We start from the raw sequence: 72,089 nt of genomic DNA on the forward strand, positions 1-72,089 counted from the left end.
CACTTTGGGAAATGATAATAATAATAATAATAATGCTGGAGGCTGTTTAGACTCCCACCACCAGGGTGCAGTGCAGCACTTTGGGAAATGATAATAATAATAATAATAATAATAATAATAATAATAATAATGCTGGAGGCTGTTTAGACTCCCACCACCAGGGTGCAGTGCAGCACTTTGGGAAATGATAATAATAATAATAATAATAATAATAATAATAATAATAACAATAATAATAATAATTCTGGAGGCTGTTTAGACTCCCACCACCAGGGTGCAGTGCAGCACTTTGGGAAATGATAATAATAATAATAATTAATAATAATAATGCTGGAGGCTGTTTAGACTCCCACCACCAGGGTGCAGTGCAGCACTTTGGGAAATGATAATAATAATAATAATAACAATAATAATAATAATAATAATTCTGGAGGCTGTTTAGACTCCCACCACCAGGGTGCAGTGCAGCACTTTGGGAAATGATAATAATAATAATAATAATAATAATAATAATAATAATAATAATAATAATAATAATAATAATAATAATAATGCTGGAGGCTGTTTAGACTCCCACCACCAGGGTGCAGTGCAGCACTTTGGGAAATGATGTACACATGCAAATCACAAACACATAAGGGCATATTCAATTAGCCGCAGGGTATAGCCGTGCCGGACCTATTCAATTAGCGGGGATTCCTTGCACGCAAGTCCCCACAGTTGGACTTTACCTCGCAGCTCATGGAGATGTGAGGTAAAATCAGCGTCAAAAACACCGAACCGGGCTCACGCGTGGGGAAAAAACCCATTGATTCCGCAGTTTACGCAGAATAGTGTGTTTCCATTCGCGAGTCACTTTTTTTGGCGGGGGAAAAAGGTTATTTTATTGAATAGCTTTTCCCCGCGCCGCAGGGAATTTGGCCGGCAATTAGTCGCGGGGTAAACCCCGCAGCTGAATACCTGCCATAGAATGGAGTTTACATGGAGATGAAATTTGTAGATTTCTGAAATAACAAAATGTAATTGTAATCACTAAAATGATTTACTGTGCTTTATGAACATTAACATCCTGCACATAATGAGCCCCATTTCATACATGCCTACCCTCCCGGAATGGGCGAAAATTGGGCGGCTACCCAGAAAGGTGGACAAGTCTCCTGGCCAGCCGCCTACCCCGGACCCCCCACGCACACCATCACCGGACCTCCGTGCACCACAACACAGCAGAAGGGGGCCCGATGACACAATTTGCGCTGAATGGCATCATCGTGGCCCCGCTCCCTGCTTCACAAATCCAGTGATCTCGCCATTGTGTAACAGGGGTGGGGGCCATGATGAAGCGATCATGCAGTCACGCCCCCCGCTCCACCCCTAATAAAGCATGACGTCCCCATCACGCCCCCCCCCTCCCCCCACATTATGCCAACCTGGTTGCCCCCTCCCGGTGGGAATAAATGCAGCAAGTAGGAGCAATTTTCCATCTTGGCAAAACCATGTTGGGGGGCAAATGTCAAATGTACACTTGCCCCAGCAACATGGAGGCAACGTGAGATTAATATGTGAGTCCTAGATTAGCTATAAACTGCAATGTAACATAAAGCTGCAAGTAACAGAGGGCCTGATTCAGAGCCGGACGCTATTTGCGCTCGCTCGTTCAGAAAATAGGGATGGCTATTCAAATGAACCGTTCGCTCTTAGCGGTCTGTTCACGCCTCTAGGTCTGAACGAGCGAACCAAACATGCGGTCGTTTTTTGGATAACTACGCCCCCTGGCCGCTCGCATCCTACGTCATGTCCGCTATTTATTAGATTAAACGAGTACATCGACCAGCGTATGAACTGCTCGCTATTCTTGTGGTTGGTTTTTGCTACCACAAATTTGCGAGCAGTTCTGGCTATAAAATAACCCAGTGACGTGGTCAGTGACGCTGCTGTATTAATTATGCACACCCATAAAACGCCCGTTTTGACCTTTAAGCACGCCTGCGTTCTGATCTCCACTCCCCGTTTTCAAGCACCTTCCCCTGTTACCACCCACATACGCCTCCTCCTGTCACTCAAATTATCAGGCATTCGCTATAGGGCTGATTCAAGTTTTGATGGTGCGACAGATAATGGCGTCTAATGTGGGGCTTATTCAGAGATGGACGCTAATGTGATCACAGCTACAAAATATGCTAATGGTTCCAAAGATCACCCGAGCATAGGGAATGCCACTGCTGCCTTCTTACCTGCATACGACATCGCTTTGCTGTGTAAATGTCGGTAACCGACGCACATCGAACAGCCATCTTGCCCTTGCGGCAGGTCTGGCCAGCCACAGACTCGGCAGCTCTCCTGACACGCAGAGGGTCTCATGCTGTATAGGAGATCGCAAGGGTTAATTTATGCACGCCCATGTAACGGCATTTAAACTCTAAGATGCACCTGTGTGTTTATGACCACTTCTGACTACCTGTCACTCACTTTGCTAATAATAATAATAATAATAATAATAAACATAATAAACAGTGGGGTTTTGGTTCATGAATTGAGCAATGCATTTAAGCTTGCAGCCCATCGTCACGGGACCCCACTTTACTGCAAGTCCCTACTCTATTGCTCAGAATTATAACATGGACATAGCCATCACATTAATGTTGAACTCAGAGTATGCTATCAAAGTTTAAAGCTCACAGCAACTTTGCTTTTAAATGTGACAGTTACCATGCACACCTGTTGCAAAGCACCTAGGAAAACAGCTGATACAAGTTAAATAACTAGTTAATAGGGGTGCATGAGAAAATGTGATCACAAAAATGATTAATTATAAAAATTAATCATAATAAACAAAAAGCACTAATCCACGGCGCTCACCATTCCTAGATTTGGGGTGCAACATGGTATGTGACCACATTGTTTAAATAGAAATCACAGGGGCTCTGCACTCACCATAATAACTAACAATAATAATAATAAACATAATAATAATAATAATAATAATAATAAACAGTGGGGTTTTGGTTCATGAATTGATCAATGCATTTAAGCTTGCAGCCCATCGTCACGGGTATGATAGCATTCCCTGAGTTTAACACTAATGTGATGGCTATGTCCATGTTATAATTCTGAGCAATAGAGTAGGGACTTGCAGTAAAGTGGGGTCCCGTGACGATGGGCTGCAAGCTTAAATGCATTGCTCAATTCATGAACCAAAACCCCACTGTTTATTATGTTTATTATTATTATTATTATTATTAGTTATTAAGGTGAGTGCAGAGCCCCTGTGATTTCTATTTAAACAACGTGGTCACATACCATGTTGCACCCCAAAACTAGGAATGGTGAGTGCCGTGGATTAGTGCTTTTTTTTTTTTATATATATATATATATATATATATATGATTCAGCAAAGATCATTATTCTGCTTATAGGCACGCAACGCAGTTGCTAATACCAGCGGTGATATGCAAATGTTTGCATTTGCATTGCGATCACAGCTTAACATAAGGACGCCCATTTCCCCTTGCGCACATCCGTATACTTTGGCAGTGACAGTGACATCACTGAAGCAGAAGGAAATAGTGACATCACTGAATGAAAAGGAAATGGTGACATCACTAAAGTAGAAGGAAATAGTGACATCACTGAAGTAAAAGTAACTAATGACATCACTGAAGCAAAAGGAACTAGTGACATCACTGACTAAAAAGACACTAGGGGCATCCATAAAACAGAAGGAACTAGTGACCTCACTAAAGCAGAAGGAAATAGTGACATCACTGAAGTAAATTTAACTATTGACATCACTGAAGTAAAATTAACTAGTGACATCACTGAAGTAAATTTAACTAGTGACATCACTGAAGTAAAATTAACTAGTGACATCACTGAAGCAGAAGGAAATAGTGAAATCACTGAAGTAAAAGTAACTAGTGACATCACTGAAGTAAAATTAACTAGTGACATCACTGAAGCAGAAGGAAATAGTGAAATCACTGAAGTAAAAGTAACTAGTGACATCACTGAAGTAAAATTAACTAGTGACATCACTGAAGCAGAAGGAAATAGTGGCATCACTGAATGAAAATTAACTAGTGACATCACTGAAGCAAAAGAAACTAGTGACATCACTGAAGCAGAATAAAATAGTGACATCACTGAAGAAAAAATAACTTGTGAAAATACTGACTAAAAAGAGACTAGGGGCATTAATAGATTGTTTGATGTCCTTTTTCTTTTCTTCTGGTTTCTTCCTTCCCCTGTCCCCTTTTCTCTTCCCTCTCCAGGTTTTGATATTATTGTATAGGATTTATACATATGCTGGTTTTATGGTCTATATTACAGGTTCTCAAACTCGGTCCTCAGGACCCCAAACAGTGCATGTTTTCCAGGTCTCCTTACATAATCACAAGTGTGATAATTATCTCCACCTGTGGATCTTTTAAAATGTGTCAGTGAGTAATGATTACACTTGTGCACCTGCTGGGTGACCTGGAAAACGTGACCTGTACGGGGTCCTGAGGACCGAGTTTGAGAACCTCTGGTCTATATCATTCTCTTAGGTTATTTTGTGAGGTCTCCTCTCTGTCTGCCTCAATGACTAAAGCTGGCCACACACTAGAACAACTTACATCCAACCAGCCAACTTGTTGATTGGTTGGAATGAAAATCTGGTAAGGAATGGGAGTAAATGATGATCAGAAATTTACTCCTAAATGCCAGAAAACAGATGAAAATGGTCGTCAGGGAAGTTTGTTAAATGTTTGATTTAAACTATTTGTTTATACAACAGTTTTGGTCTATCTTTCAGCGTCTGGGAGCAAGTTGCTGATTGTACTCCTTACCAGATTTTCATTTCAACCAATCTACTAGTTGGCTGGTTGGACAGATAATCTTTAGATGTGTGGCCAGCTTAAGGCTGCCATTCAAATGTTTTTTGCACCCCCTACTGGGCATTTATAAGAATAGAAGCCAGACGGAGCAATTCAATTGTTCCTCTGTTCCAGACGCCCATTAGTACTTAACGCGGCTGAAAGCCAAATAGTGCTTGGAGGGAACTAAGAGGGAGCGATTCTGGGGAGCGATTCCGGAAGTGATGTTGGCGGTCACAGACTGCTGCATCCCTTCTGGTGGTCCGGGGAGTCAGAGGAGATCCGTTCTGCAGAAGTACAGAACGGATCTCCTCTGTAAAAGACGAGAGAAGCAGCAGGGCGGCGCGGTCACATGTGATGCGACCTTGCCAGCTGAAACACTGCTGCTGGTTGCAGTCACATCGCATGTGACGTCGCCAGTTAAGGGGTTAATATCTGTGCTGTGCATTAAGCCACATACCCTGTGCTGATCGCACTCACACAGCACTGGTCACCCTCCTACATCACTAGTCACACCCCCTGTAGTCGCACACAATACGCCCTTAATACATTTCAGCTCCAGGCCCATGTGAACCTTAAGTCATACGTGCCTACTAATGAAAAAGCATGTCAGGGAGAGTGTGAAAGCAGCACCTAGGAGCGTGGCGGTAAAGTGGTGTGTACTGCTACATCTGAGAGGCATGTCATACATGTGATAGGCGTATACTGCTACATCTGATAGGCGTGTACTGCTACATCTGAGAGGCATGTCATACATGTGATAGGCGTATACTGCTACATCTGATAGGCGTATACTGCTACATCTGAGAGGCATGTCATACATGTGATAGGCGTATACTGCTACATCTGAGAGGCATGTCATACATGTGATAGGCGTGTACTGCTACATCTGAGAGGCGTTTACTGCTACATCTGAGAGGCATGTCATACATGTGATAGGCGTATACTGCTACATCTGAGAGGCATGTCATACATGTGATAGGCGTGTACTGCTACATCTGAGAGGCGTGTCATACATATGATAGGCGTGTACTACTACATCTGAGAGGCGTGTCATACATGTGATAGGCGTGTACTGCTACATCTGAGAGGCATGTCATAGATGTGATAGGCATATACTGCTACATCTGAGAGGCGTGTCATACATGTGATAGGCGTATACTGCTACATCTTATAGGCGTATACTGCTACATCTGATAGGCATGTCATACATGTGATAGGCATGTACTGCTACATCTGAGAGGCGTGTCATACATATGATAGGCGTGTACTACTACATCTGAGAGGCGTGTCATACATGTGATAGGCGTGTACTGCTACATCTGAGAGGCATGTCATACATGTGATAGGCGTATACTACTACATCTGATAGGCGTGTACTGCTACATCTGAGAGGCATGTCATACATGTGATAGGCGTATACTGCTACATCTGAGAGGCATGTCATACATGTGATAGGCGTGTACTGCTACATCTGAGAGGCGTGTCATACATATGATAGGCGTGTACTACTACATCTGAGAGGCGTGTCATACATGTGATAGGAGTGTACTGCTACATCTGATAGGCGTGTACTGCTACATCTGAGAGGCATGTCATACATGTGATAGGCTACATCTGATAGGCGTGTCATACATGTGATAGGTGTGTACTGCTACATCTGAGAGGCGTGTCATACATGTGATAGGAGTGTACTGCTACATCTGAGAGGCATGTCATACATGTGATAGGCGTGTACTGCTACATCTGAGAGGCGTGTCATACATGTGATAGGCATGTACTGCTACATCTGAGAGGCATGTCATACATGTGATAGGCGTATACTACTACATCTGATAGGCGTGTACTGCTACATCTGAGAGGCATGTCATACATGTGATAGGCGTATACTGCTACATCTGAGAGGCATGTCATACATGTGATAGGCGTGTACTGCTACATCTGAGAGGCGTGTCATACATATGATAGGCGTGTACTACTACATCTGAGAGGCGTGTCATACATGTGATAGGAGTGTACTGCTACATCTGATAGGCGTGTACTGCTACATCTGAGAGGCATGTCATACATGTGATAGGCTACATCTGATAGGCGTGTCATACATGTGATAGGCGTGTACTGCTACATCTGAGAGGCGTGTCATACATGTGATAGGAGTGTACTGCTACATCTGAGAGGCATGTCATACATGTGATAGGCGTGTACTGCTACATCTGAGAGGCGTGTCATACATGTGATAGGCATGTACTGCTACATCTGAGAGGCGTGTCATACATGTGATAGGCGTGTACTGCTACATCTGAGAGGCTTGTCATACATGTGATAGGCCTGTACTGATACATCTGAGAGGCATGTCATACATGTGATAGGCGTGTACTGCTACATCTGAGGCGTGTCATACATGTGATAGGCGTGTACTGCTACATGTTAGAGACATGTCAAAGACCTGACTTACATCCAAATGTAAATAAGCCCCAAAGCAGTTAGTAAGATCTATCTGTTGATGAAAACATACTGATACTTTCCAGACAGTGCATGTAACCATAGGGATCACTGTGCATTATACCCAATCCAGGGAAATTATACTAATGATCCCATTTGATGTATATATCTCTTATTTATTTAATATAACAGCTACATAATTGGGGGTAAGGTGCAATCAGGGAGATTGCTGGACTCTTCAGGGAGATTGTTACTGTTTCAGGTAGTCTCCCTGACAATGAGGGAGATTTGGCATAGGGATGGCCATCGACTGTCGAAGATTCATAAGGGCCCCATACACGGTGCGATGATAAGTTGGTAAGATGTGTCGTACGATTTCCCTTGAAATTCTTCATACGATGTGGTTAAATGCTGTACGATCAATAGTTACGATCTTCCAATACGATGCATAGAAGTGTATTAAAATAGTACTCCAGATCGTAGATCTTACTGTTTTGCAGTAAGATCTACGATCCAACTAGACGCGTTCGGAGTTCAGCATTGGCATCGTATGCACCCTGAAACAACGCACGATGTGCACGATTGATCGAAATCGTGCACATCGTGTAAAAAATCGCACCGTGTATGGGCCGCAATAATCATCCATGGTTTCTGGCCAATGTCGAATGGTTTTCCTATCGATGGGTGAGAACCAGATGGTCTCCCTCCATCGATGGAAGAACATAACCAAATTATTTTTTTTTTTCGAGGTGCCGGACGCGCCCCCGACAACAGCCAAGCCACGCCCCCGGTTCTGATTGGCCCGTGGGGCCAATCAGTCACGGAACAGGGATGACCATCGGTTGGTGAAGCCATCGATGGTCATCCATTGCATAGTTGGTTACCATCGATGGTAACCATACCGATGGCCATCACTAAACTGGCATGTATGTCTATAATCTGGCAGTGATCAGGACAAACCTTCCTCTGGCTCTCTAGAGGTCTGTCACTAATTATCTCCTCCTTTATCTGTGCACATATTAGCGTCACGCCTTTGTATTCCCTGGGTACAGCCATTGTGGCAGATGGTTATACACCCCTGCAGCGGGCCCTTACTATTACCCTCCCCTGGTGGTCCCTGCATGCCTCTGCCCCCACTGACAATAATTATAACACTAATAAGACTGCCAGCCTGTCATGCTCACTCTGCCTATTGCTCATGACGTCAGCCACTGGTGGTCACAGCTGCTGTTATTGGCCGGCGCCGCTGTCACTTTCCATCCTCACAAGTTGTCACTTTACCTGCTATTGGTTGGAATGTCTGTCACTCATTCTGCCAGCTGGCCTTAATGTCAGCGGCTATTGGTTGGTTTTCGCGTCATTCAGGCGTTGCCCAATTGGCGGCTCTCACAGTTGGCGCCGACAGGTTGCTAAGATTAGTGATTGGCCCTCGCTCTAGTTTCTGATTGGCCGTGCTATTCGCCACTCTCATCTCCGATTGGCTAGGCTCGGGTGGCGCCAAATCCAAGGCGGGCAGGGCGGCTGAGATGTCTCTCGTGGAGAGTTAAGAGGAGAGCTGCGGGCCGAGCTGGGAATAGCCATCCTCTGTCCGACTGTGAGGTGCACGCTGTCCTCCCCGAGTACCGGAGATAACATTCAGCTTCCGGCCTGCGCCCTCACAGGTATAATGTGCTGGCCGTCTTATTATAGATTTGTAAGAAATGCCCGCCCGCGCGTCCGTGAAACTATAGATTTATTACCATGATGGGGGATCTCTGTCGTGTCAGTTGTTGCCAGTGTTAGCCGCCCGCATGTCTGTAAAACTGGATTTATCTTCCCCCCATAGTGACCGCCCGCGTGTCTGTGAACCATCAGATTGTCCGGTTGTTGATCCCGGGCCAGATGTCGCGCGCTCTCCTGTGCTGTGCTCTTGCGCTCTGACGTCTTGATATTTTGTTTGCAGTTTCGTGGTGCCCGCCCGCACTGACATGTCCCGCTCGGCCCCAGCTCACGTCCTCGGCAGCCGCCCCACCGGGCTGCCCGTGGTGAAGGCCCTCTTCTCCTGCGAGGCTGCTGACACCGCCCCGGCCTTGTCTCCAGTCACACACCTGGCCATGAATGTGCAGCAGCTGGTCGTCCTGGGCAGGTAACTCGCAGCTCCCATCTGTAGAAGCTGGTCTGGGTGGCATGTGCCTGGCAGAGGGGGTATTTCGTGGTGCATCTCTGGCATTGTGGGTGGCATGCCTATGGCTGGCTTGCAGGGTTAGTGAAAAGGGTTGTCACCAGGTGGTGGAGGTACATGATGGGGAAGTGGTGGCATGTACCAGTATGAGCAGGTGATGGGAATGGCATGTCTCTGGGTCTATACATGGGTGGCATCTACCAGTATCATGCTGGCAGTATGAGCAGGTGATGGGGAAGGGATGGTATGGGCCTGCACGCATGTGGCATTGGGGGTGGAATGTACCAGTATGAGCAGGTGATGGGGAAGGGATGGCATGTACCAGTCTGATGTGTAGGGGAAGGGATGGCATGTACCAGTCTAATGTGTAGGGGAAGGGATGGCATGTACCAGTCTGATGTGTAGGGGAAGGGATGGCATGTACCAGTCTGATGTGTAGGGGAAGGGATGGCATGTACCAGTCTGATGTGTAGGGGAAGGGATGGCATGTACCAGTCTGATGTGTTGGGGAAGGGATGGCCTGTACTCCTGAGTGAGTGTGGAAGGGATGGTATGTGCCTGGATTGGGCCTGCACGCATATGTGGCATTGGAGGTGGCATGTACCAGTATGAGCAGGTGATGGGGAGGGGATGGCATGTACCAGTCTGATGTGTTGGGGAAGGGATGGCCTGTACTCCTGAGTGTGGAAGGGATGGTATGTGCCTCGGTTAGGCCTGTATGTGTGGCATCTACCAGTATGTGTAGGTGATGTGCATGTATGGCAGTGGAGGAGGCATGTACCAGTCTTCGTGGGTGTGGGCTGTGGAAGGGATGGCATGTCCTTGGGTTGGGCTAAAACCTGCTTGGCATTGGAGGTGCCATGTACCACTCAGTGAGTAATGGGCTGTGAAAGGGGTGGCATGTGCCTGGGTTTGTCCTGTACATGTGTAGCAATGGAGGTGGCATGCGGGTGTTGTGGAGGGGATGGCATGCCTGAGTTGGACCTATACATGTGTCAATGGAAGTGGTATGTACGCAATCTGAGCGTGTGATGTGCTGCTGTGGAAGGGGCCATCCTGGTACATGTCTTCACAGGCCCAACCCATGCATGGTTTGGGCCTGTAGATGCTTGACATTGGTGGAGGCATGTACCAGTCTGAGCGGCTGATGGGCTGGCATGTGCCTGGGTTGGGCCAGTACATGTGTCAACGGAGGAGGTATGTACTAGTCTGCGTGGGTGATGTGGTGCTGTGCAAAGCATGGTGTGCATGGGTAGGGGCATTAGATACTTGGCATTGGAGGTTGCATGTGCCTGCTTGGCATTAGAGGAGTTAGGGCTGTTGAGTCAGTACGCCGAACTTCCATTATAAATGGCTGCTCGGCTCAGTGAGTACCACCCGCTGGCTGGCCCAAGGTGCTGTAACATAAATGCCCTGGTGAGAACAGACATGCACACATACTAGAGGCTTAATTTGTCAGTAGCCAGTTACCATACCAATATATACTGTGCATTTGTGCTGGGGTGGAACCTGATTAACCTGTAAGAAACCCACAGTCAAGGGGAGAACATTCAAACTCCACACATATAGGTCACTTATTGGAATCTAACCCATGACCTAGTGCTGTGAGACAACAATACTAACCACTGTGCTGTATATCTTGTTTATTTCTAACTCTTATTTTAAATTGAGTTACAGATTTTAATTTGAGCAACTGCGAATTCAGATGAGTGGTTCCTGTGTCCTTGCTATGCTATGCTATGCTGTGACGAGTGGTTCCTGTGTCCCTGCTATGCTGTGCTGTGACGAGTGGTTCCTGTGTCCCTGCTATGCTGTGCTGTGACGAGTGGTTCCTGTGTCCTTGCTATGCTTTGCTGTGACGAGTGGTTCCTGTGTCCCTGCTATGCTGTGCTGTGACGAGTGGTTCCTGTGTCCCTGCTATGCTGTGCTGTGACGAGTGGTTCCTGTGTCCTTGCTATGCTTTGCTGTGACGAGTGGTTCCTGTGTCCCTGCTATGCTGTGCTGTGACGAGTGGTTCCTGTGTCCCTGCTATGCTGTGCTGTGACGAGTGGTTCCTGTGTCCCTGCTATGCTGTGCTGTGACGAGTGGTTCCTGTGTCCCTGCTATGCTGTGCTGTGACGAGTGGTTCCTGTGTCCCTGCTATGCTGTGCTGTGACGAGTGGTTCCTGTGTCCCTGCTATGCTGTGCTGTGACGAGTGGTTCCTGTGTCCTTGCTATGCTTTGCTGTGACGAGTGGTTCCTGTGTCCTTGCTATGCTGTGCTGTGACGAGTGGTTCCTGTGTCCCTGCTATGCTGTGCTGTGACGAGTGGTTCCTGTGTCCTTGCTATGCTGTGCTGTGACGAGTGGTTCCTGTGTCCTTGCTATGCTGTGCTGTGACGAGTGGTTCCTGTGTCCCTGCTATGCTGTGCTGTGCTGTGTGGTTCCTGTGTCCCTGCTATGCTGTGCTGTGTGGTTCCTGTGTCCCTGCTGTGCTGTGCTGTGTGGTTCCTGTGTCCCTGCTGTGCTGAGTGGTTCCTGGTGCCCCTGCTGTGCTGTGGCGAGTGGTTCCTGGTGCCCCTGCTGTGCTGTGGCGAGTGGTTCCTGGTGCCCCTGCTGTGCTGTGGCGAGTGGTTCCTGGTGCCCCTGCTGTGCTGTGGCGAGTGGTTCCTGGTGCCCCTGCTGTGCTGTGATGTGAGATTCTACTGTCTCTGCAGTCAATGTGAAACCCCCAAGCGCAAGCTGGCGGACCACTGGCCTATGCTGAGGACGGATTCTACAGAGTCCATGGATGCTGGTGAGTGAGCTGGCGTCTGTAAGCCCCCGGCTTCAGCGTTGTAGGGTTTGGGCATCAGAGTAGACATGGGGAAATATCCCATCGCTCTTGTGGGTCAATGTAAAGTGGCGAGTGGCCTATAAGATGGTTGCCGCGCAGGGCGTCTGCCTATAGCTGTATAGTGCAGCAGTGTATTGTGCTGTAGTTGTGTAGTACAGTGGTGAGTGGCCTATAAGCAGTGTAATGTGCTGTAGTTGTGTAGTACAGTGGTGAGTGGCCTATAAGCAGTGTATTGTGCTGTAGTTGTGTAATACAGTGGTGAGTGGCCTATAAGCAGTGTATTGTGCTGTAGTTGTGTAGTACAGGGGTGAGTGGCCTATAAGCAGTGTATTGTGCTGTAGTTGTGTAGTACAGGGGTGAGTGGCCTATAAGCAGTGTATTGTGCTGTAGTAGTGGTGAGTGGCCTATAAGCAGTGTATTGTGCTGTAGTTGTGTAGTACAGGGGTGAGTGGCCTATAAGCAGTGTATTGTGCTGTAGTTGTGTAGTACAGTGGTGAGTGGCCTATAAGCAGTGTATTGTGCTGTAGTTGTGTAGTACAGGGGTGAGTGGCCTATAAGCAGTGTATTGTGCTGTAGTTGTGTAGTACAGGGATGAGTGGCCTATAAGCAGTGTATTGTGCTGTAGTTGTGTAGTACAGGGGTGAGTGGCCTATAAGCAGTGTATTGTGCTGTAGGTGTGTAGTACAGGGGTGAGTGGCCTATAAGCAGTGTATTGTGCTGTAGTTGTGTAGTACAGGGGTGAGTGGCCTATAAGCAGTGTATTGTGCTGTAGTTGTGTAGTACAGGGGTGAGTGGCCTATAAGCAGTGTATTGTGCTGTAGTTGTGTAGTACAGGGGTGAGTGGCCTATAAGCAGTGTATTGTGCTGTAGTTGTGTAGTACAGGGGTGAGTGGCCTATAAGCAGTGTATTGTGCTGTAGTTGTGTAGTACAGAGGAGAGTGGCCTATAAGCAGTGTATTGTGCTGTAGTTGTGTAGTACAGTCCTGTTACTATACCTTTTAGTAATTGGGGACTTTCCTTTCAGGGTTAATTGCAGGGTGTATGCAGTTCTGGTTATTGTGTTATAGTTGGGCAATAACAGACTTCTCGCTATAAGTGTGTTATTCCTTTCCTGGAAGGTAACGCAATACTTGGAATGAGCCTCATGTAGGTGACACAAGTTTCCGGAGCTCTAGAGTTGGAGAGAAATCTCTATATACCATGTTGTCCATTGTGGTGCTCTCTGTATAGGGATTGATGGCATGGGGAGGAGTGGGTCAGGAAGCATTAGACCTGTATTTCTGGGCTGCGGCTGTATTTTCCCTGGTCCCAGGTGTTGGCACGTGTTACTTATTTAGGACTGGTCCTCACTGTTACTGTTTGTTTCCAGGCCTTGGTCTTGACTCCCCCGATGTAATGAGCTTAAGAGACCTGGAGGAAACGTGAGTACCAAAGATAACTCTGGTTATATGAGATGACCTTTGTCTTCAGAGCTGATCTCAGCAATAAGGGAGAAGGCTTTATTGTATATTCACGGGTAGCTGCTATATAGATTGGGTGTCTGCGCTCACATTACCTCTAGCTGGTGGCACCGTTATGTTCAGCACTTTCCCCCTCATGCTGCAGCGCTATACTTGTACCCGGCCAGTCTTTCCCTGTAGCTATTATGTTCTGGCCCTGCCTAACGCTGTGGCTGGCCGTAGGGTGAGCTCAGTCATGTCGGCTACATGTGTCCCTATTACTGTAACAGTAGTATGGTGCGGTGGTGGATGTGTAATGTACCTGCTGCCTAGCACTGGAAGGTTAGCCTGGTGCCAGGAACCCGAGCTGTGTTGTGGATCTGCAGCATCGTTCAACTGGGTAATAACTGTCATGGTCTTATATGGGCGATTGTCTTAGTGTAACTGCGGTTCCTGATTTCATTGTGTAGCGGCATGGCTGTGCGCTCACTACCATGGTACGGACTACAGCGCACTATATCTGAGCTATACAATACAAAGCCTCGTATCTTCTTGGTGACTATCTGGCTGCTGACGTTCTGATGACTATTTTTGGTTTTAGGTTTGAGAAATCGCTCTTTGATTCCAGTCGAATAATGACGTAAGTACCACATTGTGCCGTCCACTATGTAGTAATCTCTTCTGTCACTGGGATTGGTTCAGGGTTTTGTTCTTCCAGGGCTGCTTGGAAAATCGCCAATGCAGGGCATGAAGCACATGTTAAGAAGTGAAAGGAGGTGGGCAACTTCCTCTTATCGTAGATTAAACTCTCAATGGAATATGCTGCTGCTATAAAAGTAAAGGGATGTTTTTCCCAACAAGCACCACTCTGGAGTTGGGCTTAGAGGTAAGGTGGCAGTGTGGGTTACTGGAGCTGTAGAGCTAGGCTTAGAGGTAACGTGGCAGTGTGGATTACTGGAGCTATAGAGCTAGGCTTAGAGGTATGGTGGCAGTGTGGATTACTGGAGCGATGGTGTTGGGCTTAGTGGTAACGTGGCAGTGTGGATTACTGGAGCTATGGTGTTGGGCTTAGAGGTAACGTGGCAGTGTGGATTACTGGAGCTATAGAGCTAGGTTTAGAGGTAACGTGGCAGTGGATTACTGGAGCTATAGAGCTAGGTTTAGAGGTAACGTGGCAGAGTGGATTACTGGAGCTATAGAGCTAGGTTTAGAGGTAAAGTGGCAGTGTGGATTACTGGAGCTATAGAGCTAGGCTTAGAGGTAACGTGGCAGTGTGGATTACTGGAGCTATAGAGCTAGGCTTAGAGGTAAGGTGGCAGTGTGGATTACTGGAGCTATGGTGTTGGGTTTAGAGGTAAGGTGGCAGTGTGGATTACTGGAGCTATAGAGCTAGGTTTAGAGGTAAAGTGGCAGTGTGGATTACTGGAGCTATAGAGCTAGGCTTAGAGGTAACGTGGCAGTGTGGATTACTGGAGCTATGGTGTTGGGCTTAGAGGTAAGGTGGCAGTGTGGATTACTGGAGCTATAGAGCTAGGTTTAGAGGTAAAGTGGCAGTGTGGATTACTGGAGCTATGGTGTTGGGCTTAGAGGTAACGTGGCAGTGTGGATTACTGGAGCTATAGAGCTAGGCTTAGAGGTAAGGTGGCAGTGTGGATTACTGGAGCTATGGTGTTGGGCTTAGAGGTAAGGTGGCAGTGTGGATTACTGGAGCTATAGAGCTAGGTTTAGAGGTAAAGTGGCAGTGTGGATTACTGGAGCTATAGAGCTAGGCTTAGAGGTAACGTGGATTACTGGAGCCTGTTTCCCAAGGGAGGTAGTTTGTGATGAGCTGCACGGTTTAGCCTGTTACTTTACAATGTTCACATTAATTGTGAGGATATTGGGGGACCTGGGTATCCCAGGGTTCATGGATCACACAGTGGAGCAGGTTATAATGAAGGCAAGATGAAATTTATTCATGCAGACACAGAAATCCAGCAAACAATAGGTTATATCAAAGTCCACTCAGAGTTCAGCAACATCTTTTCCAGCTGCTGTATATCTCCTCCCTACCTGGCCAGCAATGACAGCTGTAGCAGAGCGCACAGGGCTGCTGTATATCTCCTCCCTACCTGGTCAGCAATGGCAGCTGTAGCAGGGCACACAGGGCTGCTGTATATCTCCTCCCTACCTGGCTAGCAATGACAGCTGTAGCAGTGCACACAGGGCTGCTGTATATCTCCTCCCTACCTGGCCAGCAATGGCAGCTGTAGCAGAGCACACAGAGCTGCTGTATATCTCCTCCCTACCTGGTCAGCCATGGCAGCTGTAGCAGGGCACACAGAGCTGCTATATATGTAAAGACACTGAGAAGAGGGGACAACACCCCCCAACCTCCAGAGTCACACTGTACTCACACACTATCCCACAATTCCCCTTGCTGCACCACCCTACTGCCACTCACTCACTCTCTCGTGGGCCCTGTTGTCAGTCTTTCTAGAGAGGGAGGAGGAGGGCTTTGTAACAGGAACACTCCCTTGCTGTCTGCTGCTGACAAACTTCCTGTATGAGACATGCAGACTGAGTTCTTCAATTTAAGAACACAGAAATGGGTTGTGGCCGGAGGCCAGCCACACAGGGGTAATGGCTGCTGCGACACTGAAGGGGTTAACCCCTGTGCTGCTGCGCCATTTTTAAATGGACAAAGGGGCGCTAGGCGCCATGTTAAAATGTATTACCGGCGCCGGGTGTGTGGGGGGACTGTCTGAAGCACTGCATGCTGCCGGAGTCTAGCTCCGGCCGAGCGGCGATGGCAGGTTTAACCCCTGGTGCGCAGTGCTGAGAGAGGGCAGTATGGAGCACTCGCAGCCAGAGTTCTGTGCTGCTGCGCTCAGGAGGACTAACCCCTGGTGGAGCCCCAGCAGTCCAGGACTGCAGGAATAAGGGAGCCCAGCGCTGGGCACAGTATAAATAGCACAGATGTACATGTGGTTATAACACACAATGTATATAAAATGTATGTGCAGCACTGAGCCAGAACAGGAGGTCCTGGGCTGATGCTGGGCACAGGCACAAACGGTGAATGTATTTAAATGTATAATTTAAGTAAAGTGCACTTATCTGTGATGCTCTGGACAGCCAGGGGATCCAGAGTCCTCAGTGGGCTGCTGGAACCCCCAGCCCCTTCCAGAGGAGATAAAATGTCCCCCTATGCAGCCTCATGCCTGGAAATGGTATGAGGGGTGCATCATAGGGAGCTGGCTAAGGCAGCCAGATAACCATTTCAGGGAGCTTCAAAATACCTTCCATTCCGTGGCCAGGACACCGTGCCCGGGGACCCTGCTTTCCCACCTCTGGAGCTCAGATTCAGGCAAAGGTGGCTGGGCTGGTCCCTTAGCAGATTCCTGGAAGTATGGTTTTTTAGGAAAACCTCCCCTGGCCCTAGACGAGCTGACTCCTGGGTGGTGACCAAAACACCAGGTAGGCTCAGGGGAGTAACCACTCCCCACTGTCCATAGTTAAATGTGCATGTGGCTAGACTTACCCCCTGTGGAAGTGTGTGTTAGAATGACATAAAAAGAGGGACTGTGAGCCCTGTATTGTGGTACAACCCTGTAACTTCTATGAGGAGGAGACCTGCTGATAAGATTCCTGTATGTGGTACTTCTTTGACAATCCTTTGTGGAGAATTGCTGTTTGATTTCTGTGTGATATTCCCCTTCAGACAGAAGGTTGAGTCTTCTTTAAGATTTTGAGCAAATAAACACCGTTTGCCTTTACTTCAATTGACTCAATCCTGCGACCAACAGAATTGTGCCAAAACGCTATTCCGTTCTGCTGTTCTGGGTAAGAGCTCCGTGTCTCCAAGTTCAAGCCCTCTGCCAGCTACCGTGCAGACCTGGTCCATTGCGAGGGATCAGGTGGGAACAGCCGACACCAATCAGGAGGTGTATCCGCAGTTAGTCAAACGCATACGCAGCAGAAACGGTTCCAGGTTCCGAGGCAGGAGCCTGAGTGTACCTAATAAGCGGTTCCAAACGCAGATGGTAGAGTTTGGTGGTGGCAGCATCGTTAAACGCCCACGGCGCAGTGGGTGGAGTCAATGACAGGCGGTCACTGACGGTGAGTGGGAGTCCAAAAGCGCTGACCCGTGACCAGGGACGGCCTAGGCGAAAGGTGTCCGGTCACATGGGGTTAACTCTTTTCAGCATGCAGACAAGTCCTAGACGTCCTTTTCCCTGGTCTCCTCACACTAATTATATGTTCAGCTGTAAGTGGAGTCTTTCTCATTATCTGACCCTTTAACGTGTTTTTTTTTTTTTTGTTTCAGAACAAAGTTACCTTTGGGAAGGAGGCGCTCCCTGCCGGTGAGTGAATGCGCATTAGTTTTAGTCGCTGTAATGGGCGCTGCTGTGACTGTTTCATAGAGCAGCATCAGACTGAATACAGGCTGGGGATATTTATACTGCAGCGCAGGTAATGGGCGATCTTTGGTTACAGTGTAATAAGTAACATGCCAATGGCTGGGCAGCGCAGGTAATGGGTGATCTTTGGTTACAGTGTAATAAGTAACATGCCAATGGCTGAGCAGCGCAGGTAATGGGCGATCTTTGGTTAGTGTAATAAGTAACATGCCAATGGCTGAGCAGCGCAGGTAATGGGCGATCACTGGTTACAGTGTAATAAGTAACATGCCAATGGCTGAGCAGCGCAGGTAATGGGTGATCTTTGGTTACAGTGTAATAAGTAACATGCCAATGGCTGAGCAGCGCAGGTAATGGGCGATCTCTGGTTACAGTGTAATAAGTAACATGCCAATGGCTGAGCAGCGCAGGTAATGGGTGATCTCTGGTTACAGTGTAATAAGTAACATGCCAATGGCTGAGCAGCGCAGGTAATGGGTGATCTTTGGTTACAGTGTAATAAGTAACATGCCAATGGCTGGGCAGCGCAGGTAATGGGTGATCTTTGGTTACAGTGTAATAAGTAACATGCCAATGGCTGAGCAGCACAGGTAATAGGCGATCTTTGGTTACAGTGTAATAAGTAACATGCCAATGGCTGAGCAGCGCAGGGAATGGGCGATCTTTGGTTACAGTGTAATAAGTAACATGCCAATAGCTGAGCAGCGCAGGTACTCAGGAGTTTGGATAGGTTCTGCAGACAGAGAAGCTTTATGAACACCTTGCTCTTTACTTACTATTAATACTTACTTGGGGGCTTATCGGAATATTTTGTCAGATATCCCTTGGGGGGGGGGGGGGTGTATTAGCGATCACATTGCCTTTATACATCACAGTGATTGTCTCTTATCTGAGCCCCTCTCCCTGCGTGTACGTTCTGTAACATCCCGGCGATACATCATTTCTTATTGCTGCAATGAGATTGTCGTCGGATCTAAACCCAATAATGAATAAACGTGCCCCCTAATCTGATGTATGCAGTAGTGGCAGCAGCTGGCTACATATCATCCCTGTGTAATGCAGGGACCGTGGAGGTTCTACCACAGCTGTATATTAAGGTGTCAGCACTGCTCTAGATTCTCAGCAACTCCGCTGTATAAATCTCTATCGCCTAATTTGTGTGCTGCGAGGTCACATCAGGCCCTTTATAGCGATCGGCTAGGTATTCATGTGGTGATGCTATATGATTACATCACTAATGCATACGAGCCAAGGTGGTATATTAAAATGTGGGTTTTTGGAGATGTTGCCCATAGAACCCTGCACTTGGGTAAATAAACCCCCAGGACTTGGGAGCGCCTAGTGTTGACTGACATCTTTGTTTTATGAAGTTTTGTTTCTGAAAGTGCTAAGATGCTGTAAGCAGACGTATACTGTGACCTTACAGACTTGCTTTATATTCTCAGCAAAAATTCCTGGGCTCGAGCCCTGCGTTCAAGAGGAATCTCTCAGACTCCCTGGATTGTGACGTTTTTGAACCTAGTGTATCGGAGAACAAAGAAAATGTACGTACATTGCGCATAAGTGTCTGACGTAGAAAACCTGGTGGGGGCTTTTTTCCGATCTCTTCTGCTGGTGGACAACATCACTGTCTTATATAGAAATGTAAAATCGTGGCTGTACGTGGGCTAAGAGTAGATTCCCAGCTTTTCTTGGCTGTTATGAGCTTGGTCTTAGTCTGTTATGGTAATGGGGATCACCGCTGACTTGGTCGTATTCCATTATATTTCCAGGAAACCTTCCAGTTCAAAATGCCAGTTAGACCAAGCTTCCGAGGCTCAATGCGGCTTCGGTGCCAGGCGGATGGCAAGGAAGCGCTTGTACAACGGCAGAAGTCTGCACCAGCATGCATGGTATATTGTGTAGTTGTTCCTCTGTACTTCTCCCTCTGTCAGCTTACATGGTATATTGTGTGTAGTTATTCCATTGTACTTCTCCCTCTGTCAGCTTACATGGTATAGTATGTGTGTAGTTGTTCCTCTGTAAGCTTACATGGTATATTGTGTAGTTGTTCCTCTGTACTTCTCCCTCTGTCAGCTTACATGGTATATTGTGTGTGTGTGTAGTTGTTCCTCTGTACTTCACCCTCTGTCAGCTTACATGGTATATTGTGTAGTTGTTCCTCTGTACTTCTCCCTCTGTCAGCTTACATGGTATAGTATGTGTGTAGTTATTCCACTGTACTTCTCCCTCTGTCAGCTTACATGGTATAGTATGTGTGTAGTTATTCCACTGTACTTCTCCCTCTGTCAGCTTACATGGTATAGTATGTGTGTAGTTGTTCCTCTGTAAGCTTACATGGCATATTGTGTGTAGTTGTTCCTCTGTACTTCTCCCTCTGTCAGCTTACATGGCATATTGTGTAGTTGTTCCTCTGTACTTCACCCTCTGTCAGCTTACATGGTATATTGTGTAGTTGTTCCTCTGTACTTCTCCCTCTGTCAGCTTACATGGTATAGTATGTGTGTAGTTATTCCACTGTACTTCTCCCTCTGTCAGCTTACATGGTATAGTATGTGTGTAGTTGTTCCTCTGTAAGCTTACATGGCATATTGTGTGTAGTTGTTCCTCTGTACTTCTCCCTCTGTCAGCTTACATGGTATATTGTGTAGTTGTTCCTCTGTACTTCTCCCTCTGTCAGCTTACATGGTATATTGTGTGTGTGTGTGTGTAGTTGTTCCTCTGTACTTCTCCCTCTGTCAGCTTACATGGTATATTGTGTAGTTGTTCCTCTGTACTTCTCCCTCTGTCAGCTTACATGGTATAGTATGTGTGTAGTTGTTCCTCTGTAAGCTTACATGGTATATTGTGTGTAGTACTTCCTCTGTACTTCACCCTCTGTCAGCTTACATGGTATAGTATGTGTGTAGTTGTTCCTCTGTAAGCTTACATGGCATATTGTGTGTAGTTGTTCCTCTGTACTTCTCCCTCTGTCAGCTTACATGGTATTTCTACTTCAGGGTCCATAAGGGGTTGACCTTGGGGTATAGGTTTGGAACCAAATCCAGGCACTGCGCAGTTAAAGCTTTTAGCTCCCAGGATGCACTTGGGTCCACTCTCCCTATAACCCTGCCCCCCAGCCAGAGGCACCTCAGATTAAGTTGGTGCCCGGCCGGAGTCGTGTCACCGTTACTGCAGGGGGGCTGCTTAGCAGCCCCTAAGCTTAAAATTTATTTTAAAAGAGTTTTATTTAATTTTTTTTACTACTCTTCAGAGCGGCAGCATCAGACTGTCCAATGGACGTCTGAGCTGCCGCTCCTACACCCCGCCGGCGCTGCGACGCCAGTACAGATCTGGGGATCGCAGCAGGACCCCAGAGTCTGTACTAGCCGGGCTCTGGAGGAATCCCTGGGCTGCTGCCGGATCGACGGGGACAGGTAAGTCGCGTGGTCACCGCTTGCGGTGACCCGCGTGTACATGCAGCCTTATGTCTCCGGGGACAGACCGGAGGCGCTAGCGGTGGCGGCGGGCTCCCCCTCCATGGAGGCATACCCCGCGTGTCCACAGCCCACCAGGAATTATAGCGGCAGCGGGAGCCGCCATCCCGGGGGGTTAATTGCTAGCCAGGGGAGGAAGCCTTCCCTGTCTAGCGGCTCCTCCCCTCAGCTCAGCGCGCCTTTCAACACGCAGTCTGGCGTCGCTGAGCTGCTTCCTCCGCGGGCCACGCTTCTTCTGAGGTCTCCAGCGGCCATTTTCTCTCTGTGGTGCTGCAGAACTCTTAGGATGTCAGTGAGCCCAGTCCCCCTGCGTACCTGGCCATTTTGGGTGAGTGTACACAGCGCTATAGCCTTCCCAGACACTGAATCTGGGCAGTTGAATGTAGCGACATTGTGCAGTATATTATGTCATGCTTATGTATGTATATATATTTTTCTGCATTGTATGTGACTTATGCTAGTGCTGACTGTCTGCTTTTTCTCTCACCTGTCAGTGTATATCTATCACTTTTCTTTATCTGCCCTAATACAGGTGTACCTGGGGTGGTTCTGAGGCCTCACATATATACTTGTTAATATCTGTGAGGTTTGTCACATACTGTTGCGTGCTGCACGTTGCCATATTTTAGATGGCACTGTGAGTTGCATACGCTGATAATTGGTCCCTGCAGCTAATCTTAGCGTCAGTCAGGACTGGTATGGCGCTGCTTAATATTTCCGTCAAGATAGTCAGATATATCTGACCAGGAGATTGCACACGATACTGCACCCATTATTGCTATCCTGCAAGTCATAGCCTGCAGGTAGTAGTGCGGAGGATTTTAACTCAGAAAGGTTTATGTATGCGGCGCCATCTGGTGCCGGGCCCCTTGCACGACCCCCTTAAAGGGCGGTTTATTTCTCAGGATCCTCTCCTTTGAGGATCGCCGGGCGGGCCCCATTGTCGTCACTCGCTTGGAGTTACTTCACCATACTGCCCTTTTGAACTCTGGGTATCTCGCAATTTCTTGAAATTTACCCCTGTGCAACAGACTATCGCTCCCCGCCGGGGTTTTTCACAGTACATGAATTACCTCCGATACCACATCGGTCTGTCATTCCCCTTGCAGGGATTACCACAACGGCCACCCTGGTGGAAGGTCGTTTTATACAAAATACTAATTGGCGTGATATACGCCCTGTGGTTACTTCCCAGTGGCTCTGCTGTGAACTGGATGGTGTATTCTGCTCTTTCCCTCTCACATGGGGGAGCCGATTTCAAGTATTATTATCCCTGCTTTGGGGCTGGTAGCCGGGTTCATTCTGGATATAGAGAATGTCGATCCTGCACCTGTATCATACATCTCCCGTTTTCTACCCAGCGGGTGGATCTCCTAGCTGGAGTCTGGCTGTCGCCAGATACGAGGAGTCACAAAGGCCTCCTGTTTCCCATTCCCTGAGGGTCCTCACAAGTAATGGAAATCCCCTTCTGGGATGGATTTGTATGTTAATCGTCGGGTTACAGGCATTAATACGCCTCCCATCCCGGCCTGGACGGATTTTACGGATCCGTAGGTGGTAACTTTGCCTGAAATCAATGTACTCGTTTTCAGGGCCTGTTGCCCGTCCTACCATGGCCATCGCATGGTGATGCTTTTGTGACGTTTTTCCCCTCCAACACGTCTGGGGTTCAAATATCTTTTGCCGCTCACATAAAATATGCAGTTGTCATATGTGGGATTACCTACATTGGATGCCGGTCTTCTAACTTTCAGGGTTTCGGCGGCGTCTGTATCCGCTGCAATACCCTATGGCTGCGTTATGGGAAAGCAGAGGTGCACACTCCTTCCATGGGGAAGATCTTGTTTGGTCCTGACCTTGACAAGATCGTTGCATCATTGGCAGTATCACTAATGGGGAGATACCGTCTTTAGCTACTTCCACTACATTCGGACTAACTCTGTTAAGTCTTTTTGTCCTCAGGGTCAGCCTAAAGGCCTGTTTTTTCCTAGGCTGTCGGCCTCCACGGGGGCCACCATATCCAGTACCGAGCAGTCCTGGACTTCCGGACGACCCTGTTTCTACACCTGAGGATATACCCTCAGCCTGACGGGACAGGTCTACATCTGGGGAATTCCAGAGTGAGGTACTGATTCTCAATGGCCTCTCATTGCTCAGGCAGCCTCCTCACAGGCATTGTTACACGGGCCCTTCTTCAGACCCGATCAGGGCCTTACAATCCCAGAAAGCTATACAGTCTTTGTGGTAAACAGAGCTATTTCGGCCAGCCTCACTATCTCAGTGAGAGACTGGTTGTTCTACTTTCTTTCTGGGGCGGTGACCGACTGGTCCTCATTTGCCTATACTCTGTCTCAAATCCCTGAATCAGATTCCAACTGTGCCTGGACTCAGGTGGATTCGTCCATGCTCCATCATCCGACGTTTGGTACCTGGGGATTTTATGGTATATCTGAGTATTCAGGATACGTACCTACGGGTACATACAGAGCCCTCTCATCAGCATGGGTTCAGGTTTGCTGTGCCACAGCAACACTTGTAAGTTTCGGGCTCTGCCTTTTGGGACTGTCCTCAACTCCACCGGGGTTTACCAGCCTTATGGATTTTCTGACAGTTCACCTGTTCAGTGTATCCGAATGCTCCTTTCTCTGGACGGTCTCCTGCTTTTAGCAGGATCACCAAGGTACTTTACCGCCAGGTCAGGATAACCGTGGCTTCTTCTCGGCACAGATAATTAGTCAACGGAGAAAAAGTCCTCCCTGCATCCCTCACAGGGTTTTCTTCATCTGGGAGCACTGCTGGATTCTCAGAATCTGAGAATTTTTCTGGCGCAAGACAAGATCTCCACTCTTCAACTTGGAGTGTGCGGATATCTACGCAGTCGACATATGTCATTACTCTTTGTGATGCGCGGTCTACCAGAGTGTCTACCTTTTGGTAGGGTGGAATGTGCTCAGTTCCATTCCAGGCCTTGCCATAATTGACTCCCCTCCAGATGGATCGAGTTTTTTTCCATCGGATCGCTGTTCGAACGATGATACTTTCTCCGGAGGCGAGTTGGTTTCTGTCCGGGTGGCTATGGCCATCTCGTCCAGGGTGTTCTTTGCTACAGACAGTGTCTGGTCCGCATTCGTTTCGGGGCAGCTGGACGTCTGTCGCTTCTGCCCTGCCACTTAACTTGTTGATACTTTAGGCTGTCTTGGACCTTCATTCTGGCCTAACCCATATGTCACGGTAAACCTGAATAGGTTCAGTCCGACAGTGGCTTCCATCTAGGCAACACTGGTAGTTGGGTGGCAATGTCAGGAATGTCATCCATTCTCACATAGTCCAAGGGTCTTCTCCTGGCCAACTCTGCAGTGTTTATTCCCGGAGCTCTCAATTGGGAAGCGGGCTTCCTCAGCCCTCACGACGTGCATCCCGGGGACTAGTCTCTTCTCCAAGAGGTTTCAACTCCTGGTGAGCAGAGGGGGCCTCCCTGAGGGGATTGATCCACATGGCCTTCTGACTTGATCACACATTACCGGTGTTACAGTCCAGCTCTAGGAGTACTGAAGCTACCTTCAGTGACTTTGTCAGTGAAGTGGTCCTTCCACTTTGTGTACCTGTGTCCTCCGGTCTCCCTTCTTCCTCGAGGTCTTCGGAAGTTTAATTCGAGACGGAGGGGCTTTCCTTCTGGGGGCTCCAGTTCGTCCCAGACATCACTGGTACTAAGATTTTATGAGTCTCCTCATCGATGCTTCGTTCCTACTGCTTCACTATCTGGACCTGTTGTCTCAGGGTCCTTGTTTTTCCCTGGACCTGGATCGTTTGTCTTTGACTGCGCCCCTACTGTGGTCCTAGGGCTTCCCTGGCTCTGTCTTCATTGAGATGTTTAGAGCAGATAGGCCAGACTTTGCTGGGATCTGCCACGGACTGTGGCATACATAATTCTTATGGTATCATACCTGTCGATACGATCCAGGATTTCCAGATGTTCTGGCATTCCTTCCGGCTGGCTTGGGTTTCACCCTTGGCCTGGCCTTCTTGACAGTGCGGATCTCTACACTGTCGGTATGGTTAAGATATGGAATTGCTCTGCTCTGGTATCCAGTTCATCCTTTGGAGTGGTTTCTGGATTATGCCTCCACTTGTCCTCCCTAGGGGGTCCCTCTCTCTCTCAAACGCCCCCCCCCCCCCCCCTGAATTGGGAGCGTTCTCATGTGGCTCCCTCTTCTGGAGGGCATCATGTCAGGGTGTGAGTTGCTCTCGCCCTGTTTCTTCTTAGAGTGGTTTTTAGGTTCCATATTATTCTGGAACTTATGGTACGGCCATTCAGTCCCCAGTCCTCTCGGCTGGTGTGGCCTCATTGACTGTGGTCCGGCCTCTTTGGCTTTATGTGATCTGTTCAAGTTCCTTATGGTAATCAGACTCCTTATTGGTGGTCTGCGGTTTCTGGTTTTCACAGGAAACGATGGCCGGCCTATAATGAAATGTTGGCTGGATGGCCTCTTATGTCTTCCTCAGGGGCCTACCCATGGGTGGGCATTTCTGTCGTTGAGGCTTGTTTTTCTCGGGCCATGTAACCCTCGTGGGCGGCTCGTTGTGGCGCCTCGGCTGTTTTGCCTTACTAGGTGTCCACGTGGTCTTCTGTCCATACCTTTTTAAGGTTCTAGGCATTGGTTTCCTTTGCCTCTCAGGATGCTTCCTTTTTGGCGACTGATTCTCCTCTCAGCACAGGAGTGTCCCCACCCTTGGTTGAACTGCTTTGGGACATCCCCAAGGTCAACCCTGTGGACCCTGAAGTAGAAAACAAGAGAGATGGTAAGAACTTACCTTTGTTATCTCTGTTTCTACGACGTCCATAGGGTCCAAAGGGCGCCCGCCCTGACGCACCTGGCTTCATATGGGCTGTGTTACTGGTCACCGGTTTCCCATCTCCTTTTCTGTGAGTATGGTTCTAGAGTGTTCCAGTTTTCTCTCTCTTTTTCTCTCCTCCTCCGGCCTTTGGCTACTTACAAACTGAGGTGCCTCTGGCTGGGGGGCGGGGTTATAGGGAGAGTGGACCCAAGTGCATCCTGGGAGCTAAAAGCTTTAACTGCGTGGTGCCCGGATTTGGTTCCCAACCTATACCCCAAGGTCAACCCTGTGGACCCTATGGACTTCGTAGAAACAGAGATAACAAAGGTAAGTTCTTACCATATCTCTTGTTGTTGTGTAGTACTTCCTCTGTACTTCTCCCTCTGTCAGCTTACATGGTATATTGTGTGTGTGTGTAGTTGTTCCTCTGTACTTCTCCCTCTGTCAGCTTACATGTATTGTGGGGGTGATGTACTAACTCTTATAAAGTAGAAAGTACCAACCAATCAGCTCCTAACTGCCAGGTGCGAGCTTTGTTTTGTAATTAAAATGTTTGCTGCTGTAATACGGAACCGCTGGCATGAATTCCCGCAGCAGCACAAGCTCGCACCCTATCGCTTTAGCCCCTGGGTATTTAATGTGATCACCAACACTTGTAAATCGGACTACTTGGTGCTGTGGTCTTACCAGTGACCTGTTCCTGACCAGTGTCCAGGTCGTATTTCGCCAGCGTTGCTCCTGCTTAGGCCCATTTCCCAAAATATAAATTTTAAGTGTCCAGACTTAATGTGATGGGTTTTCCCCCCAGTTTTCTTCTCCTGGGAAGGACTCTGAGGTCAGAGGATACGATCTGCCTTTAAGAAGAAAGTCCTCTTGTACTTCCACTACGACTGAAGGCAGCGACGATGGCTTCTTGGACATGCTTGTTGGAGACGATGAGGAGGTATGACGACGTGGCACATGGCAGCCAATAGACGTGGGGCTCGTCCTTCTGTTATGGAGACCACAGTTGAGGCTTATTGCACCGCTGTGCGCAGCCTCACCATAAGGCACGGCGTATCCAGCCCATTCCCACTGCATACAGCCCTATACCCAGTATAATGGTCGTCTGCTCCTTACTACATTACACATACGGAGTCCCTGTGCCCAGTGTAACCCTAGTGATAGAATATGTATAATAAACTGCCTGTGCCCAACATGCCTCGTTTCCACCACCGTACTGTGCCCACCTCTTACTCTATCCAGTGTCTGATATACACTGGGGGCCAAAATTGCGGACACTTTTTGAAATTTGAATGTTTATCAACTTTGAATGCTTATAAAACCTGTTTCACGTCATGCAGTGCAATGATTCATATATCACATGAAAGGAAATTTAATGCTGAATACAACACAATAAACAGATTAAATATTTGCATTACAAGGGAAGTTATGCTACTTTCAGTCAGACAAAGAAGCACAAATGCGTGAGATTTAAGAAGCGGATTGTAGTAACAGCTACTACCAGCCAATCGGAATCGTCGTTCTGAGGACCAATCAGCTGTGGTTTATGAGCGGGTGCGAGGTCATGTACAGAGGTGGGAAAGGTCAGTCTGGCTGTTTCATGTTGCAGAATAAAGTTGGTTACTGAAGTGTAATTACGGTTGGATGTTTGTGTGTATTTAGTGCTAACGAAGGTGTAACAAATAAATACACTAATGTCGTCCAGGCAAAGTGGTGACTGGTCACCCAGGAAGAGATCCAGGATTGTGGCGTTACGTGAAAATGGTCTTTCGTATGCAGCAATTGTGAAGTTGGTGGGAATGTAACAACATCAGGAATACGAAAGTTTTGTTTACGCCATCAGGAAACACAATCTATACACAACAAAGAAGGAAAAGGCCGGAAAAAGTGCATAACAGCTGCTGATAGGAGAATAAAACGAATTTGCGTCAGGGACAGATGGATGTCATCTGCGGCCATTAGCAGTGACCTGAGTGCACCTGGTGTTTTTGTCAGTGCAAGAACGGTACGGAGAAGACTAACGGAGGGTGGCCTAAAAGGTAGGATTCCCCGAAAAAAGCCATTGCTGAATAAACAGCAGCGGCAGAAACTAATATAGTGGGCAAAAGAACACATTGTATGGACAGAAGGTCAGTGGGAACACGTGATATGGAGTGACGAAACTAAGATATCCATATTTGGTAGTGATGGGAGAAAATATCGGAGACGTCGCATCGGGGAAGAGATTCATCCAGATTGCATTCAAGCGACAACAAAGAATCCTACAAGTGTTCTGATCTGGGCATGTATGACAGCAGATGCTGTAGGCTGCCTTTATGTAATAGATGGCACACTGATACCATCCTACAAGTGTTATGATCTGGGCATGTATGATAGCAGATGCTGTAGGCCGCCTTTATGTCATAGGTGGCACACTGAACAGCAGAAAGTACACTGACACCATCCTACAACCAAAACTACCTTCTATCGGATCTTTTTCCAGATAATGCCCCATTTTTTTTTTTTAACCATCAGGATTCAGCTCCCTGCCACACTGCATGGACATGCAAAAAGGAGTTCACGGAGAATGACATACAGGTGCTGGGATGGCCAGGAAACAGCCCAGACCTGAACCCCATAGAACATTTGTGGTTCAGTTTGTAAACTGGTACATCTGAGGCGTCCATCCAATAAAAGACAATTGAGGCTATAATTGTCTCATGGCACCACATAATAAAGAAGGAACAGCTCCGAACACTGGCTCAATGCCACGTCACTGTGCTGCTGTCTTGAAAAATAAAGGATACCCAACGAAATACTGATAGGGTGAAAATACGTGTACTTATGATGTTACTGTCCGAAGTGTTTTTCACGGCATAACTTCACTTGTAATGCAAATATTTCACCTCTGTTTATTGTGTTGAATGAATTCAGCTTTAAATTTCCTTTCATTTGATATATGAATTATTGCACTGTGACGTGTAACAGTTTTTCTACTTCAGGGTCCATAGGGGTCCACAGGGTGACCTTGGGGTATAGCTGGATCCTGGATCCTCGGGCACCACGGAGTTAAAGCTTTTAGCTGCTCCCAGGATGCACTTGGGTCCAACCTCCCCTATACCCCGCCCCCGAGCCACAGGCACCTCAGTTTTAGATGGTGCCCGGCCGGAGTCGGGTCACCCTGCGGGGTGGGCTGCAGGAGCAGCCCCCTAAAGCTTTTAATTTTTTATTGAACTTAGTTAAATTTATTTATTTTTTACTATTAGTTTTTTCTCTAGAGCAGCAGCGCTGGGCTGTCTGTACAGACGCCCACGCTGCCGCTCCTTCTCCCTGCTGGCGCCGCGACGCCAGCACTGAACTGGGGATCGCGGCGGGGGAAGCCAGAGTCTGTACTAGCCGGACTCTGGCTTCCCCCGGGACTGCTGCCGGAAGACGCCGGGGAGATCAGGTAAGCCGCGCACCGCTGATTAGCGGCGGTGCGCGGGTTCCTTGTAAATGCAGTCCCATGCCCCCGGTCTAGGGGACAGACCGGGGGCGCTAGCGGTGGCGGCGGGCCCCCCCTCCAGCGGAGGCATACCCCGCCAGACCACTAGACCACCAGGGTTAATATCGCGGCAAGCGGGATGCCGGCAACCCGGGGGTTAATATGCTAGCCAGGGGAGGAAGCCTTCCCTGTCTAGCGGCTCCTCCCCTCAGCTCAGCGCGCCTTTCAGCTCGGAGTCTGGCGTCGCTGAGCTGCAGATACTCGGCCACTCCTCCTCTGAGGTCTCCAGCGGCCATTTTCTTACTGGCAGCGTGGATACTCTCAGGGAGCACGCGGACCGGTCCCCCTGTGTACCTCTCCCCTGCAGAAGGACAGTGTACACAGCACTATAGCCCTCCCAGACACTGAATCTGGGAGGTTGATTGTAGTGGAAAGGTGCAGTGAGTATATCTTCCTGCATGGTATGTGACTTTTGCTAGTGCTGCCTGTCTGTGTCTTTTTTCTACTTACTGTCAGCCTGTACCTATCCCTTTCCTTCTCCTACAAGCCCTACAGGTGTGCGGGGGAAGGGTGTTTCTACTGACCTCACCTATATAGATCACGTATTTGTGAGGTCCGTCACATACAGTTGTGTGCTACACAGTACCATATTGTGGGCTGTTGTTCAGCACACTGGTGAGTGCGCACGTTTTCTTCCTAAGTCATGTCTGAGGAGGAGATTGAGCACTCCGGGGCTCCAGCATTGTTCTCCTGCAGGCGCTGTTCTGCAGGAGTGGATAGGGAGGATTTGTCACAGGACGGCCTGTGCGGACGGTGCCAGGCGGTCCCTGGTACGTCTAAACCTCCCATTTCGCAGGAGCCACCATGGGCGATGTTTTCCCAGGTGCTGGTGTCCATCGCGGACCGTCTGTCGGTCCCGACTGCCGCCCCTACTAGGGCGTTGCCCCAGCCTGCCATCCCCCATTCCCCGGGTGTCCCACAATTATTGCAGACTCCCCCGGGGTCTCAGCCTGTTGGTCCCTATGCGGGGTTGCCAATGTATATTCAGTCCACCCCTGTGGCACAGCCGGCTGTGGTGCCGTTTCAGGCTCCTGTGACAGCTCCTCCACCCTGGGTGGATGCGCTTTCCCACACTGTCCAAGATTTGGCGGCAGCATCTTCGGCTTTTCAGTCGATGTTGCGCAGTGACGTGCCCTCCAGGGCGTCTAAACGCTCAGTCATGGCACAGGCTGCGCATCTTTCGGATTCTGAGGGGTTCTCGGATGATGGTGAGGTACAGGATGACTCAGCCTCAGATGCCTCAGTCCAGGAGGTAGACACTAAGTCTTCCATCAATGTGCGGGCTCTGGTTAAGGCGGTGCGGGCTATTCTTCTGATTGAGGATGAGGCACCCGCTCCCAAGTCAAGGTATCCTAGTTTTAAAAAAGCTAAGGTTACTTCTGCAGCGTTCCCCTTGTCTGATCAGTTGACTGATCACATGGCGGTGGCCTGGCAGACGCCCAGTAAGCGTTTCCTGCCACAGAATCGCTTGGCGTCCAATTATCCATTCCCGGAAGCGCATTGTAAGAAATGGGAAACTCCGCCTGCAGTCGATTCCCATGTAACACGCCTCATCAGGAGTGCTACTTTGCCATTGCCGTCTATATCCTCGCTGAAGGATCCTACGGACAGGAAGGTGGAGACTTGTCTAAAGTCTATTTATTCTCTCTCAGGGGCTGTAGCCCGGCCGTCCATGGCCATCTCCTGGGTGGCCAAGGCCATTGAGGGGTGGGCCAACGCCTTGGAGGACACGTTTACGGATGAATCTCCGGACGTCCAGGGGGCGTTGTTAGGACAGATGAGAGATGCCGCCTCCTACATTGGAGAAGCATCTTTGGATGCTAGCCTGTTGACCTCTAGGGTTTCGGCGGCAGCAGTGTCTGCTCGTAGATCCTTGTGGTTGCGGTCTTGGAGAGCAGACGCGGATTCAAAGAAAGGCTTGGAGGCCTTACCTTTTAATGGGGAATTACTATTTGGTCCGGACCTGGACAAAATAGTAGATACCCTGGCAAAATCCAAGTCAGCCTTCCTCCCTTCAGCTACTACACCTGCTAAGGTCCGGAGCTCGGCGTTTCGTTCCTTTCGGGTTCAGGGCAAGGCAAAGGGTCAGTCCTTCCCGAGGCAGTCCGCACCCAAGACCGCCACAAAGCCAAAGAAGCAAGCCTGGAGTGCTAGGCGCCCTTCTTCCAAGCCAGAAGATAAGCCTTCTGCGTGATGGGACGGGCCTCCCTCTGGGGGACCCCAGAGTGGGAGGCCGACTTCTTCAATTCGCCCAGTGCTGGCACAATACCACCACGGATGCCTGGGTGCGAGAAGTGGTCTCCCAGGGGTACGCCCTGTCTTTTCGGCACAGGCCGCCTTGCCAGTTTTTTTGCACAAGTCCTTCTCAGGACAAAACCAAGGCCTTGCAGGTTCAGGAAGCCATAGAGGCCTTGCTGACGGCGGGGGTCATTATACCCGTACCACAGTCTCAACGTGGGATGGGGTATTACTCTACGCTGTTTCTGGTGCAGAAACCCAATGGCTCTCATCGCCCCATCCTCAATTTGAAGTCCCTGAACAGGTTTCTCAGGGTTCCCAAATTCAGGATGGAAACTTTGCGTTCCATCATACTGGCGATGGAACCGGGGGATTATATGGTCTCCCTGGATATCCAGGATGCCTACCTCCATGTGCCTATAGCAACATCGCACCAAAGGTTTCTGCGGTTTGCTATTCTCCACAACCACTACCAATTCAGGGCTCTACCCTTTGGTCTCTCCACGGCACCAAGGGTATTTACCAAGGTGATGGCGGTCATGGCGGCTCACCTTCGGAGCCAGGGGATACGGTTGCTACCGTATCTAGACGACCTCCTCTTGCTGGCAAGCTCCCCGGAGGTACTGATCCAGCATCTCCACCTGACGGTCGCTTGTCTACAGGCGCACGGCTGGTTGATCAACTGGAAGAAATCCTCCCTCATCCCATCACAACGGATGGTTCATTTGGGGGCCCTGCTGGACTCTCGTCAGCAACGGATTTTTCTGACTCCAGAGAAGGTCTCCTCCTTACAGCTGCGGATTCACAGTTGTCTGAGCAGTGGCAGAGTGTCGGTGCACTCAGCGATGAGAGTTTTGGGGTCCATGGTGTCGGCATTCGACATGGTGGAGTTTGCCCAGTTCCATTCCAGGCCCCTGCAGGGGCTGATTCTTTCAGAATGGAACGGATTGCCACACAGGATCCGCTCTCAGATGCTGGTGTTGTCCTCGGAGGTGCGTCTGTCCCTAGCCTGGTGGCTGCAGACAGCGCATCTCCTGGAGGGGCGCCCCTTTTGGATCCCGGAATGGGTTCTGCTCACGACAGATGCCAGTCTCCGGGGTTGGGGGGCGGTGACAGGCTCCTTGTCACTTCAGGGTCGTTGGTCGGCGGAGGAAGCGATTCTTCCCATCAACATCCTGGAACTGCGGGCAGTATACAGAGCCCTGCAGTCGTCCGGCACCGCTCTTCACGGAAGGGCCGTTCAGGTGCAGTCAGACAACGCCACCACGGTGGCGTACATCAATCACCAGGGAGGGACTCGCAGTCGAGCTGCGATGTCGGAGGTGTCCCGCGTCCTGGCTTGGGCGGAGCGCTATCTTCCAGCTCTCTCGGCAGTTTTCATCCCAGGAGTCCTCAATTGGGAGGCAGACTTCCTCAGCCGTTACGATGTGCATCCCGGGGAATGGTCGCTTCATCCAGAGGTATTCCAACTACTCGTGGACAAGTGGGGGCTGCCAGAGCTGGACCTGATGGCGTCCCGTTACAATCACAAGCTGCCTGTGTACGGGTCAAGGACAAGGGACGCAGGCGCAAGTCTGATAGACGCGCTGTCGGTGAAATGGCTGTTTCAACTGGCTTACTTGTTCCCTCCGATATCTCTGCTGCCTCGGGTCCTGCGCAAGTTCAAACAGGACGGAGGCACACTGATCCTGGTGGCCCCAGCGTGGCCCAGAAGGCCGTGGTACTCCGATCTGCGGAGCCTGTCCATCGACGCTCCGTACCTCCTACCTCAACGGCGGGACCTGTTGTCTCAGGGGCCCTGTCTTCACCCGGATCTGGGTCGACTATCTTTGACGGCGTGGCTCTTGAGACAGCCGTCCTGAGGTCTCGGGGCTTTTCTAGCTCCGTTATTACCACCATGCTGAGGGCGCGCAAGCCTACTTCCGCGAGGATCTATCACAGAGTGTGGCACACTTACTTTCAGTGGTGCGAGGCCAGAAACTATGATCCCCAGGTGTTCCGAGTTTCGCGTATTCTGGCTTTCCTTCAGTCCGGTTTGGACTTAGGATTACGTCTTTCTTCACTGAAGGTACACGTGTCTGGTCTGTCGGTGTGGTTCCAGCGCAGGATCGCTGCTATGCCGGACGTACACACCTTTTTCCAGGGTGTTTTGAGAATCCAGCCTCCCTTTGTGCCACCTGTGGCCCCGTGGGATTTGGCGGTGGTTCTTAGGGCCTTACAGGGTCCTCCTTTTGAGCCCTTGGAGTCAGTGGAGCTCAAGTGGCTAACTTTTAAAACTGTTTTCCTCTTGGCAATTGCTTCTGCCAGGAGGGTTTCAGATTTGGGGGCGCTTTCTTGTCGTCCCCCTTTTCTGATTTTTCATCAGGACAGAGCGGTGCTTCGCACTCGTCCTGATTTCCTGCCTAAGGTGGTTTCCAGGTTCCACATTAATCAGGAAATTGTTGTACCAGCCTTTCAGTCACCTGATCTTTCGGCTGGGGAGACTTCCTTAGACGTTGTAAGGGCACTCCAGGTTTATGTGGACCGGACTAGTTCTGTGAGGAAGTCGGATTCTTTGTTTATCCTCTTTGGTTTTCACAAGAGGGGTTGGCCTGCCAACAAACAGACTCTAGCCCGTTGGCTTCGTTCTGTTATTATTGAGGCTTATATGCAGGAGGGTTTAGCTGTTCCAGCCTCTGTTAAGGCTCATTCCACTCGGTCCGTGGGCCCTTCTTGGGCTGCTAGCCGTGGCGCCTCTGCTGTTCAGCTCTGTAAGGCGGCCACCTGGTCTTCCATTCAGACCTTTTTGAGGTTCTATGCGTTTGACACCTTTGCCTCTCAGGATGCATCCTTTGGGCGCCGGGTTCTCCTATCAGCACAGGAGCGTCCCCGCCCTTAGTTGGACTGCTTTGGGACATCCCCAAGGTCACCCTGTGGACCCCTATGGACCCTGAAGTAGAAAACAAGAGATATGGTAAGAACTTACCTTTGTTATCTCTGTTTCTACGAAGTCCATAGGGTCCACAGGGCACCCGCCCTGACGCACCTGGCTTCATAAGGGCTCTGTGACTGGTCACCGGTTTTCCGTCTCCCATTTCTGTGAGTATGGTTCTTGTGTGTTCCAGTCTTCCTTCTCTCTGTTTCGTCTCCTCCTCCGGCCTGGGCTGCTTACCAACTGAGGTGCCTGTGGCTCGGGGGCGGGGTATAGGGGAGGTTGGACCCAAGTGCATCCTGGGAGCAGCTAAAAGCTTTAACTCCGTGGTGCCCGAGGATCCAGGATCCAGCTATACCCCAAGGTCACCCTGTGGACCCTATGGACTTCGTAGAAACAGATAACAAAGGTAAGTTCTTACCATATCTCTTGTTTTATAAGCATTCGAAGTTGAAAAACATTCAAATTTCAAAGTGTCCGCAATTGTTGCCACCACTGTATATCGCTCATTCGATTGAACTGGGGGTATCGATGGTGCATCAGCTGCTGAGTACACGATAGGTCTGCAAGTAGACGCTCATCTCAACCACCAGTTTTGTTCCTCCTGTGCCCACAAGCCCAATACCTACCGGAAGTGCCACCAGCGGTTGGCTTTGCCTTGTTGGTGACCTGACCATTCATTTATAGAACTTCTGGAGATGAAGCCTTTAAAGGAAAACACCACCAGAAAGTCAGTTTATTTGCCGTCCAGTATATCGTACCCCCCCCATCAGCTCCTTCTCCAGGAACTTCTGATTCGCACAAATGTTTAGATGGGAATAAATGGTGCGTATTCTTGGAACAAGACTAGGAACAGTGAAGGGGGGGAGGGGTGCGAAAATGCCCCAAGTGATCCCAACAGGTCTACTTCACCCTATTTTGAACTTGTAACCTAAAGCTCTGGTTCCTTAAAGCTCTGTTCTTGTGGAAATGACTATTTGTGCTGGTATTTCTCCTCCCTAGGACGAGCCTGAAATTCCGTGTGCCGTTGCCAGGCTGTGGACTGCTCCTCTGGTTATGAGAAGCGCTGGACCCGTGAGTACTCAAACCTCACTGCTTGGCTGTAGGCTATGGAAAGCTGGCAGCTCAGTCCTTCTCTTGTCTTTCAGTGCTGTGAGCCTGGGAGCCCCTTAAAGCACCCACCGGCGAGCAGAGCTACAATGAAGAGGGCCGAGCTCACGCAGGGGGACATGCCAGAGAAAATAAAGAGGCGCCGCAGCATGTTTGAGGTCACGGAGGATTCCAACATGGTGAGCTCCCTCTCTGACGACTTTTTGGCTTAATGGAGAGATTCTTGCAAATGTCCTGATTCCTTCTCTCCATGTTGCAGAGCGCGAGCCTCCAGCGCTCCAAGTCCTTTTCCAAAGAAACCATCGAAAGTTTACTCGACAGCGACCAAAAAGATCTTGTTGGTGACTTTTCAAAGGTAAAATGCATGCAGTGTGCCTTCCTTCAACCTGGGCGACAGTCCTTGGCGGGTCCGTTCCCCTGATTACGTGGGGTTCCTGGAGGTAGAGGCTGCTCTGAGATGTTTTTGACTTTGGTCATTTTTGATCTCTAGACCTTTCTGTTTCCTACGGTGAGCGGTAAACGTCAGGAGCTGAAATACGTCACCCCGGAGATGGTACGTCCACAGTGAACGGAGATTGTGGTGTAACCGTGTCTCTGTCCAGGACTAACATTCTGATTTTGTAGGTGGCCATGGTTTTGAACGGACGTTTTGACGACTTCATTGAGCGTTGTGTGATCATTGATTGCCGATATCCGTACGAGTATGAAGGGGGACACATAAAGGTGAGCTGATAAAAGTGGGGACATTTTCAACTTGATTGTCTTTCATTTGCCCTGATGCTGTCCAGCGCTGCTTCTCCAATGGTTACTAGTGATGTTGAAGGTACAGGACATAGCTTGGCATTATTTGTGTGGGTGAATTCAGACTTGCATTCTCCTAGGTAACTAAAATGCTCTGCCCATTCATTCTACTGCGACCTAATCTGGAATAAATGAATGGGCTGAGGTTACTTCATTGATTCTCACCATCTACAATGAGGTGTAGGTTCTTCTTTAGCTTGTACAGCCTTCAATCCTGTGAGAGTCTGAACCTCGGTTATCTACATGGTGACATGTAACATTGTTCTGCCCACAGAGCGCAATCAATCTGCACATGGAACACGAAGTAGAGGATCATCTCCTGAAGAATCCAATCCGACCGCACGGAACCAAGCGACTGATTCTAATCTTCCACTGCGAGTTCTCCTCGGAGAGGGGGCCCCGAATGTAAGTGATCCCGTGATTGACGTTCTTGCAGATCTAGATGTATTCTAGATAAACTGTCTGCAATCCATATCCCCCACACCAGCCAGAATATCTAGGCAGTCCCTCCTGTTACGGGGCCTGTTAGCAGTAACTGGATCTGATGTGTTCATCTTTCTGCAGGTGCAAGTTCTTAAGAGAGAAGGACAGAGACCTGAACGAGTATCCCAGCCTGCACTACCCTGAGCTGTACGTTTTGTTGGGCGGCTACAAAGACTTCTTCAGGAAGTGCAAGGTATCCAATCGCGTTGTCCTTGTCTTCTCTGGTGACGGAAAGTTGATGTTACTGTTTATTCTTCAGAAACGGACAAATCACAAGTGCACAACTCCAAATTACTAATTGGATATAAATACATTATGCAGTAGAGGTTTTAGCGTAATCATGGCCAAGGTTATGGACCTACCCACCATATCCAGGTAACCTCTGTAGGGTAGGTCCCTAACATACTAGGGTTCAAATCCAATATTTTCGAGTTTTTTTTTATTTGCAGTCTAGGACCCTTTCTTAGTGGTAACTACTCAGTGCAGTACATAATAGTATAAAGTTGTGTAGATCTAGCAGATTACGTGAGTAGGAGCAGAGAAGTGCAGACTGCAATTGATGGGGGGGGTTTGCTTTGTATTCAGAGGTTTACAATGCGGCCCACAAATCTCTGCTTATAGCAATGGTAGAACCCTGCAGTAGGTAGGAGGCGCATCTAGTTTGGGTTTTAGAAGTGTGCGCTGGGGGGGATGGGGAAGGGGGGTTGTCTGCGGCTGGGTTTTAGGAACACTGCTCCAAGGCCTGATTAGGAACTCAATTATTGACTCTGCTTTCCCCTCAGTCCCTGTGTGAGCCAGAGAACTACAGGCCCATGCTCCATGAAGACTATAAAGAAGATCTGAGGAGTTTCCGTATGAAAAGCCGGACTTGGGCTGGCGAGAGGAGTAAACGGGAGCTGTACAGCCGTCTTAAGAAGCTGTGAGAACCTGCACTTAATGGATTCCATTGGCAACTACAGAGTAGCGCAGACTAACACCAGGGGGGCTCTAGACTTCTGTCCTAGATCCCTCGCATAACCCCTGGGCAGTGGTCAGATAAGTCACTGATATCACTTCATCTACCAAGGTGGGAGCATGGTCTGCGTGGCACTGCCTGGAGCATCAGCGACGTGTACATCCAGACACCTGGAGATTATTGCTCCTTGCTCTGGACTTGTGTTTAATGAGCCAGACGCTGTAACAGTTCTATTGGTGGCTTATCGGTGTTCCACAGGCGTTCTGCTTTTATCTGACCTATGTTTTATTCTGAATGTGTGTAGATTATGCTGCCTATGTAAAGCCCCAATCAGTCTCTCCTAAAATGTTCCCCACTTTAATTCCAAAACTCTCCCAACAATTCTTTATATATTTTGTCTACAGGACAATTACCCTGGTAAATATATGGCTGGGACTATGCATGGTTCTGGAAATCTGAGAACGTGACCAGCTTGGGAGTTTTTGGGCAGGTGTTTGGGGGGAGTTCCCGGAGTACTGAGCTTATAGCACCTTAGGGGAGCTCTGGGGGTCCTGTGTTCTATCCTCTAGCAGCAGAGGGAGTGTCTGGTACCGAGATTGCCAGTGAATGTGGATGCCTCATTCCGTTTATCTTGTGTGCCTCCTAGGTCAGTGTTGGTTAACCTTGACACTCCAGCTGTTGAACTATATATCCCAGCATGCCCTGCCACAGTTTTAGCATGCCCTAATAGCAAAACTGTAGCAGTGCATGCTGGGTTATGTAGTTCCATAACAGCTGGAGTGTCAAGGTTAGCCAACACTGTCCTAGGTCTAAGGTTTTTATTTTTTTATGCTTTTTATTTTTATCTCCGTTTTTGAGATTTCTCATTTGAATCAAAGATTCGCTTTAGGGCACGTATCTGACTTATTCCAAAATCATTCCGTGCTGTTAAAGCTGCCACTCTGCATTACAAGCCTGGGTTTTACATTGTTGGCATGTTCAATCAGTGTTTACACACATGGTAAATGTGAAGTCACACGAGAGACAGGTTTTGTGGTGCATGTATAGAATCTGCATTGTGCACAAGTAATTGGCTCATGGTGGCTGAACAGGGACAAACTCTGTATGAACGCTTCATACCACTGAGAATGGTCTATAAACTGTCACCTGATGTATGGCGATCAAGGTTTAATGTAGAACTTTAGTGGGCATTAATAGCAGGAAAACTGCCTTGCAGTGTCCTGACCTGTGCGTGATGTCCACTCCAGATTGTGCTGGAATCTGGTGTCAGTCCTGTCTGGTACCATGTAGGATACAAGTTTATATCTATAGCTGGAAGGACTGCAGGCACCAGAGCCAGTTGTAGATCAAATCTATACATTGTGCAAATGGTCATGTGACTGATTTTGGGGGTTTTGCGTCCTGTATGGAATATGCAGTCTGTATCTTTGCTTTCTTACAGGAAAATAAACAACATAAAGCCTATCCCAGACTCTGTATTTCTGTGCTGTACAAATACTAGTGCTTGCCCTTTTCATGAGATCTACTCGGTGGAAACTGAGCTACAGTAACTCCCTGGGGAGGGTAGAATATTGGACTCTAAGGCAGGGGTGGGGAACCTTTTCTGCCGAGGGCCATTTTGATATATATATCTCTTTATTCTCTCTATCTATATCTCTCTCATTATTTGTGGGCACAGTGCAGGCCATTTCCCCCTCCATGTGACTTCCCACGGGGCGGGGTCACAACCGCTGGTGATTACAGCAATGCCCGGCGCTTCCTGAGGGTACTTCAGGGAGCTGTAAGGGCAGCGGTGTGACAGTCTGACGCATCCTAAGGACGGTCCAGGCAGTACTGCTTCATAGATTTTGGCTGCAGGGTGCCTAGAATGAGACTAGCAGAAAAAGGCTCCCAGGGCTAAACCAAATGATTCCGAGGGCCTTATACAGCCCCCGGCCTGAGGTTCCCCATCCCTGCTCTAAGGGGTCAGTCCAATTATAAGCGATGCAGGTGCGAGTCATTGCGACTTTGCAACCTGAATGGCTCAACACTGCGCTGCCACATAGGGCTGTGTACAAAATTTGAGAGTTCAGCTTGAAAGGGGTGCGAGATGCCGTTGCTGGCGTTTGAACACTGGCAATGAGTAAACGCACCCAATTTGCACCCCTCAGCGTGGGGTTTCCAATAACCAGCACCAGGCTGAATCAACCAGGGGGGACACTGTGTGGGTTACCCTCTGCCATACAATCAACCAGCCCTAAACTGGTCAGCATCAGGACCCCAAAAATCTACCCCCCCCTCCTAAGAACAATCAGTTATTCCCTGTGCTGATGGCGGTGGGGGTAATTGTGATAATATAGTTAATTTCTACAGACTGCCTTCAAGTTCCAGCAAACCTGCACCGGCATAATACCACTTGAGGAACCACAACTACCAGCATGTCTGACCATTAAGGGCTGTAGTCTTCCTGAAATATTAAAATAAAGAAAATACAGACATTAAATGTAGTTTAGTGAAAACCAAAAAAAATGCCCCCAAACAGTCCTCGTTCTCTACTTTAATCACACAATACAGGAATCTGGTCCCCTTCATTCCATGTAACCTCCTGCGATCATGGTAATATAACAGAACGGGCTGTCCCTGTGATGGGAGTACCCCTGTCATTCGCTACCAGGCTCTACTTTATAAATAGTCTCTTTATCCAGGACCCATGGGTGCCTACGTGGCCTGAAGAGGACCGGATTCCTGTATTTTGTGAGTTATTAAATTGGTGAATGAGGGTTGTGTGGGGTAGGGTCTTTATTTTAATTTTGTTATAGGCGGACTTAAGGTATCAGTGTGCCGTTAATGTTTGGGCATGCTGGGACTCGTGGTTCTGACTTTCTCCCTAGTCTCTGAAGATGAAGTCATAAACCTCAACCGGTCCTGTCCCCTTGCCGCCTCCTTTCCCTCTCATCAGGCATTGTCCCTACTGCGTTCAAGCATGCATGCACCCATGTCAGTCTGGCTTCAGTCCTCCCCTCTCCACAGAAACTGCCCTCACTAAAGTCAGCAATGATCTGCCATATCCAAGGCCACTACCTGCTCATTCTCCTTGACCTCTCTGCTGCTTTTGACACTGGACCACTCTTTACTGCTGCATATCCTTCACTCCCTTGGTCTACGTGATACTGCCCTCTCCTGGCTGTTCTCCTACATCTGACCGTTCCGTTCTGTCTCCTCCTTGGTTGTCTCCTATTCTCCCAATATACGTCCTCTTTAGGTGAACTCCTCGGGCAGAATGTACGTTTCTGTAAGCTGCTGCTTCCAGGTGGATATTTTAAACTGCACTAAGTCTGTGTAAAGCACCCCGGGCTTTACACTGATGCCAGATGCCTTTTTTAAATGTGTACCTGCAACCCGCCAGGAAGTAGCGGCTTATAGAGGCTGCTGCTCCGTAAATTCTGCTCTCCAGCTCTTTTGGCCTCCATTTTCTCTATGCTGATGCTCCTCTACCTTTCCTCCCCTGACCTCTCCTCACCCGTATTGCCAACTGTCTCTGCTATCTCTTCTTGGATGTCCCAGCACTTTCTTAAACTTAAAGTGTCTAAAACTAAGCTGATCAGCTTCCCACCCTCTCGCATAACCTCATTCCCACAATTTCAGTGTCTATTATTGGCACAAATATCTCCTCTAGCCCCAATGTGCGCTGACTTGTAGTTATCCTGGACTCCCTCTCCTTCATTCCACATTCAGCCCCTCTCGCAGTCCTGTCATTTCCATCTCTGAAATATTAAGGTCAGACCTTTTTCTAAACTTAAGACCCTCAACCATTCATCGGTCTTCTCCTGATTAGAATTAATGTAACCTCTTATGTGGACTCCCACCTGTCCACTCCAATCTGCCCTTAATGTTGCTGCCCGGCTCATCTTCCTCTGCAAATGGTCTACGTCCTCTCCTACAAGCCCTACACTGGCTCCCCTTCAGAACCAGCACAGACTCTGTAATGGTTAGCGTTACTGCCTCACAGCACTGAGGTCATGGGTTTGATTCCCACCATGGCCCTACCTGTGTGGAGTTTGTATATTCTCCCTGTGCTTGCGTGGGTTTCCTCCCATACTCCTAAAAATATACGGGTAGGTTAATTGGCTCCCAACACAAATTACCCCTAGTGTGTGTGTGTGTGTGTGTACATGTGGTAGGGAATATAGATTGTAAGCTCCACTGTGGCAGGGACTGATGTGAGTGTCCAGATCTTCTCTGTAAAGCGCTGCGGAATATGTGTGCGCTATATAAATAACTGATGATAATAATAACCCAATTCATACTCCTCATAAAGCCCTCGCCCAATCCTCTCTACATCTGACTATCTCACTTCATACTCCTGCCCGCCCACTTCGCTGCACAAATGCTGCCTCTCCTACCATCTGATTACTTCCTCTCACTTCCGCCTCCAAGATTTTGCCTGTGCTGCTCGCTATCTATGGAACTCTCTCCCAAACTTGCTCTCAAGACCCTCTTCATCTTCCTCCATAGGGGGACACAGGGACCACACTGGGTATAGGCTGGCAGGTGGTCTGGACACCAAACAGTCTACACACTTCGGCAACCCAGGCTGCTCCTGTACCATGCCCCTGACAGGTCCGTAAGTGTTGTGTAAAGCAGAAGCAGGCACCGTTATAAAGTATGAGGCTGCTTCAGCAGCTCCTCTGTACTTTGCCACCAAGGCAAAGGTGGCCAAGGCAATTTGCTCTTGGGTGGATGCCCTAGAAGAGGGCCTTTTCTTATGCCAATGGGAACCAGTTGTTCATTCTCATGGCATATAGGAAGCAGCCTGCTTCCTATCTGGGTGAAGCGGTCCTTGTCACGGGTCTCTTAACCTCCAAGGTGTTGGTCAGGAGAGCCCCCTGGCTGTGTTCTTGATGCCCTGACTCTCTAAGGCTTTCTTACTCTGGCAATGTTCTTTGGTCTGGAATTGGACAAGATTGTAGCCACGGTGGCAGCTTTCAAAACAATGTTTCTACCTTTTGGCAACGGCCCCTAGGGTGCCAGTGTCTTTTCACTCCTTTTGCCTGCCGGGATAAGCCAAATGAGTTAGTTTGTTTTCCTTTTGTTCCAGAGTTCTTCCTCCAAACCCAAAAGAAAGCAGTCCTAGCCTACCAGATGCCCGGTTGCTAAGCCAGCCAACAAGCCTGCCAATTGATGGGGCATGCCTCTCCCTTTGGGACCCCAGTGTTGGATTCTGCTTTTCTCTGAGGCCTGAATAACTACCACTACTGACTCCTTGGGTACGTGGTGTAGCCTCTCAGTGCTAAGCTCTGACATTCTGGAATCGTCCTCCGGCAAGACTTTTTCCCACAGGTCTTCATGGGGGTCCAGGAAAAGCGAAAGCACTGTGGGAGTCAATTTACTCTACTAGCCTCTGAGGTAATTCCAGTGCCTCTGACGCAGAGGGGCTCAGGCTTCTACTCCAACCTTTTCTTTTTGTAAGAAGTCATGGTTCCATCTGACCAATACTCAACAGGTATCCATGGGTTCTGCATGGAGTCTCTGTTCCATCATTCTGGAACTGGGGGTATTTCATGGCCTCCTTGGACATACAGGATGCCTATTTACATGTTCCTATCTGGCTCAGTCACCAGCGCTTCCTACGGTTTGTGGTCTTGGAGGAACATTCCACGGCTTGTCATGGCAGCTCACTTTCGGTGCAGAGACTTTCAACTTCTTACATTGCCGGGTGTCGATACACTCCTACATGCGGATCCTGGGTTAACTGGTCTCCACCTTCAACATAGTGGAGTATGCCCAGTTTTACTCCAGGTTGGAAATTCTGGTTCACTGTTCGGAACAGATCCCATCAACGGATCAGACTGAAATCATCATCTCAGGAGGTCATTCTCTCCCTTGTATGGTGACTCCAGGGCTCCCATTTGGTTAGCGGTCACACCTTTTGGATTCAGGAATGGGTTCTCCTTACAATGGATGCAAGTCTTCGCAGGTGTTGGAAGGACTGCTAGCCGGTCTCTTCTAAGGTCGATGGATGGCTCAGGAGAGCTGCCTTCTGATCAATGTCCCTGTACTTTGAGCTGTTTTCAGGGCTCTGTAAAGCTCAGCAGTGCCTCCTGCATCGACACAGTCCAGGTACAGTACAACAACACTATGACAGTCGCTTACATAAACCATCAGGGTGGCACTCGTCACAGCGCCATGAAGGAGAGTCTCATTCTTTACAGGGCGGAGTGTCATTTACAGCTCTGTTGGTGGTCTTAATTCCGGGAGTCCAGAATTGAGAGTGGTCTTTTGAAATCACGCGGGAGCTCATCTGGATGTCTTAACTTCTGGTTCATTGCTGGGGCCTGCTGGACATCGATTTGATGGCGTCTTGGCACAACCACAAGTTGCTAAGTAACTGCTCTCGCACCAGAGATCTGTGAACTCTTCTGGTGGACACCTTAGCTGTTCGGTAGACATTTCATCTCATGTACATATTCCCCCTGATCTCGCTCCTTCTCGGCAAGTTGGAAGGTGGTACTGTGATTCTGGTAGCTCCTGATTGGCTACAAAGAGCCTGGTATGCAGTTCTTTGGAGCCTCTCCATTGACTCTCTACTGCGTCTTCCTCTACTGCTAGATCTTCTGTCTCAGGGCCTGTCCTCTGATGAGGTGGCTCTTGAAATATCCATCTTGAGAGCCAAGGGGTTTTTGCGGTCATTCATACCATGCTGAATGCACGTAGGTTTCAGTTCTATGGTTCTCTTTCAGCGACAGGTTGCCTTGATGCCTGATGCCCACATTTTCTTTCAGGGAGTACTCCACATGCAGCCCGTTTGTTCCTCTGGTGGCTTTGCGGGACCTGGCCTTGTTGCTTTCAGGCTCTTCTGTCTACCCCCTTTCTTCCCCCCCCTTTGAGCCTTTGGACTCAGTCTTCCACGTGAGCCAGCGATTATTCACAACATCCTTTCTCTTGCTTTGGCCTGGAGGGTCAGACTTGAGCGCATGGTTGTGTTGTTCTGTTTTTAGTCTTTCACTCGAACCGAGGCGATCTTCAAACTCTACTAGACTAACTTACAAAGGTAGTTTCTACTTCAGGATCCATAGGGGGTCCACAGGGTTGACCCTTGGGTATAGCTGGATCTGAATCCATGGGCACCACGCAGTTAAAGCTTTTGCTGCTCCTAGGATGCACTTAGGGGCAGGGTACAGAGGATGGACCCGAGCCACAGGCACCTCAGTTTTAGTTGGTGCCCGGCCGGAGTTGGGTCACACTGGCGCAGTGGGGCTGCATCAGCAGCTCCTAAGCTTATTTTTAGAAGGCGTTGGATTTTACTTATTTTTGACATCTTCTGAGCGCCCGCATCAGACTGTCCATTAGGACATCCACGCTGCCGCTCCTACCCCCCGCTGGCGGTGCAACGCCAGTACAGCTCTGGGGATCGCAGTGGGACCCCGGAGTCTGTACGATTAGGGATCCGGGGCCTCCCAAGACTGCTACCGGATCGCCGGGGACAGGTAAGCCGCGGGCAGCGCAAGCTTGTGTTGCTCGTGGGGAAATGGTCTTCAGCCTCCCGGCTCTCTGCACAGACCGGAGGCGCTAGTTAGCGGCGGCGGGCTCCCCCTATACAGGCATACCCCATGCTTAGCTAGACCACCAGGGAGTAATGGCTGGAGGCGGGAACTGGCGTCTCTTAGGTTAATGACTAGCCAGAGGGGAGAGCCTTCCTTGTTTAGCGGCTCCTCCCCGCAGCGTGCCTTTTCTCGCGTGTACTGGCGACTCTGAGCTGTGTTCCTCATGCGGCCATCTTCTCGGGCATAACGAAGATCTCCCAGGCGCTGCATGGACCGGTACCCCTGTATACCTCTCCCCTGCTAAAGGAGAGTGTACACAGCACTAGAGCCCTCCCAGACACTGCATCTGGGCGGATGATTGTAGTGGAAAGGTGCAGTGAGTATATCCCTCTGCATTGTATGTGACTTTTGCTAGTGCTGCCTGTCTGTGCTAATTTCTACTTCCTGTCAGCTTATACCTATCCCTTTCCTTCTACAACCCAGCAGGTGTGTGGGGGAAGGGCGTTTTTTACGTAGTTGTGAGGTCAGTCACATACAGTTGAGTGCTACACAGTACCATATTGTGGGCTGTTGTGTTGCATACTTGTGAGTGCGCAGGTGTCAAACACCATACTTTTCTATTGTGATAGATATAGTCAGGTGCATAAATATTGGGACATTAACAGAATTTTCATATTTTGGCCTCTATTCACCACCACAATGGCTTTGAAATGAAACAAACAAGATGTGATTTACCTGCAGACTTTCAGATTTTAATTTGAGGGTAATTACATCCAAATCAGGTGAACGGTGTAGGAATTACAACTGTTTCTATATGTGCCTCCCACTTTTTAAGAGGCCAAAAGTAATGGGACTATCAACTCAAAAGCTATTTCATGGACAGGTGTGGGCTATTCCCTCGTTATTTCATTATCAATTAAGCAGGTAAAGGGTCTGGAGTTGATTCTAGGTGTGACATTTGGTATCAGTTGCTGTCGACTCTCAATATGAGATCCAAAGAGCGATCAGTGAATCAAGCCATCATTAGGCTGAAAAATCAAAACAAACCCATCAGAGAGATAGCAAAAACATTAGCTGTGGCCAAATCAACTGTTTGGAACGTTCTTAAAAAGAAAGAATGCACCAGAGAGCTCAGCAACACCAGAAGACCATGGAAAACAACTGTGGTGGATGACAGAAGAATTATTTCCCTGGTGAAGAAAAACCCCTTCACAATAGTTGGCCAAATCAAGAACGCTCTCCAGGAGGTAGGTGTATATGTGTCAGTCAACAATCAAGAGAAGACTTCACAAGAGTGAATATAGAGGGTTCACCACAAGATGTAAACCATTGGTGAGCCACAAAAACAGGAAGACCAGATTAGAGTTTGCCAAACAACATCTAAAAAAGCCATTACAGTTCTGGAGCAACATCCTATGGACAGATGAGACAAAGATCAACTTGTACCAGAGTGATGGGCAGAGAAGAGTATGGAGAAGGAAAGGAACTGCTCATGATCCAAAACATACCACCTCATCAGTGAAGCATGGTAGTGTCATGGCGTGGGCATGTATGGCTGCCAATGGAACTGGTTCCCTTGTATTTATTGATGATGTGACTGCTGACAAAAGCAGCAGAATGAATTCTGAAGTGTTTCGGGCAATATTATATGCTCATATTCAATCAAATGCTTCAGAACTCATTGGACGGCACTTCACAGTGCAGATGGACAATGACCCGACGCATACTGCAAAAGCAACCAAAGAGTTTTTTAAGGCTAAAAAGTGGAATATTATGCAATGGCTAAGTCAATCCCCTGACCTGAATCCGATTGAGCATACATTTCACTTGATGAAGACAAAACTGAAGGGAAAATGCCCCAAGAACAAGCAGGAACTGAAGACATTTGCAGTAGAGGCCTGGCAGAGCATCACTGGGGATGAAACCCAGCGTCTGGTGATGTCTATGCGTTCCAGACTTCAGGCTGTAATTGCCTGCAAAGGATTTGCAACAAAGTATTAAAAAGTGAAAGTTAGATTTAGGATTGTTTAGTTTGTCCCATTACTTTTGGCCCCTTAAAAAGTGAGAGGCACATATAGAAACCGTTGTAATTCCTACACCGGTCACCTGATTTGGATGTAATTACCCTCCAAATTAAATCTGAAAGTCTGCAGGTAAAGCACATCTTGTTTGTTTCATTTCAAAGCCATTATGGTGGTGTATAGAGGACAAAATATGAAAATTCTGTCAATGTCCCAATATTTATGCACCTGACTGTATATAATCATGTTTGATGAGAAGATTGAGTGCTCTGTGGCTCCTGTGTTCTCCTGCAGACGCTGTTCTGCGGGAGTGGATAACAAGACATATGGTAAGAACTTACCTTTTGTTATCTCTGTTTCTACGAAGTCCATAGGGTCCACAGGGTGACCTTGGGGTATAGCTGGATCCTCTGGCACCACGGAGTTAAAGCTTTTAGCTGCTCCCAGGATGCACTTGGGTCTGTCCTCCTCTAGACCCCGCCCCTGAGGCACAGGCACCTCAGTTGGTAAGCAGCCAAGGCCGGAGGAGGAGACAAAACGGAGAAGGAAGATTGGAACACCCAAGAAACCATACTCACAGAAATGGGAGATGGAAAACCGGTGATCAGTCACAGAGCCCATATGAAGCCAGGTGCGTCAGGGCGGGTGCCCTGTGGACCCTATGGACTTCGTAGAAACAGAGATAACAAAGGTAAGTTCTTACCATATCTCTTGTTTTCTACTTCAGGGTCCATAGGGGTCCACAGGGTGACCTTGGGGATGTCCCAAAGCAGTACAACTAAGGGCGGGGACGCTCCTGTGCTGATAGGAGAACCCGGCGCCCGAAGGATGCATCCTGAGAGGCAAAGGTGTCAAACGCATAGAACCTCAAAAAGGTCTGAATGGAAGACCAGGTGGCTGCCTTACACAGCTGAACAGCAGAGGCGCCACGGCTAGCAGCCCAAGAAGGGCCCACAGACTGAGTGGAATGAGCCTTAACAGAGGCTGGAACAGGTAAACCCTCCTGCATATAAGCCTCAATAATAACAGAACGAAGCCAACGGGCTAGAGTCTGTTTGTTGGCAGGCCAACCCCTCTTGTGAAAACCAAAGAGGATAAACAAAGAATCCGACTTCCTCACAGAACTAGTCCGGTCCACATAAACCTGGAGTGCACAGACAACGTCTAAGGAAGCCTCCCCAGCCGAAAGATCAGGCGACTGAAAGGCTGGTACAACAATTTCCTGATTAATGTGGAACCTGGAAACCACCTTAGGCAGGAAATCGGGACGAGTGCGAAGCACTGCTCTGTCCTGATGAAAAACCAGAAAAGGGGGACGACAGGAAAGCGCCCCCAAATCCGAAACCCTCCTGGCAGAAGCAATTGCCAAGAGGAAAATCGTCTTAAAAGTTAGCCACTTGAGCTCCACTGACTCCATGGGCTCAAAAGGAGACCCCTGTAAGGCCCGAAGAACCACCGCCAAATCCCACGGGGCCACAGGTGGCACAAAGGGAGGCTGGATTCTTAAAACACCCTGGAAAAAGGTGTGTACATCCGGCATAGCAGCAATCCTGCGCTGGAACCACACCGACAGAGCAGACACGTGCACCTTCAGTGAGGAAAGACGTACTCCTAAATCCAAACCCGACTGAAGGAAAGCCAGAATACGCGAAACCCGGAACACCTGGGCATCATATCTTCTGGCCTCGCACCACTGAAAGTAAGTGTGCCACACTCTGGTAGATCCTCGCGGAAGCAGGCTTGCGCGCCCTCAGCATGGTGGTAATAACGGAGCTAGAAAAGCCCCGAGACCTCAGGACGGCTGTCGCAAGAGCCACGCCGTCAAAGATAGTCGACCCAGATCCAGGTGAAGACAGAGCCCCTGAGACAACAGGTCCCGTCGTTGAGGTAGGAGGTACGGAGCGTCGATGGACATGCTCCGCAGATCGGAGTACCACGGCCTTCTGAGCCACGCTGGGGCCACCAGGATCAGTGTGCCTCATTCCTGCTTGAACTTGCACAGGACCCGAGGCAGCAGAGATATCGGAGGGAACAAGTAAGCCAGGCGAAACAACCATGTCACCGACAGCGCGTCTATCAGACTTGCGCCTGCGTCTCTTGTCCTTGACCCGTACACGGGCAGCTTGTGATTGTGACGGGACGCCATCAGGTCCAGTTCTGGCAGCCCCCACTTGTCCACAAGTAGTTGGAATACCTCTGGATGAAGCGACCATTCCCCGGGATGCACGTAACGTGCATCCCAATTGAGGACTCCCGGGATGAAGACTGCCGAGAGAGCTGGAAGATAGCGCTCTGCCCAAGCCAGGACGCGGGACACCTCCGACATCGCAGCTCGACTGCGAGTCCCTCCCTGGTGATTGATGTACGCCACCCTGGTGGCGTTGTCCGACTGCACCTGAACGGCCGTTCCGTGAAGAGCGGTGCCGGATGACTGCAGGGCTCTGTACACTGCCCGCAGTTCCAGGATGTTGATGGGAAGAATCGCTTCCTCCAACGACCCTGAAGTGACAAGGAGCCTGTCACCGCCCCCCAACCCCGGAGACTGGCATCTGTCGTGAGCAGAACCCATTCCGGGATCCAAAAGGGGCGCCCCTCGAGGACATGAGCCGTCTGTAGCCACCAGGCCAGGGACAGACGCACCTCCGAGGACAACACCAGCATCTGAGAGCGGATCCTGTGTGGCAATCCGTTCCATTCCGAAAGAATCAGCCTCTGCAGGGGCCTGGAATGGAACTGGGCAAACTCCACCATGTCGAATGCTGACACCATGGACCCCAAAACTCTAATCGCTGAGTGCACCATCACTCTGCCACTGCTCAGACAACTGTGAATCCGCAGCTGTAAGGAGGAGACCTTCTCTGGAGTCAGAAAAATCCGTTGCTGACGAGAGTCCAGCAGCGCCCCAAATGAACCATCCGCTGTGATGGGATGAGGGAGGACTTCTTCCAGTCGATCAACCACCCGTGCGCCTGTAGACAAGCGACCGTCAGGTGGAGATGCTGGATCAGTACCTCCGGGTAGCTTGCCAGCAAGAGGAGGTCTTCTAGATACGGTAGCAACCGTATCCCCTGGCTCCGAAGGTGAGCCGCCATGACCGCCATCACCTTGGTGCCGTGGAGAGGCCAAAGGGTAGAGCCCTGAATTGGTAGTGGTTGTGGAGAATAGCAAACAGCAGAAACCGTTGGTGCGATGTTGCTATAGGCACATGGAGGTAGGCGTCCTGGATAGCCAGGGAGACCATATAATCCCCCGGTTCCATCGCCAGAATGATGGAACGCAAAGTTTCTATCCTGAATTTGGGAACCCTGAGAAACCTGTTCAGGGACTTCAAATTGAGGATGGGGCGATGAGAGCCATTGGGTTTCTGCACCAGAAACAGCGTAGAGTAATACCCCATCTCACGTTGAGATTGTGGTACGGGTATAATGACCCCCGCCGTCAGTAAGGGCTCTATGGCTTCCTGAACCTGCAAGGCCTTGGTTTTGTCCTGAGAAGGACTCGTGCAAAAACACTGGCGAGGCGGCCTGTGCCGAAAAGACAGGGCGTACCCCTGGGAGACCACTTCTCGCACCCAGGCATCCGTGGTGGTATTGTGCCAGCACTGGGCGAATTGAAGTCGGCCTCCCACTCTGGGGTCCCCCAGAGGGAGGCCCATCCCATCATGCAGAAGGCTTATCTTCTTGCTTGGAAGAAGGGCGCCTAGCACTCCAGGCTTGCTTCTTTGGCTTTGAGCCGGTCTTGGTTGCGGACTGCCTCAGGAAGGACTGACCCTTTGCCTTGCCCTGAACCCAAAAGGAGCGAAAAGCCGAGCTCCGGACCTTAGCAGGTGTCTTAGCTGAAGGGAGGAAGGCTGACTTGGACTTTGCCAGGGTATCTACTATTTTGTCCAGGTCCGGACCAAATAGTAACTCTCCATTAAAAGGTAAGGCCTCCAAGCCTTTCTTTGAATCAGCGTCTGCTCTCCAAGACCTCAACCACAAGGATCTGCAAGCAGACACTGCTGCCGCCGAAACCCTAGAGGTCAGCAGGCTAGCATCTAAAGATGCTTCTCCAATGTAGGAAGCGGCATCTCTCATCTGTCCTAACAACGCCCTCTGGACATCCGGAGCTTCATCCGGAAACATATCCTCCAAGGCGTTGGCCCAACCCTCAATGGCCTTGGCCACCCAGGATATGGCCATGGACGGCCGGGCTACAGCCCCTGAGAGAGAATAAATAGACTTTAGACAAGTCTCCACCTTCCTGTCCGTAGCATCCTTCAGCGAGGCTATAGACGGCAAAGTAGCACTCCTAATGAGGCGTGTTACATGGGAATCAACCGCAGGCAGAGTTTCCCATTTCTTACAATGCGCCTCCAGAAACAGATAATTGGACGCCAACCGCTTCTGTGGCAGGAATCGCTTACTGGGCGTCTGCCAGGCCACCGCCATGTGATCTGTCAACTGATCAGACAAGGGGAACGCTGCAGAGGTAACCTTAGCTTTTTTAAAACTAGGATACCTCGACTTGGGAGCGGGTGCCTCATCCTCAATCAGAAGAATGGCCCGCACCGCCTTAACCAGAGCCCGCACATTGATGGAAGACTTAGTGTCTACCTCCTGGACTGAGGCATCTGAGGCACCTCACCATCATCCGCGGACCCCTCAGAGTCCGAAAAATGCGCAGCCTGCGCCATAACTGTGCGTTTAGACGCCCTGGAGGGCACGTCACTGCGCAACATCGACTGAAAAGCCGAAGATGCTGCTGCCAAATCTTGGACAGTGTGGGAAAGCGCATCCACCCAGGGTGGAGGAGCTGCCACAGGAGCCTGAAACGGCACCACAGCCTGCTGTGCCACAGGGGTGGACTGTATATACATTGGCAACCCCGCATAGGGACCAACAGGCTGAGACCCCGGGGGAGTCTGCAATAATTGTGGGACACATGGGGGATGGTAGGCTGGGGCAACGCCCTAGTAGGGACGGCAGTCGGGACCGACAGACGGTCCGCGATGGACACCAGCACCTGGGAAAACGCCCATGGTGGCTCCTGCGACATAGGAGGTTTAGACGCACCAGGGATCGCCTGCCACCGTCCGCACAGGCCGTCCTGCGACAAATCCTCCCTATCCACTCCTGCAGAACAGCGCCTACAGGAGAACAATACCGGAGCCACGGAGTGCTCAATCTCCTCCTCAGACATGACAGACTATATAGTTAAATATACAGTTATGACATAGGAAGAAAAACGTGCGCACTCACCAGTGTGCTGGACAACAGCCCACAATATGGTACTGTGTAGCACACCACTGTATGTGACGAACCTCGCAAATACGTGATTTATATAGGCGAGGTCTGTAGAAACGCCCCTCCCCCGCACGCTTGTAGGAGAAGGAAAGGGATAGGTATAGGCTGACAGTAAGTAGAAATTAGCACAGACAGGCAGCACTAGCAAAAGTCACATACCATGCAGGAAGATATACTCACTGCACCTTTCCACTACAATCAACCTGCCCAGATTCAGTGTCTGGGAGGGCTATAGTGCTGTGTACACTGTCCTTGTCGGGGGAGAGGTACACAGGGGGACCGGTCCGCGTGCTCCCTGAAGATCTGCGCCGCCACAGAGAAAATGGCTGCTTGAGACCTCAGAGGAGGAGTGGCCGAGTATCTGCAGCTCAGAGACACCAGACTACGTGCTGAAAGGTGCGCTGAGCTGAGGAGCCGCTAGACAGGGAAGGCTTCCTCCCCTGGCTAGCATATTAACCCCCAAGGTTGCCGGAATCCCGCTTGCCGCTGTATTCACCCTGGTGGTCTGGCGGGGTATGCCTCCACCGGAGGGGGAGCCCGCCGCCACCGCTAGCGCCCCCGGTCTGTCCCCTAGAACCGGGGGCATGGGACTGCATTTAAGAGGAACCCGCTAATCAGCGGTGCGCGGCTTACCTTGCTTTCCCCGGCGTTTCCGGCAGCAGTCCCGGGGGAAACCAGAGTCCGGCTAGTACAGACTCTGGCTTCCCCCGCCGCGATCCCCAGTTCGGTGCTGGCGTTGCGGCGCCAGCAGGGAGAAGGAGTGGCAGCGTGGTGTGGGCGTCTGTACAGACAGCCCATCGCTGCCGCTCTGGAGAAAAAAACTAGTAAAATAAATAAATTTAACCAAGTTTAAAAAAGCTTTAGGGGGCCCCCCCCCTGCAGAGTGACCCGACTCCGGCCGGGCACCATCTTAAGCAGAGGTGCCTGTGGCTCGGGGGCGGGGTATAGGGGAGGTTGGACACAAGTGCATCCTGGGAGCAGCTAAAAGCTTTAACTCCATGGTGCCCGAGGATCCAGGATCCAGCTATACCCGAAGGTCACCCTGTGGACCCTGAAGTAGAAAGGGAGGATTTATCACTGGATGGTCTGTGTGGGCGGTGCCAGATTTTGCCTGGTCCCTCTCAACCCCCTATGTAGCAGGACCCTCCTTGGGCGATTGTTTTCATAGGTGCTGGTGTCCATCGCGGACCGTCTAGCGGTCCCGGCTGCTGCCCCTACTAGGACGTTGCCCCAGCCGACCATCCCCCATTCCCCGGGTATTCCGCAGTTATTGCAGTCTCCCCCCGGGTCTCAGACTGTTGGTCAGTATACGGGGTTGCCTATCCATGTTCAATCTACCCCAGTGATGCAGCAGTCTGTGGTGCCCTTTCTGGATTTTCCTCAGGCGGCTCCTCCACCCTGGGTGGATGTACTCTCCAGCTCTGTGCAGAATTTGGCGGCTTCGTCTTCGGCTTTTCAGTCAATGTTACAGGGCGACGTGCCTCCAAAGGCATCTAAGCGCCCAATGCTCGCTGCGCATTTAACGGACATGTCTTCAGATGACTGGGAGGTACATGAGGACACTGACTGGGATGCCACGGCTCAAGAGGTAGAGACTAGGGCCCTCATTCAGAGGCGGTCGCAAGAAGCAAGCGCTCGCTCTGAATGAGGGCGGCCGCTTGCCTTTTCAAGTGCGGCCCCTAGTCGCTAGCTAAGCTGTGGGTTACTATCCACAGCTTTAGAGACTGACCAGGTTGGGTCTCTGCAACCAAAAGCCCCAGGGAGCTTCCTGCTCTGATCGAGCAGGAAGCTCCCCATAAAACGGCAGGCGTCCTTAAGGAACGCCTCAGTTTGTGATACCACCCCCCGCCATGCCTACAAGACGGAGCGAGCTGTCGATCAACATCGACAGCTGCCCCTTTTTGTAGTGTGCTCCGGAGCGAGAGAATCTCTTTCTCGCTCCGGGGCTTGCACACGCGCAGTGCGGCCGCTGCGCGTGCGCAGGGCCTAAACATCGACCCGGTTGCGAGCTCTCAGCGCTTGCGACCGGGTCTGAATGAGGGCCTAAGTCCTCCATTAATGTGCTGGCATTGGTTAGGGCGGTGTGGGCCATCCTTCACATAGAGGATGATGCACCACCGACCCCTAGGTCGAAGTATCCTAATTTTAAGGCTAAGGTGACTTCGACTGTTTTTTTCCCCTGTCTGACCCGCTGACTGGTCATATGGCGGGGGCCTGGCAGTTGCCCAGTAAGAGATTCCAGCCACAGAAATGGCTGGCATCTGTTTCCTGATGCTCATTGCAGGAAATGGGAAACCCCACCGGCGGTGAATTCCCATGTCACCTGCTGAATCAGCGCTACACTTAGCCCTTACAGTCTATCTCCTCTCTGAAGGATCCCACGGACAGGAAGGTGGGTCTATTTACTCTCTCTCAGGGGCAGTGGCCCGCCCGTCCATGGCAATCTCCTGGGTGGCTAAAGCCGTTGAGAGCTGGGCCAACACATTAGAGGATACCTTTCCAGACGACGATGCTCCGGATGTCCAGAGAGTGTTAATTGGTCAGATGAGAGATGCTGCGACCTATATTGGGCAAGCGTCTTTAGATGCAAGTCTACTGACCTCTAGAGTTTTGGCGGCAGCAGTGTCTGCTCATTGGTCCTTGTGGCTGAGGTCCTGGAGAGCAGACGCAGATTCTAAAAAGGGCCTGGAGGTCTTACCCTTTAATGGGGAGTTATTTGGTCCAGACTTGGACAAAATAGTGGATACTCTTGCTAAATCAGTCAGCTTTCCTCCCTCCGACTACAACGCGTGCTAAGGGCAGGAGCTCTGCCTTTCGGGTTCAGGGTAAGGCCAAAGGTCAGTCCTTTCCAAGGCGGTCGGTGACCAAGGCCGCCTCTAAGCCCAAGAAGCAGGCCGGGAGTGTCAGGCGCCCTTCTTCAAAGCAGGAAGATAAACCTTCTACCTGATGGGACGGGCCTCCCTCTGGGGGACCCCAGAGTGGGAGGCCGACTTCTTCAATTTGCCCAGTGCTGGCACAATACCACCACGGATGCCTGGGTTCCAGAAGTGGTCTCCCAGGGGTACGCCCTGTCCTTTCGGCACAGACCGCCCCACCAGTTTTTCTGCACGAGTCCTTCTCAGAACAAAACCAAAGCTTTGCAGCTTCAGGAAGCTATAGAGTCCTTGCTGAAAGCAGCGGTCATTGTTCACATTCCTCAGTCACAACGGGGGACGGGGTACTACTCTGTTTCTGGTGCAGAAACCCAATGGTTCTCGTCGCCCTACCCTCAATTTGAAGTCTCTGAACAAGTTCCTCAGTTTCCAAGTTCAGGATGGAAACGTTACGTTCCGTCATTCTGGCGATGGAACCTGGGGATTACATGGTCTCCCTGGATATCCAGGACGCCTACTTCCATGTTCCGATAGCACCTTCGCACCAGCGTTATCTGAGGTTTGCTATAATACAACATCACTACCAGTTTCGGGCGCTACCCTCTTGGCCTCTCCATGGCACCAAGGGTATTCACCAAAGTGGTGGCGATCATGGCCACCCACCTTCGGAGCCAGAATATTCGGCTGCTACCGTATCTAGACGACCTCCTTTTGCTCGCGAGCTCTCCGGAGGTGCTACTTCAACATCTCCACCTGACGATCGCTTGTCTGCAAGCGCACGGGTGGTTGATAATTGGAAAAAGTCCTTCCTGATTCCATCACAGCGGATGGCTCATTTGGGAGCCCTGCTGGATTCTCGTCAGCAGAGGATTCTCCTGACTCCGGAAAAGTCATGCCAGGTTAAATCATTTTCTTTGAACTCCATAGGGGACATAGGGTGCCTACCCTGATGTACCTGGCTGGTGGTAGGGGTCTTCTTAGTTTTCTGGTTCCACTGTTATTTCAGGTCTGTTTTTGGCAGCCGGTCTCCTACTTCCTCCCGCTCCTCCCTTGGGCTTGTTAACTTGACTGGCCTGTCTGGGGGGGGGAGCCTGGGTTGCCTTAGTGTGAAGACTTTAATTATTTGGTGCCTAGACTCTACCTGCCGGCCTATACCTCAGCATAGTCCCGGTGTCCCCTATGCAATTCACAGAAAAAGACTTGCCTAGTTAAGACATGTCTCCTTTTATCAGTGCCCTCTAGCTCTCACCCTACCCATGTTCTCTGTCTCCCCTATCTGTCACCCCTGTCTGTCTCTCCCCTTTGAGAAGGTGAGCACTCACGAGCAGGGCCCTCTACCCTCATGTACTTCTCCTTTCCCTTACTGATACTGCCTACAAGTGCACTTGACCCTTGCGTTCTGCCACTGCTGCCTATTTCAGTATTATCACCACTGGTGGAGCAACGCTTATACCATGTCCTGCAATGTTCTGTATTTTTCTTTTTGCTTTGTGTGTGGTGTTAGATGAATAAAAGGTAATAATAAATGTCCAAGTAGGAAAGGCAGAGGAGTTTCAGGACTTGTCCTGGCTCCTCCAGTTAGTCAACTAGAGCAGTGGTTCCCAAACGGATTCCTGTGTCACTTGCAGGGGGGCCACGGGTTACTGGTCCAGGATCAAATTATTTATGCTCTTTGTGATGGGCAAAACCAGTGATGGTGGCTGTCCTAATATATGTGGTACCAATCCTAAAATATGTGGACGAACAGAAGCCCAACCCTGCCCCCCACCACATCATTAATGGCCAGTACCCACTAGACGATATGTCTTCTAATTGGACGATATTTTGGCAACATCGTCTAGTGTGTACACAATGTCACTGACTATACGCGCTCCCGCGCATCATCAGCGACCTCGCCCGTCGGACCTGTATGCACTTGCCGAAGCCGGGACCTCCGGCGGGTCCCCTTGTACGACACGTCGGCTAGGTGTACATGTGTACCCATCTTATGGATGACTGATGAGCACAATTTGCTTAGAGTGATAATTTTTACAGAATTTCTCAATAAGAGACTGTTGGCTGCGGGAATCCCATGGAACCTGCTGATACTCTAGGCTAGGGGGCTGCACTTCAAGAGTTTGGGAACCACTGTCCTAGAGTGTTTTTTTAAAAAAGCCAGGAACAAGGATGTGGCCTTATCCCCAAACCTCTAGAATTTGTAAGCCCAGAAGTAGCCCAGAATGTTACTACAGTGCAGGTTTTTAGAGGTGGGGATGTTGCCCATAGCAACCAATCAGATTCTACTTAACATTTATCTAGCACCTTCTAGGAGATAATGGCTAGAATCTGGTTGCTATGGGGCAACATCTCCACTTCTAAACACCCACACTTTAGTAAATATACCGCCTGTTCTTACTCCTGGCAGTGCTTTAACAGGTGCAATATGCAGCTTGCTGGCCCAAACCCTCTGGTTTTCCAGGGTGAAATGTTCTGCAGCGGGTCGTATGCCTTCCAGCTCCCATCTAGCTGTGTGACATTGGCTGATTATTCCACAATCTGCGCTGCTAGCGAGGAGCGCCATGCACAGAAACCATTGGGTCCAGCTGTGATAAAGTCCACAATGACCAGACGTGAGCGAAGTGTGGGCACTGTACCAAATCCCAGTCTCCATGCTGAGTCACGATCGCTCAGGTCTGTGCCCTCTCTAACCTGTGGTGTCATGCCTGCTTGTATGTCCCTGTTTTCTGCATGTTCTGTTTTCCCACACTTGTTTGGAGCTGCAGATCTACCCTAATGACAATACGTGTCTGTAGTTCCCCCGTATGTATGTTAATGGCACGAAGGTTATGTGAGCTATATGCGAGGTGCTTCAGTGCTTCATTCATCTGTGCTGCGTTAAATACAGGCTATTGCCATAGCGCACAGGTTCTCAGATTCTGTCATAAGGACCCCAGTGCATGTTTTCCAGGTCTCCTCACAGAATCGCTTGTGAAATACGCCCCTGGGAAAAAAATGACTCTGGCGGCCATTTTCCAGGCGTTTTGTGTAGCGCTACTCCGTGGGACTTCGGAGAGGTAAGTATAAAAAAACAAAGTATGGGTGAAAGGTGTGCGGTGCGGCCCCCCTCTGGACCCAGGAGCCCGTGTGCACCCATTATAAATACGCCCCCTGTGTGGAACTTTTAAAATGTGTCCGTGAGTAATGACTGCACCTGTGCACCTGTTGAGTGACCTGGAAAATGTGACCTCTGTGGGGTCCTGAGGACCAAGTTTGAGAACCTCTGCCCTAGGGATTACTGATCACTGTGCATAACTGACCTCTGATAAATGTGAGCATTCTTGCAAAATAGATGAAGGTCCATATACACCAGAAATGGTGCAGGCTGCGTGTCCGATGCCCCTGTCTCTTCCCTGTGACGTTCATGTGCTGTAGAGTCGGTCACCCGTCATGTAGAGTGGGACAGGTTTAGCAGAAGCTTAGACCCCTCTTAATGACATAAGGATCTCTACGTATTTAGGGCCTGACTCAGACCCGCTCGCGATCGCATAGCGCTCGCAAGCTGGTCGATGGTGGGCCATTGCACAGGCACTCACCCCGGAGCAAGTGAGAACTTCACTCGCTTCGGGGCTCACTACAAGACGGGGCGGCTGTCGATGTTGATCGACAGCTCGCCACGATTTGTAGGCGGGGAGGAGGGGTGGATGGACAAACTGAGGCGTTCCCGAAGGAACGCCTGCCGTTTGTGGGCGGCCCTACTGACATCACTCGTGATGTCAGTAGTGGACTTCCTGCTCTAATAGATCAGGAAGTCCACTTGAGCTTGCGAGACCTGAGACCCTACCAGAAGGGTCTCTCCGCAAGCCTGATGGTCGCGATAATCGTGACCATCGCCAGGCCGCCTGCTAAAGCTGTGGGTGGTCCAGGCCAGGTTTAAAAAAAAAAAAAAAACGCCCTGATTCAGAGCGTGTGCTCGGAAATAGCGAGCGCCTCTGAATCAGGGCCTAAGTTATTACTGTGCACAGACTGATTGCATGCTATGCCACTAGGTGGCACTGCTACACCTATAATGGTCGGGGAGCGTATAGTTATCTGTGCCCACATGTACGGAGACCAGTATCTGCCCTCACTGATATCTGTACCTATCCTGATGATCAGTGTTATGAGGTCACTTATGTAATAGAGTTACTGTAGCATTTCTTCATTTTTAGTCACTAAGATAATATCACAGTCAGACTATATGGCTTATAGACGATCATCCTAAGTGCGGCGTCTATCTGCGGCCACCCAGAAGCTAAATTAGAATTATAACGTATGTACCGTATATGGGTCCGGTAGTGGTGTCAGGAGATGGCGGTACCGACTGATGGCAGAAATCTTCTGACCTGATTTTCCAACGTGTCCACTAATCAATCAATTTTAATTGGTTTATTATCAGGTTTTGCTGCCATTTTCAGGTCCCCACACGCAGTGTTTGATGTACACAGTGATCGCAGGATATTGTCGTGTGTGTGTGCGGTCAGTCTAATGGTGAATCCTAAACGTAGAGCGCCAAGTCGTCTAGTACTCCACACTAGCTGAAGGGAAGCCGGTCTTCTAATTAGAGGGGCCCTTGTCACTAATCCCAATCTAAGGTTAAAGACAAATCCATTTCCTTAGTCATGCAGGGTCCCCTGACCGTCTGTCCTAGACTGCCTCATTCTACTGGTCATTCCTAGTCCTAAACACCAGCTTTGGCCCTGATCCCAGTGCCCGTGGCATGCTGCCCTAGTCTACTTCTGTACCTCTCTCCTCATTGTGTACCTCTACCTCTAACAGGCACTTGTGTGTCTAGTGCAGGGAGTTATCTGAACAACCCCACCCTGCCCTCATAAGCATGAAAGCAGGCATCCTCATCCCCCCAGCTCTCGGGCTGTCGCCCCTTCCTGTATTTGTGCCCCCAGCCCAGTACTTGACCGCTCTGGCTCCCGCTGCCGCTGACTGGATCTAACTAGATCCAGCAGGTGCGCAGGGCAGGTTCCTCACATCGTGGGTGACGTCACCCACGCACTGCATCACTGGGAACGCAGAACTCTGATAAGATCAGAAGCGTCTCAAGCCTCCGATTGCTTCAGAGGCCAGCGTTCAAGTGGGGTGGGGTGGGGGGGGGGGGAGCTGCATCTCAAAACCAGAAGAGCCGCGATTTGGCCACCCCTGGTCTAGTGTGAGACATTGGACATTCCATGTAGAGACTGCAGTTATCGGTACAGAAGTGTTGGTGCCTGAGAGGGATGTTGTGCTGGGAGAAATCCTGTGATCTCTAGGTCACCACCAGGGCGGCTCCAGAGGTGAGGCTGCAGCGCATTCCTACATGCAAACATGGAAGCCACACCACCTGCCACTTCACACGCTACCAAACATAGGGAGGTATTCAAATCGTTTTGCGTCCGCGATAAAGTTTTGCCTGCCCGACTTTCCGCCTACATTGCGTGTTTGAACGCGGAAACTTATCGTGCGCGTCCCCACTATTCATCCTATTCAATTTCAAACCACGCGAAAACGGCAAGCTGCGTAGTCTGAACAGGCGGAAAGTGCTGTCGGAATTGGGGAAATCAGCCCGAACCCCCCCAAAAAGATGCCCTAACATTGGGGATCAATATAGATGTTCCTGAATAGTCCTAATAAAGCTATTTGAGGTACTTACGTGGTTTCAAATTGCCTCTAAATAGCGTCTTTACACAAGTGGTGAAGAATCGCATTAAGCAGGATTTTTTGGGGTGAAAATAAGTAGTCCTGGCAAATTTGGGGTACCTGAAAATAGGCGCTAGCATGGTTTAAAGTCTCTAAAGTGAAGTTAAAATAAACATGAAAAATGCACCTGCAATCAAAAAAACTTGACCCATCCTTGCAGACCCCTAAAAAGTCTTTCGCTAGTTTTTATGCTTGTCCCCCCATTTTTTTACTTTTCCGCCCCCAAAACGAATACTTTTTTGGGGGTGTAAACTTTTTTTTTCGGAAATTTTTGACACAGTTGTCCTTTGGGGGGCTGTCGCATGGGTTCTGAGTGGTTTCCCCACCTTTGCACCCCAAAATAAATATTTTGCACTACTTTTCTCCTGCTATTCAGAAGCAAATGTTTTGCGTCTATTACATTGGTGGAATTGAATACGGAGATAGGTTTCCGCCACACGCATAGCCGAAATCTGCGATACATTTCCGCAGATCTCTACTTTTCGCGTCTAATTGAATACGGCCCATAGATGTCCGGGACTCGCTGGCAGTTGGTGTCTCCCCAATTTGATTTTTGATCACCACTAACGTTCCAGTTCATGAGAAATTTATGTGGGTTTCCCTGTGCACACCAGCAGGATTGGCTCGGTGTGTGTGTGTAGGGGCACACCCGTGTAATGCAGCGGGATTGGCTCGGTGTGTGTGTAGGGGCACACCCGTGTAATGCAGCGGGATTGGCTCGGTGTGTGTAGGGGCACACCCGTGTAATGCAGCGGGATTGGCTCGGTGTGTGTAGGGGCACACCCGTGTAATGCAGCGGGATTGGCTCGGTGTGTGTAGGGGCACACCCGTGTAATGCAGCGGGATTGGCTCGGTGTGTGTAGGGGCACACCCGTGTAATGCAGCGGGATTGGCTCGGTGTGTGTAGGGGCACACCCGTGTAATGCAGCAGGATTGGCTCTGTGTGTGTGTGTAGGGGCACACCCGTGTAATGCAGCGGGATTGGCTCTGTGTGTGTAGGGGCACACCCATGTAATGCAGCAGGATTGGCTCGGTGTGTGTGTGTAGGGGCACACCTGTGTAATGCAGCGGGATTGGCTCTGTGTGTGTGTAGGGGCACACCCGTGTAATGCAGCAGGATTGGCTCGGTGTGTGTGTAGGGGCACACCAGTGTAATGCAGCGGGATTGGCTCTGTGTGTGTGTAGGGGCACACCCGTGTAATGCAGCGGGATTGGCTCTGTGTGTGTGTAGGGGCACACCCGTGTAATGCAGCAGGATTGGCTCTGTGTGTGTGTGTGTAGGGGCACACCCGTGTAATGCAGCAGGATTGGCTCGGTGTGTGTGTAGGGGCACACCCGTGTAATGCAGCAGGATTGGCTCGGTGTGTGTGTAGGGGCACACCTGTGTAATGCAGCGGGATTGGCTCGGTGTGTGTGTAGGGGCACACCCGTGTAATGCAGCGGGATTGGCTCGGTGTGTGTGTAGGGGCACACCCGTGTAATGCAGCGGGATTGGCTCGGTGTGTGTAGGGGCACACCCGTGTAATGCGGCGGGATTGGCTCGGTGTGTGTGTGTAGGGGCACACCCGTGTAATGCAGCGGGATTGGCTCGGTGTGTGTAGGGGCACACCCGTGTAATGCAGCAGGATTGGCTCGGTGTGTGTAGGGGCACACCCGTGTAATGCGGCGGGATTGGCTCGGTGTGTACGATGCACGGCCTTGGTGACAGGATGACACCGAGCACCAGATGTCGAGGGGGCACTCTCCCCTGCCCTTCGCCGGAGGCCACCTGCCCACTTCCACCTCAGTCTGCACCATCCCCTGTGTGTTTAAGCTTCATGTTGTTACTATACTTCCTTCCTCCCCACCGACCCCATCTGTGTCACTCCTGTATGTCTACCCCTCCATTAAAGAATGTAAGCTCTTACAAGCAGGGCCCTCTACCCACTTCTGCTTCTCCCTACTTTTAATTGATCTCTTACTCCCCATTAGGGCACCTAACACTCGGCTACTTATGTGGGTGTAAAGGTCGTTAATATATAGCTATGTTTATTATCCATGTCCGTGTCCTGCTTTGTATTGTACTGTAAGTCGCTGGTTACTTATTTGTTCATGTACTGTGTAAGGCGCTGCGGAACACTTGTGGCGCCATATAAATAAATGATGATGATAATATACTGTCATATGTGAGATCACATTGTTAGAGAACGGTCATAGACTTGTTTTGTGGGATTACAAACCTATATAATTTTTAACATGTTTATTTTAATTTTGCGTTCAGATTAGCACAAATCGCTCTGGTCCTTTAAACCATCAGTAATCCTAGTCTGACCCCTCTCCTCCCCCTCCCCATTCAGCGACGGTCTTGGTGCGCTGGGAGAGTGCTGCTATATACTCGCATTACGTCCTGGGGCTACAGTGGCTGATGTGAAGGGGAAAAGTCTCTCCTATTCCACATCTGTTCTTTTCCAGTGATTTAAGTCACTAATACGTTTAAGGACATAATAGAGGGATCCTGTCCTCCGGCATTACGCTCATCCATCTTTATACATAATGGGCACATCGAATGTAACTACTGTCATTCATATTGTTGTAACATCAATATAATTATGTCACTTAGTATAAACGTGCACTTTGTTTTCCTGAGATTTAGGGGCACATTTTAGGAAAATGTAGGTCTACATCCAATCAAGTACTAGCTATTGACTTCTCGAATGTACCAGCTAAAAGATAGCTATAATCTGATTGGTTGCTATGGCCAAAATTCTCCACTTTTGTAACCCCACATATTAGTGGTTTATATTCTGGGGGACCTCTTTCCTATATGGTAATGACAACTACGGCCATAAAGCAGACTGACCCATAAAATGTGTGTATGGTATGTATGTATGTATGTATGTATGTATATATATATAGATATATATATATGTGTGTGTGTGTATATATAGATTATAATATATTTTTTTGTTGCTTGGGCTATATAATCTGCTGGCATAAGATGTCCATGAATGTGTGTGTGTGTGTGTGTGTGTGTGTGTGTGTATATGTATGTATGTGTGTGTGTATATATATATATATACATGTGTGCGTGTATGTGTATATATATATATATATATATATATATGTGTATGTGTATATATATATATATATATATATATATATAAATAATAATAATTTTTTTTTTTGCTTGGGCTATATAATCTGCTGGCATAAGATGTCCATGAATGTCAGGACTGTGTGTTTAGTGCGCAGTAAATTGAAGTTTGGGTGGCGATCCGTTAGCTGGGTTACAACTGGCTCAGTAGACTGTGTCGGTAATCAATATGTAGACAGGCCTGTACGTCAGCCAGCTGGCTGTGTATTGCACAGGGGAACTGGCCCAGGAATCAATAAGCTCATTGTGTTCTCTTACACATCTAAATAGTTCATAATGAGCTTACTCTCTATGAGAAACAGCGACTCTTACCGCAACCTTTGTGACTTAAGGTGCCCATCCACTAGACCAGGGGTGGCCAACCAGTCAGAGACAAAGAGCCCAAAAATATCTGTAGGTATGTCAAAGAGCCGAGATCAAGCGCATGCCGAAGGCGCACGTGCAAAAGGGGGCGTGGTCACCTGGTATGATGTTTGTAGGGGTAATGTAAAAATCACCGTGGAGGGCACACAATCACCGTGGAGGTAACTATTAAAGAGAGAGAAAAAGCCAGAACAATATAAAAAAAATGTTTTAATAAAAAACAGATCCACATAAAATACACTAAAACAAGTCACATATGCAAATAATACACTGAAATAAGCCACATCCACATAAATTACACTGAAAAAAACACATCCACATAAATTACACTGTAAAAGCCACATCCACATAAAATACACTGAAACAAGCCACATCCACATAAAATACACTGAAACAAGCCACATCCACATAAATTACACTGAAAAAAGACACATCCACATAAAATACACTGAAAGCCACATCCACATAAATTACACTGTAAAAAGCCACATCCACATAAAATACATTGAAATTCCAGCCCCTCCATGTGTCACTCCAGCCATCCATGTTTCATTCCAGTCCCCCTCATGTGTCACAACAGACCCTCATGTGCCACTCCAGCCCCCCCCCCACACACACACACACACACACACACTCCTCACCAGTCCACTCCAGTCCAACCACCTTCCCCTACACTCCCTCCCACTCCATGGGTCACTCCAGTCTCCCTCATGTCACAAATAAGATGAAAAAACACATAAAAACAACCCACAGCTCTGACCCTGTTATAACTGTCTGTGTCACGTAGGTAGGCTCCAGCGTCTGCGACCGCGTCCTCCTCGTGGCTGCAGGTTCAGTCACAAGTTGCGGCGTGACATCACCCATACATGCCTCCAGAGTGGGACAGACTGCTTCCACAAGGGACGAGCCTCTTCTGAACTGCTGTGCGCCACATCAGAACAATGGGGGAGCCGCAGGTTGGTCACCGCTGCACTAGACTATTAAATTGAGCGATATAATGATATCGTTCATAAATCGTTTGCAAAAATGTCTAAAACGACCAGCGATGTGCGCTCCCGCTGGTCGTTTAGACATCCATCATCGGGCAAACATGCTGGACAACCTGATGATAATGTCAGATTCAGCATGTTTGCAGATGATGGATGAGCTTGCACTGAACTGCTCGCTCAATGCAGGCTCATCAGACTGACGTACAATGTAGTAATCGTGCAGTTGTTTTCATGTCTTCTAGCGGATGTGTACCTTTACTGATCTCTGACCTCATTACACCTCGTTATAGTCCGTGCTCACCCTGGAGTACGATTATTAGGGTGTCAGAACTAGGAAACCACCAATGAATCATGCGCACACAGGGATGATTCTGAGCCGGCCGTAGGGCTATTCTCCCTCTGCGCATGCGTCCTGATGGGGTTAGCACCGGGGGGAGTGGTGCAGAAGGAAATTGTGTGGGGATCTGTGTGATACTATGATGGGTGTTTCTGGGTGACTAACAGGCGGGGGCGTGTCTGTCAGCTGACACAGGCGGTCCTGGTACCCTGGACATCCTGTGCCTGCCGCAGGCAGGCGCAATGTACGATGGTGCGCTGACAGTGCGTCTTTGTATATACTGTACATTTGGTGGATTGACGCCACTGCTAACAAGCGTCATCGGCTGCGGCAGTAACAGCTGTGACAGAAGTTGCTACTGCAACTGCGTCCACCTTCCAATCACCCCCAAAGTGTCTGGTTTTGCCCCCTATATGACCAATTGGACACAATTTTTAAAGGATTGTCAAGTCTGCAGGGTAAATGCCTATAATACTGATAATCACCAATAGGCTTCAACATTTCAGGAGCGGGATAACTGGGAATGCTTATAATGTGGGTAAGGGTAATCCACCCCCCACCCCCCTTCTACCCCTATAAAGGATTTAGGGGCCCATTTATTAATGATCGCATTTTGTAATTCGATGAGGGAATGCAGTACCGACCATGATATCATTGCAAAATGCGATCATAGCGGCCGGATGTAGTAACCGGCGCGTGCAGGGTGACTGGCTCCGAAAGGAGAATCTGGGAGATCCCTCCACTGGCGGTAAGTGCCTATAGACCACTGCGGCTAACGTTATCTTCAGATGGCGTTAGCTGCCGCGGCCAATATCGGGAATGTTTTGCATTCAGGATATTGGTACATTTGGCAGCATCGCATCCCCCAAAGAAACCTATGGGGGAGGCGGCTGCCAGCGGCAATGGAGGGATCGCAGTCCCTCCTTCGTACATCCGGGGGATACTTTAGGGCGTATGTATCAAAGCTCGATGTGAGATAAAATTGTGAAATATATATCACCAGCCAATCAGCTCCAAACTATCATTTCTGAAAAATGTAAGTTAGAAGCTGATTGGTTGATGATATACATCTCACAATATTATCTCACAACAAGCTTTGATACATATGCCCCTTAGTATTTGAGGTAATCCCCCCAAAACATGTGTTTTCGGGGATTTTACCTCAAATATTGAATGATAAATGAGCCCCATAGAGAGTAGACGTCCTGTCTGAAGCTTCTCTTCATAAATACTACATGGAAATTCATCTTGGCATGTTTGTTAACAGAGAACAACAGCTCGGTCCCTATTGCAGAGAATGACAGTGATTTATACTCCACACACTTGCTGTGTTATATAGCTTTGGTGCCTGTCACCTATTTGGTAATGTCCCTGCTACCCCCCAGGTGTATACCTAAGTCCCTGTATTTTGCCTTCTTACATCTGTAGCTGTGTAACTAGGTTCCCCCTGCTCGCTGTGTTCTGTCTGCTGTGTTCTCCCACAGTCTGGAGTTGCGGAATATGGTGGCTGTGTACAATGACGCCGCGGTGACCATGCGTCCTGCCGGTGCTGGCGCAGTCTGCTGTGAGTTGGGATGTACGGTACAGATGTAGGTGTCTGGCTGTGTGACGAGCATATTCCTATAACCCAGCAATGACTTCTCCTGGTGCGTGCTGAGACTGGCTGGCCGGCCGCCTCCTCACTGCCGGCAGGCAGACGCACACATGGGGAAAGGAGATTTATTTGCATACTGATTACTTATGATCTAATGGTGCCTGAAATATAATCTTACACCAGCCAAGATGAATGAGCGAAAGCACCTGATGTTTATGTAATGCTGGATCGTGCCTCTGTATATTGCTCTGGGAGAGGGACCTGTGTAATACTGGATCGTGCCTCTGTATATTGCTCTGGGAGAGGGACCTATGTAATGCTGGATCGTGCCTCTGTATATTGCTCTGGGAGAGGGACCTATGTAATGCTGGATCGTGCCTCTGTATATTGTTCTGGGAGAGGGACCTATGTAATGCTGGATCGTGCCTCTGTATATTGCTCTGGGAGAGGGACCTATGTAATGCTGGATTGTGCCTCTGTATATTGCTCTGGGAGAGGGACCTATGTAATGCTAGATCGTGCCTCTGTATATTGCTCTGGGAGAGGGATCTATGTAATGCTGGATCGTGCCTCTGTATATTGCTCTGGGAGAGGGACCTATGTAATGCTGGATCGTGCCTCTGTATATTGCTCTGGGAGAGGGACCTATGTAATGCTGGATCGTGCCTCTGTATATTGCTCTGGGAGAGGGACCTATGTAATGCTGGATCGTGCCTCTGTATATTGCTCTGGGAGAAGGACCTATGTAATGCTGGTTCGTGCCTCTGTATATTGCTCTGGGAGAGGGACCTATGTAACGCTGGATTGTGCCTCTGTATATTGCTCTGGGAGAGGGACCTATGTAATGCTGGATTGTGCCTCTGTATATTGCTCTGGGAGAGGGACCTATGTAATGCTGGATTGTGCCTCTGTATATTGCTCTGGGAGAGGGACCTATGTAATGCTGGATCGTGCCTCTGTATATTGCTCTGAGACAACTATGTAATGCTGGATCGTGCCTCTGTATATTGCTCTGGGAGAAGGACCTATGTAATGCTGGTTCGTGCCTCTGTATATTGCTCTGGGAGAGGGACCTATGTAACGCTGGATTGTGCCTCTGTATATTGCTCTGGGAGAGGGACCTATGTAATGCTGGATTGTGCCTCTGTATATTGCTCTGGGAGAGGGACCTATGTAATGCTAGATCGTGCCTCTGTATATTGCTCTGGGAGAGGGACCTATGTAATGCTGTATTGTGCCTCTGTATATTGCTCTGGGAGAGGGACCTATGTAATGCTGGATCGTGCCTCTGTATATTGCTCTGAAACAACTATGTAATGCTGGATCGTGCCTCTGTATATTGCTCTGGGAGAGGGACCTATGTAATGCTGGATCGTGCCTCTGTATATTGCTCTGGGAGAAGGACCTATGTAATGCTGGTTCGTGCCTCTGTATATTGCTCTGGGAGAGGGACCTATGTAACGCTGGATTGTGCCTCTGTATATTGCTCTGGGAGAGGGACCTATGTAATGCTGGATTGTGCCTCTGTATATTGCTCTGGGAGAGGGACCTATGTAATGCTAGATCGTGCCTCTGTATATTGCTCTGGGAGAGGGACCTATGTAATGCTGGATTGTGCCTCTGTATATTACTCTGGGAGAGGGACCTATGTAATGCTGGATCGTGCCTCTGTATATTGCTCTGAGACAACTATGTAATGCTGGATCGTGCCTCTGTATATTGCTCTGGGAGAGGGACCTATGTAATGCTGGATTGTGCCTCTGTATATTGCTCTGGGAGAGGGACCTATGTAATGCTGGATCGTGCCTCTGTATATTGCTCTGAGACAACTATGTAATGCTGGATCGTGCCTCTGTATATTGCTCTGGGAGAGGGACCTATGTAATGCTGGTTCGAGCCTCTGTATATTGCTCTGGGAGAGGGACCTATGTAACGCTGGATTGTGCCTCTGTATATTGCTCTGGGAGAGGGACCTATGTAATGCTGGATTGTGCCTCTGTATATTGCTCTGGGAGAGGGACCTATGTAATGCTTGATCGTGCCTCTGTAGCCTGCTCTGGGAGAGGGATCTATGTAATGCTGGATCGTGCCTCTGTAGCCTGCTCTGGGAGAGGGACCTATGTAATGCTGGATCGTGCTCCTGTATATTGCTCTGGGAGAGGGACCTATGTAATACTGGATCGTGCCTCTGTATATTGCTCTGGGAGCTGAACCTATGTAATGGTGGATAGTGCCTCTGTATATTGCTCTGGGAGAGGGACCTATGTAATGCTGGATCGTGCCTCTGTAGCCTGCTCTGGGAGAGGGATCTATGTAATGCTGGATCGTGCCTCTCTATATTGCTTTGGGAGAGGGATCTATGTAAGCTGCATGTGGCCGGGGGGTCGCCGCAGGTACTCTGCGTGTCTTTGAAGCTTTGGTAAATCTCCCCCTTGGTTTCTCATCACCTAGCAGTGGCATGTTTTCTGTTGTTGCCCTTGCCCTGTCTGTGTACAGTGTTCCAGTCACGGCAAATAGCCCCCTCAACGGGCCAGGTCACAGGCGACTTGCACCTTGTTGGCATAAATAAAACTGGTAGCGACAAAACTGCTTTGCTGGGTTACACGGATCAGTTTGATGTGCGACACTTGTACAGCTGTGTGCGACAGAGTCTGTATATGAAGTGCTACAATACTGCGTCTTTCTCACGCCAAGTTCCGCTTTAACTACGACTTTGTACTTGTTTAAAACTAATTCCTGTGCGGTTACAGCCACAGCACAGCGTCTAGTGCACTGTGTGGTGTTTCAGGGCATCTGCGATATGACAAAGATGGCGTTCTATACTGCTCGCAGCGTCTGTTGTGCTGGGCGTCTCACAGCTTATGGCGTACACACCCGATGAGGACACATCTGTGTGTTTTTATTTAACTTTGAGATTATAATAATAATTAAAATAAAACTACTCCTGCTGGACTGTTTTGCGGTGGAACCCACATTAATGAGGTGGTTTCAGCTTCTGCAGCTGGCGTTTGAGTCAGTGGTTTGTCGCTTTCTGGCTGGAGGCGCTAGGCAGGGATGTCCACGTACACCTACCTTGGCGCAATGACAATATAACCCCTCGCCTGTGCTGTTAGAGCTGACTCTTCTATTCCGGGCCTGCTGTCTTGTGAAGGGGGGGGGACACTAGGGTGACTCCAAAAGCCTGCTATCATGCAGGTGTCTCTGGGTACTTATCTCTGCCACTCGCTTGCACCTTCAGGCCGTTCTGCTCCACGGGAGGTTTCTGTCCTTGTGCAAGCACAAGGATGCAATCCGGACGGAAACGCTCGAAGGAAGGGGGGGGGGGGGGTAGGGACGATGTACGGCACAGGCTACAGACAACACAAATAACACTCGCCAGGATACCCTTGTCCCTTTGATGGGTGGCTGGTCCTGCTCACACCTTGCAATAAAGCACAACTGCAGTGACACCACGTAGCTATCTACTTTCCATTCGGGAAGTCTCCTCTCCGCCACTGGAATGGCCTTCAAAACAGCACTTGCTATCCTAGCCCCGTTCCTTCCTATGGGAAGGAGTTCCGGGGATGCGAAGAGGGATCCCTCCGCCGCCTCCTCACTACCTCCCTGGTGGCTTTATGCATGCATGACATGAGGTCACGCATGCGCAGCCAGGACGACGGGGTGGAGATAAGTAACGCAGCTACATCTGTAGCTGTGATACTAACCGAGGGGTCAGCGGCTTTTCGGAGCAGCCGTCCCTGCACCGGAGCAATGATGAATTGCTCCGGTGACAAGTTTCCCCCTCTGCGAGTTGGATAATTAAGTATCCCTCGCAGCAA

The 72,089-nt window shown here is 49.5% G+C and overlaps 1 protein-coding gene across 1 annotated transcript; it reads left to right on the forward strand.

Moving 5' to 3' along the window:
- The first annotated feature begins 8,766 nt into the window (after nt 1-8,766).
- On the forward strand, nt 8,767-39,911 carry CDC25A (cell division cycle 25A). The gene is made up of 17 exons (XM_088458494.1): nt 8,767-8,956; nt 9,238-9,420; nt 12,151-12,230; nt 13,639-13,690; nt 14,310-14,348; nt 18,018-18,054; nt 19,557-19,655; nt 19,884-20,003; nt 27,232-27,366; nt 36,101-36,172; nt 36,247-36,387; nt 36,468-36,563; nt 36,699-36,761; nt 36,833-36,931; nt 37,284-37,414; nt 37,574-37,685; nt 38,275-39,911. Exons 2-17 carry the CDS (start codon nt 9,263-9,265, stop codon nt 38,413-38,415), a joined length of 1,575 nt encoding a protein of 524 aa, XP_088314620.1. The 5' UTR covers nt 8,767-8,956; nt 9,238-9,262; the 3' UTR covers nt 38,416-39,911.
- The last annotated feature ends 32,178 nt before the right edge of the window (nt 39,912-72,089 follow it).

This window comes from Taudactylus pleione, unplaced genomic scaffold, assembly GCF_031769625.1.
Source record: "Taudactylus pleione unplaced genomic scaffold, aTauple2 ptg000838l, whole genome shotgun sequence".
Taxonomy (NCBI): domain Eukaryota; kingdom Metazoa; phylum Chordata; class Amphibia; order Anura; family Myobatrachidae; genus Taudactylus; species Taudactylus pleione.

Bases quoted from the DNA above. Each gene is read 5' to 3' on its own strand.
- CDC25A (XM_088458494.1), top strand. From the start codon at position 9,263: ATGTCCCGCTCGGCCCCAGCTCACGTCCTCGGCAGCCGCCCCACCGGG. The intron at 27,367-36,100 runs GTATGACGACGT...TCTCCTCCCTAG, and splicing joins TTGTTGGAGACGATGAGGAG to GACGAGCCTGAAATTCCGTG. The intron at 36,388-36,467 runs GTGAGCTCCCTC...TCCATGTTGCAG, and splicing joins TCACGGAGGATTCCAACATG to AGCGCGAGCCTCCAGCGCTC.